The 72,089-nt window shown below is 47.6% G+C and overlaps 1 protein-coding gene across 1 annotated transcript; it reads left to right on the top strand.

Annotated features, from left to right (window-relative positions):
• The first annotated feature begins 25,330 nt into the window (after positions 1 to 25,330).
• On the top strand, positions 25,331 to 26,656 carry LOC124687414 (heterodimeric geranylgeranyl pyrophosphate synthase small subunit, chloroplastic-like). The gene has a single exon (XM_047221197.1). It carries the CDS (start codon positions 25,413 to 25,415, stop codon positions 26,448 to 26,450), a length of 1,038 nt encoding a protein of 345 aa, XP_047077153.1. The 5' UTR covers positions 25,331 to 25,412; the 3' UTR covers positions 26,451 to 26,656.
• The last annotated feature ends 45,433 nt before the right edge of the window (positions 26,657 to 72,089 follow it).

Below are 72,089 nucleotides of genomic sequence, written 5' to 3'. Positions count from 1 at the left end.
AGAATCACATGCAAATAATCTTTTAAATGACCTAGGCAAATTAACTAAGGCAGAAACCAGAGCATACAAACAACAAGGCACACCAGTATCAGAGCATCACCAACCAACACCAAGCATACCCCTGGATAGGTGAGACTAAATGTGAACTAACCCCACTGGTTTGGTATTTTTCTGATTTGTAAAAGATTTTACAAAAATCAAATACTACAAATATATACTGTTTAAGTTATTGAATTATTATAATTAAAATACTTCTCTGAAAAATAAACCCTTTGGCATAAAAGTACCATACAACTATATCTACCAGTAGCCCTTGGTTTTGCTTCAAGAGCATTTGTGGTTTTAGAAATAAAAATCATGGAATAGCTCTCTGGTCAGATTTTGATTTGTCAATAAAACCAAAACCATGAAGCTTCTGCATGTGAGACTAGTGCCAAGGTAAAGGTATTTATATCCATTTCCCAACAAAATTAACCTCCTACAAAAAGGCTCTGTAAAACACTCATGCTAATTAAGATACCAAAAACAGATACTATTTAGCGTTTTCATTTATCTACTCATTTATAGGCATCTAAAATCACATGCATGCAATTGTATTCATGGTTAGAGAAAACATCTCGTGAGCATGTAGGAACTTGAATCAACCCATTTGGTCACTGGATGAATTTGTGGTGATTATAGAAACTAAGCAGAGATCTATTTGCAGGTTAAATAGGAAGAAAAGGTAAAAAGGGAAAGGGGCCGGCGTTTGCTGGGCTCGCCGGATTTGGCCCAGCAACGGCTCCGCAGCGCGGGAGCCAGGGGTTTGAACGGAGGGCGACGTGGAGGCCACGCTGGCGCGCGGGCCAGCGCCCAGGACGCATGCATGCGTCGGATCTTCATCCGACGGCGCATGCATGTCGTCCAGCTCGCGACGCGAGCGGCAGCGCCACGGCTAACCCTAGCTACTGGGGAAAACAGCGAGGCGCGGCGTGCTCACCCTGGCGCGCAGAAGACAGCGGGAAGGCGTGCGCTGGATGCGGGGGAACAGGGGCTTCTGAGCGGTGGTCGTCGGAGTCGAAACAGCGGCGGCTTTTCCGGCGATCGGCGACGGTGGCGGAGCTGCTGTTCACGGTGGCGTCGGCTACGGGCAGTCCTGGGACGAAACAGAGGTTTCGTTAGAGTAGGGAAGAGGGAGGCGCATCCAGAGCGAGAGAGAGGGAGGGAGATGGCGGTCTCCGGTCGACGGCAACCTTCACCGCTTGCCTGCGGCGTGCCGAGCTCGAGCACGGACGGCGGGGAGGATAGGAGCTCCTCTCCACTCGGGGAGGTGGTCTGGTGGTGGAAGGAGGTTACGTGGTGGCGAATGGGGTCGGAGGGAGGAGGGCCGTGCGCTTTTAAAGCGGCCGCGCGGTGCACGGTGCACTCATGTCCGTGCGAGCGACGAAAAGGGAGGCGGCGGCAGCGATGGATTGGCTGGACTGGGCGGCGTGGCTGCGTGTCCGCGAGGCGATGCCACGCGCTTGGACGCAAGCGTGCGTCGGCCGCGGCGGCGAGAGGGAAGGACACGACGGCGAGCGGCGACGCCGCCGCGCGCGTTCGACGGATCGACTCGGGCATGGCGTCGATGGTGGCGTGCAGGAGGATGGGAGAGGGCTGGCGTGGCGTTTGTCTCGGGGTCCGTGGCGCTTGCTGCCGTGCCATCTCCGCGTCGTCCAGAGTTCACCGAACGCGAGAAGGTGGGGTGGCCACCGTGGCCGTGTCCCATGCCGGCGTGCACGGTGACCATTGGGGGTCACCCGTGCGTGTGTCGAGAGAGGGAAGGCGAGAGGGGAGCCGGCGTGGTGTCTAGGAGGGATAGAGAGGGTGCGGCAGAGTACCGATGACACCCTATGCTCGCGGCACGACGCAGCAGAGAGAAGGGAGAGGCTGTTGTCCCCATGCGTGGTGACCAAGGGCGAGATGAGACGGGAGAGACGGTCTAGGTCGGTAGGGGAGGGACAGGGAGGGAGGTGTGAGGAGGTGGCGCGTGATGCTCCAAGACTTGTGCACTGGTCTGGCATGGATCACATGCAAGGTGCGTAGGAGCATCACACTAGCCCCGGCCACTCTTCTCTCTCATTTTCTCTCTCACTCACATGATGCCAAGGGTATGGACACGCATGTGATCCGTTGGTGGAGAGTGAGAGAGTGGAGAGGAGGGATGGGGTCGAAATTTCTGTCCACCATGCTGGTTGTTTTGGAGTGTGATGACAAAGAGAGAGAGAGTGCAAATGGTGATGTGGTGTGCATGGCCGGCATGGCCATCCTCCTACATTTTCTAATTTCGTTTGAAAATCTAGCCACATCACTAATGCATGATCCAAGGCAAGAGTTAGGGCAAAATATGATGATCCAATGGTGTACTTGTTTGTAGAATTTTCGAGATTTGAATATTTGAGAGAAGGATGGAGGAAAGTTTGGAGGATGAAAATTTGGGGGAGGCATGATCTTCCAAGATCATTATCACATGCTAATAGGTTATAAGCATCTTAGGTTTTTGCAAGTTTAATTAGTAAAACAAGGTTTGGGAAAGGGTGACATATAAGAAGAGGGTTTGTTAGGGTATTTGTGAAATAGAGAGAGAAGGGTGAGATGCTCCAAGGGTTTGTGCCATGATTAAGCTGATTAAAACTAGAAAGAAAAAGGGATCACATGGAGAAAAGGATTTAGGGTTTTTAGAGATTTACACACAAATATAATTTCCACAAGTGACAGACACACCCATCCAACAATCAAATGCAAGATCAACTATATGCATGCAAAATTTAAAGATAGAAAAAGTTTTTTGTTGGCCCAAAAATTTGTATTCCAAAATTTTAAGCAAGGCACAAAAGTTGGGTTGTTACAAACCTTCCCCCCTTAAAATGAATCTCGTCCTCGAGATTCGGTGGCTAAGAACTGAAGAGTGCTGGAAAGTCCTTCCGAAGTTGATCTTCTCGTTCCCAAGTGGCTTCCTCCTCGGAGTGGTTAGTCCACTGGACTTTACAGAATTTAATCTTTCTTCTTCGGGTGAGACGGACAGCTTCTTCCAGAATCCGAAGGGGTACCTCACGGTAGGTTAAGTCAGTGTTGAGGTCGAGGGTGCGATAATCGATGTTCTTGAATGTCTCAGGCTTGTCAGGCACTTGGAGGCATCGTCGAAGTAGAGAGATATGAAACACATCGTGGAAATCCGCTAATTCAGCAGGCAGTTCCAGTTGATAAGATACTTCACCTCGACGAGCGAGAACCTTGAAGGGCCCAATATATCTGGGGGCAAGCTTCCCTTTGACGTGAAATCTCTGCATTCCCTTGAGTGGAGTGACGCGAAGATAGGCATGATCTCCAACATTGAAGGTCAACTCGCGACGCTTGGAATCAGCATAACTCTTCTGGCGGGATTGAGCGGCCTTGAGGCGATCACGGATCAGTTGGACTTGTTCTTCGGCTTCACGAAGATGGTCAGGTCCAAAAACTTGACTATCTCCGGTCTCAGACCAGTTGAGAGGGGTTCGATAGCGGCGACCATATAGGGCTTCAAAGGGGGCCATCTGCAGACTAGCTTGGTAGCTATTGTTGTAAGAGAATTCCGCGAAGGGTAGGCAATCTTCCCACTTTTCTCCATAGGCGAGGACGCAAACACGAAGCATATCTTCAAGAATCTGGTTTACTCTTTCTGTTTGGCCACCGGTCTCGTGGGTGATAAGCGGTGCTCGAAGGTTAGCTTCGTTCCGAGGGCTTCATGCGAGCTCTTCCGGAATTTCGAGGTGAATTGGGTACCTCGATCTGACACTATCCTCTTGGGGACTCCGTGGAGACTAACAATACGGGATATATAAAGGTCAGCTAGCTTGGTACCATTATAATTGGTCTTCACCGGGATGAAATGAGCAACTTTGGTAAGTCGGTCAACGATAACCCAGATGGAGTCGTGACCACGCTGTGATTTAGGAAGTCCAGTGATGAAGTCCATTCCAACCTCTTCCCATTTCCATTCGGGGACTTGAAGGGGTTGGAGCAGTCCCGTTGGTCATTGATGCTCAGCCTTCACTTTCTGGCACACGTCACAACGAGCAATGAAAAATGCTATCTCGCGCTTCATACCGTGCCACCAAAATTGTTTCTTCAGGTCTTGATACATTTTGGTTCCTCCAGGGTGGATTGAGTAGGGGGTGTCGTGAGCTTCCTTCATGATGAGTTGCTTTAGATCTTCAATATTAGGTACACACAGACGTCCCTTGTACCACAAAACTCCTTCATCACCAATAGTGAAACCAGGAACTTCTTCCCTATTCATCCTACGCTTGATCCCTTCAATACTCTCATGGCCCACTTGAGCTTCCTTGATTTGGTCGAATAATGTAGGCTTCAATTCAAGGTTTGCCAGAAAACCATGGCTAACGAGCTCGAGACCGAACTCCTCCAGTTCTTCATACAGCTTGGGTTGAGCAATTTTGATCAGGGCGTTCAATGAACAGGGCTCTCGACTAAGGGCATCAGCTACGACATTGGCTTTACCAGGATGATAATGAATACCGAGATCGTAGTCCTTGATAAGCTCCACCATCTGCTCTGCCTCATATTCAGCTCACGCTGAGTGAAGATGTACTTCAGACTCTTGTTGTCGGTGTAGATTTCACAGCGATTTCCCACTAGATAGTGGCGCCAGGTCTTCAGGGCGTGAACTACAGCAGCAAGCTCTAAGTCATGCGTGGGGTAGTTCATCTCGTGCGGTCGAAGTTGTCTTGACAAATAGGCTATCACCTTGCCTTCTTGCATCAACACACTTCCCAAACCAAGTTTTGATGCATCGCAGTAGACATCAAAACCCTTGGTGATATCGGGCATGGTCAAGACGGGGGCTGTGACTAATCTCTTCTTGAGTTCCTGAAAACTAGCCTCACATTTATCGTTCCACTCGAACTTCTTATCCTTCTTCAACAGCTGCGTTAAAGGTCTCGCAATGCTGGAGAATCCCTCAACGAACTTGCGGTAATAACCCGCCAATCCTAGAAAGGCGCGGACTTCGGTCTGATTGGTAGGGGCTTTCTTCTCCATGATGGACTGAATTTTGGAAGGGTCGACTGACACTCCTCCGGCAGAAATGACATGACCAAGGAATCCTACTTCTTTCAGCCAAAATTCACATTTACTAAACTTGGCGTAAAGCTGATGGTCTCGAAGAGTTCCCAAAAACAATCCGCAGATGTTCAGCATGCTCTTCTTCATTCTTGGAGTAGATCAGAATATCGTCGATGAAAACCACGACGAACTTGTCGAGGTACTCTCATGAACACCTTGTTCATGAGATTCATGAAATAGGCAGGGGCATTGGTCAGTCCGAAGGACATCACGGTATATTCAAAAAGTCCATACCGTGTGGTGAAGGCAGTTTTGGGAATGTCTGACTCTCGAACCTTGAGTTGATGATAACCCGTTCGGAGATCAATCTTGGAGAAAACTCGGGCGCCATTCATCTGGTCGAACAAATCTTCAATCTTCGGGAGGGGGTATTTGTTTTTGATGGTGACATCATTCAGTTTTCGGTAATCCACGCACAGGCGGATAGTACCGTCCCGCTTATCCACAAAGATAACGGGAGACCCCCAGGGTGATGCGCTCGGGCGAATCAATCCTTTCTTCAACATGTCATCCAACTGCTTCTTCAACTCAACTAATTCCTGCGGGTTCATCCGGTAAGGTCGCTGAGCGATGGGGGCAGTTCCGGGAACTAGCTCGATGATAAACTCGATATCCCGATCAGGGGGCATACCGGGTAGCTCATCGGGAAAGACATCAGGGTACTCACAAACTATGGGTACTTCATGCAGGGCTGGGCTAGCGACACTCTTCTTGCATAAGGCCTTAGATGAGGGCATGGTCGCCACGTGCTCAACTACTTCCCCATCCTCAGCAGTCATGGTTATAGCTCGGCGAGCACAGTCTATATGCCCCTTGTACTTCACCATCCAATCCATCCCTAAAATAACTTCCGACCCTTGCTCACCCAACACTATCAGATTTGCGTGGAAACGTTTTCCCTGAATATCTATGGGAACCTCTTTGCGGGAACTGCGGGTTCTCGCTAGTGGATCCGGGGATTTGTACGAGCATAGGTCGTTTCAAGGGGGTGGGGGTTAAGCCTCCCTTTTTCACAAAGGGCTTGGTAACGAAAGAATGCGAGGCTCCAGAGTCGAACAAAACAGTCGAGGGGACTGAGTTGACAGGGAACGTACCCAGAACAATATCCGGAGCTTCCTGAGCTTCTTCTGCGTTGACATGGTTGAGGTGTCCCCTAGCTGGTCCAGCAGACTTCTTCTGGTTCGGGTTCCTTCCGGCGGCAGTACGGGCTTGACCCTGATTTGGCTTGGGCGCATTGGGGCGCTGAGCAGTGTTCATCTGGTTGGGACACTCCTTGGAGAAATGACCCGGCTGTCCGCAGGTGTAGCATCCATTGGTGACGGGGCGGACAATGTTGTTCTGGCGGTTGTAGTTGGGATTGTAGTTGTTTCCTCCAGAACGCTGAGGGTTGAAGTTGCGGTTGGGGTTGTTGGGGCGAGGTGCAGGGGGTGGTGTCCTCTGCTGCTGGGGCGCCGGCCTTGGTGGAGGAAAGCTGCGGGGTCGCTGATTGCTGGAGCTGCCTTGCTGCATCATCGCCTTGCGCTTGCGGTTCTCAAACGCACTCTTGCGCTTGCTCTCCACCATGATAGAGGCATCAACAAGGGACTCAAGGTCAGGGTACGGAACAGCGACCAAAATACTCTGCATCTCATCATGCAGACCATTCAGGAAACGGTCCTTCTTCTTTTCTTCAGTGTCGGTGTCTTCTGGAGCATACCTGGACAGAGTGGTGAACTTGTCCATATATTCCACCACAGTCATGCTTCCTTGCTTCAGATTCATGAATTTGTCCTTCATGAGCTTAATCAGTCCTGATGGAATGTGGGTCTTGCGGAACTTGGTCTTGAATTCTTCCCAGTTGATGACGTGTCCCTCAGCTTGAATAGCCTTGACGTTTTCCCACCAAGCGCGGGTAGGTCTAGAAAGATAATGAGTGGCGAACAAAACCTTCTCATTGTCGCCGACTCCGGCAACTTCCAGGTTGTTCTCAATAGTGCGAAGCCAGTCATCGGTGTCGAGGGGTTCAGTGCACTTGGAGAAGACAGGTGGATTGGTGCTCTGGAAATCCTTCAGCTTGGAGCGGGGGTCTGCATTACCATCCCCGCCATTATTGTTGTTGGCGTTTCCGGTAGCAATTTGAGCGAGGTGCTGAAGGGTAGCAAGGTTAGCTTGGCGCTCTGCACGGGCTGCCTCACGGTCTTCCATCATAAGGCGCGAAGTTGTGCCATGGTTGGGTCCGGAGGTGGAGGGGGTTTTGGTCGGACCCGCTGGCGTTTCCACTACGGGTTTCAACCATCCTGAAGAGATGTGGATCAGATATTAATGGGGAAACAAGGAGATGGGCAGCCACTTAAAAGGGGAGGGCTTGTTAAAAATGCAACTTTGAAAACGGAAACTCGCAAATGAAAAGTAGGCAAACGATAGCATAACATAGCAGGGTGCCGAAGGCACAACATAGTCATACAACATCACAACATAAGTTTCATACAGCACAACCAAAATGGATGGTTTTAACAGAACCATCATCATAAGTCTACTCGCATCGCACGCGGACCTATATCATCGTCCTACGATAAGATGGTGCGAGTCTGGGGGTAGTACTCTAGAAGTCGTCAAGGTCCACGACGGGTCCCTCAGGTGCTGGTGGGGCGCCCTCGTCGAAGGGTGGCTCCTCGGGGTCCTCCTCGGGCATCAGTGGCTCAGGCTCCTCATCTTCATCGTTGATGAAGGCCTCATCCTCAGTATCAGGCTCCATATCGAAGTCCTCCTCCTCGTAGTCGTCGTCGTCACTAAGGAGAGCCTCGTTCTCCTTGCGGAGATCCTCACCGTCGTCCTCAAGCTCCTCAATAGTGGCCTCCATCTGAGCAGTCAGAGCCTCCAGCGAAGCCACCTTTGCCTTCAGGCGGGTAACCCTCCGGCGTGCGGCAAACCTCAGCTTGCGCTCACTGACAAGGTCAGCCTGAGCAGCAGCAAGCTGAGCGCGAAGTGCCACAATCTCGTCCTCCTGCAGGTCGCACCTCTCACGGGCGCGGTCTCGCTGAGTCTGAGTGTGGTGAAGCAGGTACTCCAGGTGGTGCAGCTGGTGTGCGGTGTCGGCGTGTGGGGCGCCGGCCACGGGCTGGCCCGCGAGGTCGCGCTGGCCAAGGTACTGGTAGCCAGTGCCGGCGACAACCTCCGGGTGCAGAAAAGCAAGGCGAGCAAGAGCCTCCTGGAAGACTCGGATCATCCCGTCAAGCCACGTGCGCTCCATCACGTCGATGGTGAACTCCTCAGAAATGGGGGCAATCCCGCTCCCCCTGACGACGCAAGTGACCAACCAGGCCATCTCTGAGTCTGCAGACCTCTCGGTACGGACGCCCTTCACCTCGGGCACCGGACGTCCGCAGCGAACAGCCAGGTCGGCCAAGGCCCTCTCGAAGAAGTAGAGAGGCGGCCTCACCCCGACCTGACGGAAGTGCGTGTACTCGATCTCCATCTACACAATTTTTTAGAGTAGATTAAGTTAGTGATCAAGTGTGCAAAATTTTATGCATAATAAAACATTAATGCAAGTAAAGTTTGAATAAAAATAGAGGGAGATAAGGGACTTAAGCATTTTCAGCATTTAGTCAACCTCTTTGATTTAAGAAAATAGTTTTTGTTCTGTGCTAACGCCCAGGCTAACTAAGGTCTCCTACAGTCAGGATGGCTCTGATACCAGCTCTGTGGGGCCCCGGACTTACCAGTCCAGAACTCCTGTTATGCATACAATTTCACGATCCCAAGATAATTCCATCGTGAATACATAACCGAACTGATACCAGATTACATCATCCATTACAGTACCGAAATAACATTAATACGGAAGTCTTACATCATAGGCCATCAAGGCCGAAGTTCAACAAATAGCAGCGGAATTTATTTGACTTCAAACAGCGGTGGAACCCCACGTCAGGCCTTTACCCTACAGGCGGCTGACTGGGAGAGCGACCTAGTTCGCGTCTTCGGCGTCGTACTCCTCTTCTTCGTAGTACTCCTCTTCAAAGTCTGGCCAAGTAAATAGCCAGGACAACAATGCCAATGAGTACGTTTGAATGTACTCGCAAACCACCTTAGAGAGAAGTAAAGGATATGCAATATGGCAGTAGCAAGGAACAGGCACTAAACTAGGGCGACAAGAAGCGAGAGGTGATTCCTCTCGAGAGTGTAATATCTTCATATTGTTGTTGATAAACTTTTCTGTAAACCATTTTATTTGCAGACCAATAGGTAAGGATGACCCCATTTCTTTCCCGGCCATCTCATATGGCCAACACAAAACATTTCAGCTTTCCACCGTACCTCCCAGGTACACTTTCCACCAGTCCCACTGGCATCACTTTTCCAAAACAATATTTGAGAAAACACTTTTGTAAAACCAAAAACTCTTCAGGCTAAGCAACAGCCTTCCCGACCGTCCATAACCGCGGACACGGCTATTCGAATAGTTTTCACTCTGCAGAGGTTGTACACTTTCCCCACAAGATTCGAATACTCATCGTGTGGGCATCATCCCTGCATAATGACATATGCCACGACAAATACCCGATCGTAGTTTTTCGCCCGCTCGCCTTAGCCTAAGACATGCCGCCTAGAGTTGTACCTCCCAACACCAGAGTCCGAGGGGTCGTTTACCCAGGAGTAGCAAATTCCCCGACCAGCTCGACCCTCCGAAATGCCGCGACCAACTGCGGGGCATTATTCAATGGGAGCTCATAGGTTGTACCCCGCGTACCTGAAAAGGCAAATGGGTTGCGTCCCTTCTCATGGGAAGAACCCCGGTCGAAGCGTCCATGGTCGGACTGCCACTACATTTGCAGGACTCAAACTAAGGCGAGACAAACTACTACGCTACGCCCCGTGCCCACTTTGGGGTAATGTGGTTGCACTGTCTTTCAGTCCGGGTGAGTACTTAGGCGCTAAAGTTTTCGAAAATATTTTCTTTCCTCCACTTGCCTCCAGCAAATCTTCTTTTTAGAAACCTTTGCCTTTTGATAAACCACACTTGGGCAGGGCTACCCCATTCCAAGGTTTTCGAAAAGCTCATTTTCAGGAAAACATTTTCATAACCATTTTTCCAGGGCTCCCAACCTATAGTCCAATTCTTCTTCGAAAAGTGGCGACAAGGATGACAAGGTGATAAGCACCATATCACAAATAGAGAGGTGATCTGTAGGTATCAACGAGGGCTGCACCCTAAGGGTGGATCAATAAAAACTCCGAGTGGCACTATCCACCGACAAAATAAATAGAAGACATGCACTTTTATAAAACCTGTAATAATGCAAGAATAAGACATATAGGATCAGAGATGCATCAAGAGGTGGCTTGCCTTGATCAGCAAAGTGCCCCTGGTCTTCCTCTTCAGTCCCTCCAAAGTCTCCTCCTCCTTCGTTTCCGGCGGTGTTCGAATCTAGCGTCGGAAAAAGAAAACAACAAGCTATACCCAATCAACAAACCACACCAGAATAATTCACACAAAAATTTGGGAAAATTACAGTATGAAAAGGGTTACTAATGCAAGCTACTGAAAGTGGTTTCATCCATTTATGATTTTTAAAACAAAAGATATGATTTTTGCAATTCCAGAATTGACTTAGGAACCATTTAAATGGTCTAAATCTTTCTGTATGTCATAAAAATGCATGCAGCATACCTACTGAAAGCTAATAACATGTAGAGTACACATGCACAAGAATCACATGCAAATAATCTTTTAAATGACCTTGACCACTTATCTAAGACAGAAACCAGAGCATACAAACAGCAAGCCACACCAGTATCAGAGCATCACCAACCAACACCAAACATACCCCTGGATAGGTGAGACTAAATGTGAACTAACCCCACTGGTTTGACATTTTTCTGATTTGTAAATGATTTTATAAAAATCAAATACTGAAAAGATATACTGTTTTAGTAATTAAATTCTTGAAATTAAACTATAACTCTTAAAAATATTTCCTTTGGCACAAAATTACCTTATATATATATCTATCAGCAGCACTTGGTATTGTTTCAAAATCTAAAGCAGTTTTCCATTTAAAAATCATTTACTAGCTCTCTGGACAGAAATGGTTTTGTAAAACAACTTAATTCCAGAAAGCCCCTGCATGCTAGACTAGTGCCAAAATGAAGCTATCTACATATACTTCACAACAAAACTAACCTCATGCAAGAAGGTTGCATAAATATCACACACTAAATAAAATACTCCAGCAGATACTTTTTAGGTTTTCATTTATCAGCTCATTTTTACAGCACTAAATCACATGCATGCAGTGGTATATGGTTAAGAAAACATCCGTGAGCATGTAGGAACTTGAATCAACTCATTTGGTCACTGGATGAATTTGTGGTGATTTAAAAACCAAGCAGGGAATTACTGGCAGGTTAAAAGGAAGAAAAAGAAGAAAGGGAAAGGGCCGGCGCTGCTGGGCTTGGCCAGATTCGGCCCAGCAGTGGCTCCGCAGCGCGGGAGCCCGCAATTTGAACGGAGGGAGACGCGGAGGACACGCTGGCGCGCGGGCCAGCTGCCCGGACGCATGCATGCGTCGGATTCTAATCCGACGGCGCATGCATGATCGTCCAGCTCGCGACGCGAGCTTCTGCGCCGCTGCTAACCCTGGCTACTGCGGGGCACGGCGCTCACCTCGGGGCTCTGTCGACGGTGAGGTGGGGCACGTTCGAGGCAGTGGAGCACGAGCTACCGAACGAGGTTGGTGGCGGCCGAAACAGCGACAACCCTCCGGCGATCGACAGCGACGGTCACGGACGGCTGCGCGTCGCGGCGACGTCCACCGGCGTCCATGGAAGAAACAAAGGGGCGCGTTAGATAGATGAGATGGAGGAGCTTCCAGGGAGTCGAGGGAGAGGGAAGACAGTGGCGTCTGGTCGACGAAACCTTCACCGGAGGCCGGCAGGCGTCGAGCTCGAGCACGAGCAGCAGGGAGAGAAGGAGCTCCTCTCCACTGGGGAGATGAGCTGGTGGTGGGAGGGGGTTCTGGTGGCGAGAGGGTTCGGATGGAGGAGCGTTGCTGCGTTTTATATCGGTCGCGCGGTGTACGGTGCACTCGGTCCGGCGAGGAAGAAAAGAGGAGGCGGCGGCTGCTTACTGGACGAACGGGGCGGCGTGGCTACGTGTCTGCGTGGCGGTGCCACCGTTTGGACGCGAGCGTGCGGCGGCCGCGGCCAGGAGGAAAGGACACGCTGGCGGCAACGTCGCCTGCCAGGCGCTCGACGGAAAACCCGGGCATGTAGACGACGGTGGCGAACAGGGGGATGGGAGAGGACGGCGTGGAGTTTGTCTCTGGGGTCCGTGGGCTTGCTGTCGTGCCATCTCCGTTGTCCAAGTTCACCAACGCGAGAGGGTGGGGTGGCCACCGTGGACATGCCAACGCCGGCGTGCACGGTGACCATTGGGGGTCACCCGTGCGTTGTCAGAGAGAGGGAAGGCGAGAGGGGAGCCGGCGTGGCATCTAGGAGGGTAGAGGGGTGCAGCAGATTTCGACAGCACGCTGGCCTCCTGTGCACGATCGGCAGAGAGAAGGGAAATGGCCGTTGTCCCCATGTGGTGACCAAGGTCGGGACAAGACGGGAGAGAAGGTCTAGGTGGCTAGGGAAGGGGGACAGGAGAGGAGTGCAGGTGTGAGAGAGAGGTGGTGCAGTCGTGCATGCATCCAAGCCTTGGCAGCACTTGGTTGGCATGATCACATGCAATGCATGGACATCCACTACCCCCGGCCACCTCTTCTCTCTAATTCCTCTCTTAACCACATGATGCCAAAGTGCATAATCACATATGTGGTCGTGATGGAGAGTGAGAGAGTGAAAATAGAGGAGATAGGATCGAGTGTGGGTTCAAAGTAGCATCCACCATGTTGGTGAGTTGGAAAGTAAAGAAAAAAAAATGATAGATGGTAATGGAGGAGGGGTGACCATGGCCGGCATGGCCATTCCCTTAATTTTCCTATTCTTTGGGTTTTCAAATTAACCCTCAAATGTGTGATCAAAGGCAAGACTAGGGCATATAATGATGGTTCAATGGGCACTTGCTTGGAGGATTTTCGAGTTTGAATTTTTGAGAAAGGATGGAAGAAAAATGGAGGATGAAAATTTGGAGGAAACATGATCTTGAGAGATTGTGATCACATGCACTAGGGTTTAGCATGTTATTTTTAGTTAAATAAAACAAGGGATAAGCAAGGTGTTATAGTGAAAAGAAGTTTTAGGGTTCTAGATATTGGCACACAGTTGAAATATTCACAGGCACATACACACACATATCCTACAACCAAAGCAAGAGTAACTATATGCATGAAATTTTTAATGATAGAATTTTTTTTTTGTTGGCCCAAAAATTTGTATTCCAAAATTTTAATCAAGTCACAAAAGTTGGGTTGTTACAGGCACCAAAAGGCTACTATCATTATAATCATCATAAATAGGACGTAAAATATCATCAAAGAAAATTTTCTCCTCCATGCTTGGGGGACTAAAAATATCATGCTCATCAAAACCAGCTTCCCCAAGCTTCGAATTTTCCATATCATTAGCAACAATGGTGTTCAAAGTGTTCATACTAATATGTTCCATGGGTTTTTTAATTTTCGCATCAAACCATCCATGTCTTAACTCAGGAAATAGAATAAAAAGCTCCATGTTACTTTCCATTATGCCAAACTAGTGTAAAACAAGAAACAAAAAGATGCAATTGCAGGATCTAAAGGAAATAGCTTCGAGTACTTACAATGGCGCCGGAAAATAGCTTAGTAGCCGAGATCCGGAGTGTGAGTACCTTTTACCTTTCCTCCCCGGCAATGGCGCCAGAAAAGTGCTTGATGTCTACGGGACCTTCTATTCTTGTAGACAGTGTTGGGCCTCCAAGAGCAGAGGTTTGTAGAACAGCAGCAAGTTTCCCTTAAGTGGATCACCCAAGGTTTATCGAACTCAGGGAGGAAGAGGTCAAAGATATCCCTCTCAAGAAACCCTCGCAACCACAAAGCAAGAAGTCTCTTGTGTCCCCAACACACCTAATACACTTGTCGGATGTATAGGTGCACTAGTTCGGCGAAGAGATAGTGAAATACGAGGTGGTATGAATATATATGAGCAGTAGTAACGACACCGAGAAAATAGCTTGATGCTACAAGCTGGCGTGTGGTTGATGGTGGAAATATTGCGAGGCAGTACGGATGCGATAAAACGAGTAAACAAGCAAGTGATTGCGGTATTTGGGAACAAGGCCTAGGGATTATACTTTCACTAGTGGACACTCTCAACATTGATCACATAACAGAATAAATAGATAAATGCTATACTCTACACTCTCTTGTTGGATGATGAACACCACTAATTGTGTAGGATTACACGAACCCTCAATGCCGGAGTTAACAAGCTCCACAATATTCGATATTCATGTTTAAATAACCTTAGAGTGCACGATAGATCAACACAACTACACCAAGTACTAACATAGCATGCACACTCTGTCACCATCACACTATGAAGGAGGCATAGATCACATCAATACTATCATAGCAATAATTAACTTCATAATCTACAAGAGATTACAATCATAACCTACGCCAAGTACTACACGATGCACACACTCGTCACCATTACACCGTGCAGGAGGAATAGAGTACTTTAATAACATCACTAGAGTAGCACATAGATGAATAGTGATACAAAACTCATATGAATCTCAATCATGTAAGGCAGCTCATGAGATAATTGTATTGAAGTACATAGGAGAGAGATTAACCACTTAGCTACCGGTACAGCCCTTAGCCTCGAGGGAGAACTACTCCCTCCTCATGGAAGACAGCAGCGGTGATGAAGATGGCGGTGGTGTCGATGGAGATGCCTTCCGGGGGCACTTCCCCATCCCGGCGGCGTGCCGGAACAGAGACTTCTGTCCCCCAGGTCTTGGCTTCGCGATGGCGGCGGCTCTGGAAGGTTTCTCATACCGTGGCTTTTCCGTATCGAAGATTTAGGTCAGGGACCTTTAAATAGGCGAAGAGGCGGAGTCGGAGGGTCGACGAGGCGGTGACACAATAGGGGGGCGCGGCCCACACCCTGGCCGCGCCGCCTCGTCATCCGGGGCCCACGGGGCTCTCCTCCGGTGGCTCTCGGGTGTTCCGGAAGCTTCGTGGGATTCTAAGATGCTTGGGCGTTGATTTCGTCCAATTCCGAGAATATTTCCTTACTAGGATTTCTCAAACCAAAAACAGCAGAAAACAGGAACTGGCACTTCGGCATCTCGTCAATAGGTTAGTTCCAGAAAACGCATAAAATCGTCATAAAGTGTGAACAAAACATGTAGGTATTGTCATAAAACAAGCATGGAACATAAGAAATTATCGATACGTCAGAGACGTATCAAGAGCCAGGAGGCAAATTATTATACCAAGTTTTAGCATCATCCTTTAATGAGAAAGGAAAAATTTTAGCAACGAAATAAGTGCACATCTTGACATCATCAGAAAACAAGCTACTCATAGAAGAAAGTTCATTCATGTGTTCTACAGCACTTTCTTTTTCAGTACCACAAAATGGTGTTTGCTCAACAATAGCTATATGAGATAGATCAAGAGAAAAATCATAATCTTTATCCTTAATGTTTATAGGAGATGTGGCAAATTTAGGATCAGGAGATAGCTTATGTCTAACAGTATATTGTGCGAGAAACTTTTTAATTTTTCTTGCATCAGCAGTAGCATTGCATCTATTAATAAAATCATCATTAAGCTCCACATAATCCTCATCAGGATCATCACTAGAATATTCAACAGACTCAGGTGAATTAACAGGTGTAGCAGCATTTTCATTAGGAGTTTCAGCATTTTCAATTTGTCTAGACCTAGCAATTGTAGCATCTAGAAAAGATCCCAATGAACCACTATCATCAAGCACAGCAGAAACATCATCAATATTATGAGAGTTTCAGATTCAGCAGAAGTACCAGCAAGTGAAGCTTGTGGTGGTGAAACAAGTTGACTTATCACAGATGGTGAATCAAGAGCAGCAGAGGTACTCAGAGTTGTACCTTTTCTTGTAGTGGATGGTAATATGGCGACTTTAGAATCGCGAGATTTACCCATGATGGAGAATTTGCAGCGAACAATATCAATCCAAGTGAACCTCCAAATAAAGCTATGCTCCCCGGCAACGGCGCCAGAAAATAGTCTTGATGACCCACAAGTATAGGGGATCGCAATAGTCTTCGCGGGAAGTAAAACCCAATTTATTGATTCGACACAAGGGGAGACAAATACTTGAAAGCCTTAATAGCGGAGTTGTCAATTCAGCTGCACCTGGAAACAGACTTGCTCGCAAGAGTTTATCGAGTAGTACAGTTTTATAGCGATAGCGATAGTGAAATAACAGCGAGCAGAGTAACAAAGACAGCAGTAGTGATTATAGTAAACAGTAGGATTAAAATACTGTAGGCACAGGGATGGATGACGGGCGTTGCATGGATGTGAGAAACTCATGTAACAATCAAAGCAGGGCATTTGCAGATAATAATAAAATGGTGTCCAAGTACAAAGCAATCCATAGGCATGTGTTCCGTATATAGTCGTACGTGCTCGCAATGAGAAACTTGCACAACATCTTTTGTCCTACCAGCCGGTGGCAGCCGGGCCTCTAGGGAATCTACTCGGATATTAAGGTACTCCTTTTAATAGAGTACCGGAGCAAAGCATTAACACTCCGTGAACACATGTGATCCTCACATCACCGCCTTCCTCCGGTTGTCCCGATTTCTGTCACTTCGGGGCCTCGGGTTCCGGACAACGACATGTGTATACAACTTGCAGGTAAGATCATAAAACAATGAATATCATGATGAAACAATAACATGTTCAGATCTGAGATCATGGCACTCGGGCCCTAGTGACAAGCATTAAGCATAACAAGTTGCAACAATATCATCAAACTACCAATTACGGACACTAGGCACTATGCTCTAACAATCTTATGCTATTACATGACCAATCTCATCCAATCCCTACCATCCCCTTCAGCCTACAGCGGGGGAATTTCTCACACATGGATGGGGGAAGCATTGCTGGTCGATGGAGAGGCGTCGGTGGTGATGATGGCGATGATCTCCTCCAATTCCCCGTCCCGGCGGAGTGCCAGAACGGAGTTTCTGGTCCCCGAGACGGAGTTTCGCGATGTGGCGGCGTTCTGGAGGGTTTCTGGCGACTCCGACTTTCTGGCTCGCGTTTTTAGATCGAACCCTTTAAGTAGTCTAGAGGAGGGCGTCGGAGGCCAGCCGAGGGGGTCACACAGTAGGGCGGCGCGCCCCCCTCCTGGGCCGCGCCGGCCTAGTGTGTGGGGCCCTCGGGCCTCCACCTGGCTTGCCCTTCTGGCTCCCTGAGTCTTCTGGTAAAATAGGCCCTTTGGTATAAATTTCGAGGATTTTCCCGAAAGTTGAATTTCTGCACAAAAACAAGACACCAGAGCAATTCTGCTGAAAACAGCGTTAGTCCGTGTTAGTTGTATCCAAAATACACAAATTAGAGGCAAAACAATAGCAAAAGTGTTCAGGAAAGTAGATACGTTTTGGACGTATCAGTAAGTCATCTTGAGCAAACATAGAGCTACAGTGTACCATAGTGAGTTATAAAAATGTTCTAGTAATACGTTTTGAACATATATATGGCCCACCTTTTACTTTCACAAAGTGCCTATGAGAAATAGCTAGATCCCACTCCCTATCTCCCTCCTCTAATCTCTGCTCCAACTAGATAAGAATATTATTCGAGAGTTGATGGAATTGAGCAAAATGTAGGGAAGGAATCTTCGCGGGGGAGTACCGTAGATGGGGAAAATAGCACAAACCACCATTTATTGATGTTGTTCTCGTTGCACAAAACACTGACTTCACATGTTTTTTTGCACATGCCACCAACTATATGTAGGATTAAGCTGTTTAAGAGCAAATCAGATGACTGGGGACCACCAATACTTTTTTATTCCAGATTGTATCAATTTCCAAGATTGAACACATACCCTTCATATACTAAATTTTTTTATTTATTTTAGAAGTTCATCTTTTCATCAAATTTTGGGCTAATCTCACAAAAAGTGATATAACTTTCAAATGACATGTACAATTCTTTTCGAACTTTCGCAAATTTTTCTTCTTTTTATCACTGCATCTTTTTCCAATATTATTAAATGTCAAAAAATTCACTAAATTTTGGCAAGAAAATATTGTTTCCGACTATCCCATATTAGTTAGTTTATATTATTTCAGTTACTGAATTTTTTTCCCGGGTTTGTGATACTATATCCCAGGTTTTCTCGCTGATACTTTTTTGAGTGATTGTAATTCTATAATTTGACCAATAAGCTTCGAATACGAAAAAATGTAATGGAATTGGCAGTAGTATTTTGCAGGAACTACGAACCTGTTGGGCTATGTCCCTTCAGGTAGAGGTGTGTTCGCAGCCCAACTTCGGTGCCCAGTCCATGACTGCGGACCCACATGTTAGAAATGTGAAATGTGTTGGCTCCAAAAAGTTTGTGCTAGACCAATTTCATCCACCGAAATGGCCATTCTACCCACCTAGCTTGCAGAACTAATGCCGAACATTTTCGGGAGGGCAAGGGTGTTGAAGTAACTGTAAACTATGGCCACATGACAATCGTTTCCAATCTGAATCCAACCGAGGCTCAGTCGCAGTTTTCCCCATCTCTACTAACCCTAGATCCCCCTCCGGATATACCCACCACCGCCTGCCCGCTACTCGTCCCCGCCGATCGCCGGACGCAGCGTTGCCGCGTTATGCAAAGACCATGGCCGTCCATCGTCTAGGGCAACATCTTCACCGTTTCGGCTAAATCGTCTCCCATACAGAATTTGGTAACACTTCTTTTGAGTTATTTCGCATCCTGTTAGTTCATGTGTTTCTTGCTGTAGATTGTACTAGCCTTGTCCATCAATTCGGATTATTGGTTGAGTTGACTGCATGAAGCTTGACAGCAAGCACATCATAATGTACGTTTATTTTTGTCTTTGTATTCGTAGCAGCCTAGAAATGTTGCTGGCATCTCATGCTGAAATGGAGGAAAACAGTAGAAATTAGTAAAAGGGAAGGCTCAACAGCTACGACAAAAGGGAGTATCATCATCCTAGCCACCTGAAGGAGACTATAATCTTGCACTCGTATTAACAATATCCGTGAGGCCTCCTGTGCTCTCTCATCAGCTAAGGTGCTATTTCTTGCATTTACACCTTGTCTCGTCTTATTTATGTTTTATTGCGAAGGCCAATCTATCGTTTTCATGCTAGCTTGATTGATCAATGTTGTAGTTCTTACCCGGGAACAATAACTACCAGCAACAACAAGAGGGCTAACCGGGCTTCTGGCCCAGATGAGCGTCAAGAGTTCATTTATAGATTCGACACCTCCTACATGCAAATCAAATCCATTCTCAGTGTGTCGAAGATCCCTTCATCTAAACCCTTCTCTCGCTGAAGGCAAGATGTACAATCAAGTTCTTACCGCATTTAGCATGTTATAATGTCAAGTTCTTATGCGCATTTACGTTACCTTCTGTTGCACGATGACACACTCAGGCTGCTTCCCTTGAACACAGGTAATGATGCTACTGGGTGTGTCTTTGTGGATATAGTCAGTCACTGGATGGATGCTAACCATGAGGAGGCAACCCTGAATAGTAATGGGGATAAAGACATGCATGCTTAGTGTATTTAGTCTGTTTATTCCATATTTTGTATGTAGTACCATTATTGTTACCTCATTAATTGTTTACATGTGTAGTGGTGGCCGACAAACTGGCAGTTGTCATTCAAAAAGGTATGATGAGGCCACTGTCACCTTTTGTCGCTGCAAAGTTTGCAGTTGAATGCCACAATGCAGTCAAGAACCATGTGCATGTGCGCTTGCACTAGAAGAAATATAAGGGGGATAGTAGGCTCCTCTCTGACTATTACCCCAGAGTTTCGGTAAGTCCATCCTAGGCGTTTTGCCCCTCTACAATATTTATATAATGTTGTTGATTCAGAGATTTCCATTTTTATGCATGTTCTTCCATGCCACTAGGTTAGGTTTGATATGGATATAAATGCTTCACCAGTAAAAGCAGCGTGCAAGAGGTATCTTCAGATATGTGTTAAGCACCAACGGCACGTCCTTAAAAGAAAGCACTTTGATAACCGTCTTCTCTGCGATGTACCGAAAGAAAGTCCATGGTCGCTAGCGGAAACTGTAGATTTTATGTAAACCTGAAACCTTTAAGCTATTTATGTTATTTTTTAGAAGCACAAATACAACGACAAATTAGTCCTCTGGATATGTTCAAAGAGTGCCACTTGAGCCGACATAACGGCTTCTCCACCCCGATAAAGGATGCAATTGTAAGACATCTTTCAAAGAGTTGTTAGTAACATTTATCTTATATCTTGCTGCATCTCGTAACCATGATTCTTCATTGTAAAATAAGGCTGAGATGGAATATGAGCTGTGTGTACCTACAGCAGACGGACAACGCAGGACTGAGGCCCAGGTTGTTTACGAGGTCCTCTCAAGGAAAACTTCCCAATCTATGTTTCTTCAGAATTAGGGGTCACACATCACTCCTCTCGATCCAGAATGAGCAAGCTTGCTGCAGAACTGGAGAAGGAGAAGTTGGCAAGTGCAGAGCTGTCAAATGTTGCCAAGATCTAGAGGGATCAAATTAATCAGCTGATAACCAAGGAAAAGGAAAGATTAGAAAATCAGGCTGCGATGTCGGCAAATATTGAAAGGTTTCTCATGCTTAAGTAAAGTAAGACTGCATAACCCTGATAACGTGGTTCACACAGGTCGTGGTATGCTCAACGCTGGAAATATTTTTTGATGCTGCTGAAGCTATTCTGGTCATGTTGAAGAGATATCTTGGTGCTATTGTGCACGCTGAACTCTGATCTGATGTTATTGCATAACTGCAATTATCTCAGTGTGTAAATTATATTCCTGAATGAAATAATGTAGAATTTTCAGTTTTTGCATGCTATTGTGGGCATATTGGTTATAAGAAAATTCAGAAATTTAATTTTAATGGGTTGCATAAGAGGAAAATTTAAACGGGCCGATCCATCAACTAACGGGCCCCAAGGCCCATCAACTAACGAGCTCAAGGCCCACTATCAGAGGGATTCAAGGCCCACCAAATATAGGGCCTAAAGGCCCACAAACTAATGACTCAAATGCCCACCAACTAATAGGCCTAAAGGCTCACAAATTAATGGGCCTGAAGGACCATCAAATAACGGTCCAAGGCCCATAAGCTAACGGGTTCAAGACCGACCGACTAACGGGTCTCCAAGGGCCATCAATAAACGGGCCTCAAGACCCATCAACAAATGGGCCTCAAGGCCCATCACCTAACGGGTCTCCAGGCCCATCGACTAACGGCCTCAAGCCCCATTGCCTAACGGGCCTAAAGGCCCATCGCCTAACATGCATCAAGGCCCACCGCCTAACTAGCCTCAAGGTCCATCGCCTAACGGGCCTCAAGGCCCACCACCTAACGAGCCTCAAGGTCCATCGCCTAACGGGCCTTAAGGCCCATTGCCTAACGAGCCTCAAGGCCCATCGCCTATCGGGCCCACCTGTTATATGTCGCCACGTGTCATGAATCTAGTGGCACATTTGTCGCAACGATGCTAGTTTATTTCAGAGCAGATGCTGCCACGTGTCCTCTACGGGGCAAGCCCCACATCGCTGAGAATATGCTAGGCGACAAACCAATATCACCCGACCGTAATAATGGCCCAATCATTGGCCTGACACATCGGTCGGGTACACGGGGACCGCCCGACAAGGTGTAAGTCCATCACAATGGCCTGGGCCGGCTGGGCTTTGGGTTTGGTCCTACCCATCATGGATCCGTGACGCACTTTCCTAACCGTCAGTCCGGCCATCTGTGATGCGAGATCCGCCACGATCCTGCAACCGTCAGGATGAGGCCTCCATGACGGATTTTGCACATTCGCCGACGAACTAAAATCGTTATGGACTAGCGAATTGTTACTAGTGTCTGCTCATAATTATGTTGTCAAATTGTATGATAATTTGAAGAATAAGCCATGTCATATGGAACAATTAGTGGAGAAGCAAACAAAGGAGGATATCAAAAGGAACATGTTGAGGCTAAAAGTAACAATTGATGTTTTAAGGTGGTTTGGCATTCCAAGCTTGCCCCTTTCGAGGCCATGATGAAAGTCTTGACTCAATAAACCAAGGTAGTTTCCTTGAAATGATGAAACTGATAGCTTCTTATGATGCTGAAATTGGTGCAGTTGTATTGGGTAATGCTCCACATAATGCTAAGTATACCTCTCCTAGAATTCAAAAGGAAATTCTAAATATCATTGCTTCTAATGTGCAAAGAGAAATTCGTAAAGAAATTGGTGATGCTAAGTTCTTCTTACTTGTTGATAAGTCAAGAGATGAATCAAAGAGAGAGCAAATGGCAGTGGTTATTCATTTTGTTGATAGAAATGGTTTCACTAGAGAGTGTTTTCTTGATATTGTTCATGTTTTGGATACATCTCCAACTACTTTAAAACATGAACTATCTACTGTTTTGGTTAATCATCAATTGGATGTTAGCAAACTTCGTGGATAGGGATATGATGGTGCTAGTAACATGCGTGGGGAGTGGAATGGACTACAAGCCAAGTTCATGAAATAGTGTCCTTATGCATATTATATTCATTGTTTTGCTCATCAATTGCAACTAGCTCTTGTTGCTGCAGCTAAAGAATTACCCGATGTTCACAACTTTTTTGACCATCTTGCTCTTGGTGTCACTACGGTTGTGTCTTCTAGTAAGAGAAATGATGAGTTGCATGCTAATCAAGTTGCTGAAATGGAGCATCTCATTGAGCTTGGTGAGCTTGAAACTGCAAGTGGGGCTAATCAAGTTGGAACTTTAAAGCGGCCTTGTGACACTAGGCGGAGTTCTCACTATGCCTCTGTTTGCAGCCTTTTGAAGCTATACCAACCAACATTTTTGGTACTTAAAAACATTGCTACTTCTAAAGGTTCAGGTACTTCACCTTCAACACGGGCGAAGGCTAATGGTGTTGTTAAGTTGATGATGTCTTTTGAATTCATATTTATTGTGCATGTCATGAAAGAACTTATGGGAACCACATATATGTTATGCCATAAGTTGCAACTAAAGTCTCAAGCTATTGTGAATGCCATGAATGACGTGAAAACTACAAAGTTGTTGATTCAGAAGCTAAGAGATAATGGTTGGAGCAAGCTTTAAAACTGACGTGCTTTCATTTTGTGCAAAATATGGAGTTAAAACTCCAGACTTTGGTGAGTTATATGTGGATTTCATTAATTCTCGTGCAGATGACGAGAGTACAGTTGAGCACCATTATCGGTGTGATATTTTCATGGTTGTTGTGGATCAACAAGCACAAGAGTTGAATAGCAGATTCAACAGACAAGCAACAGAGATTCTCATTATGTGCACTTCCTTAGACCCCCAAAACTCATTCAGATCATTTGACATTGACAATGTGTGTTCTTTAGCTTCTAAATTCTATCCCGCTAATTTTGAAGAACAAGAAAGGGAGATTTTGAGATGCCAATTGCAGCATTATGAGCATCATATACTTGCACATCCAAAGTTCCAGAATTTGACAACCATGTCAGAGCTTTGTAAACAACTTGCGGCAAAGGAAAAAATGATGATTATCACTTGATTGATAGGTACGTATTGTTCTTTGCTGCTATACGAGTTGATTTAATCATTGCTAAAAGTACTAACTCTTTTTAATAGATAGATTGATTCGCCTTGTTCTTACTTTACCGGTCTCAACCGCAACTACTGAACGTGCATTTTTTGCAATGAAACTTGTGAAAACAAGGCTTCGAAATAAAATGGATGATGGATTGCCGAGTGATTGCTTGGTAACATACATTGAAAAGGAGATTGCTGTTGGAATATCGATGGATGCAATTATAGATGAGTTCGACGAAGCACCTCATCGAGTGGACTTTAATTAAGAAGTGTTAGTTGCTCTATCTCGTGCTATCTAGATTGTTACTTCTAGTAATATATGTAATTGTACATCCTTTTGTCATCATCAGTTATCCAGTGAATGATGGTATAATCAATGAAAAAAATTTGCTATCACTTCTTGCCATTTTTTTGCCATGTCTTCTTTGGTCGCCCCCCCTCAAACTTTTTTCCTACCTCCGCCGTTCGATGGACACAATTGTGGATATAGAAAGTGCAAAAAGCGGGAGAACAACTAGGGCAAGGATTCGATGGTGAAGTTTATCACTTTTGGATAGCTACAGAATTTCTCTTTTGTCTTCGAGGAGGAATAAGGAAGTTCAATACATTTAAGAAGGATAAAATTGGCTATATGTGTGTGCCTTCTTGGTAAATTTACAATCTATCGAGTATAATCTCAGCTACATTGTGAATCCCTTCCTGTTGGTACAAACACCAATATTATTCAAGGGCCCTCATATCGCGTGGCGAATTTAATGCACGACCCACTCGGGATATGCCAACTAGCAAGCTAGGTTGGCAACTTCCAAAATCACTATTACTTTTTTGTGATCCCGTGGCTAGAAATTGTCGCATCTAGGTTCTAAATTCCTAACATCCACCCGCTATAAGTTTCCGCTATTCAACGCTTTTGCTGTAGTGTCCTTCCCCCTCCCCCAAACTTTGTCACGGGTAAACGAATGGACGGCATGGATCTTCCGATACCCCTTCGTTAGGAGGTGCATGATCTCCCCGAGGCTAACTAACCCCTTCAACTTCGGTGGTGGAAACACCAAAGCCAGATAGCTATTCTATTGGTGTAGAGCACCTAGCCCAACATCGATCAGAACTTAGGTTCGGCACTTTGGTGTCTCTTAAAAGGAGAAAGTGAGGGTGGTGTTCTCATCGACAACGAGGTACTTGTAGTGACTTCATCAATCTCAAGAATCGATAGATTAATTTTTTGGACTCGGTTTTCCGATGGTGCTCGTTTATAGGGGTGAACCTATGTATACCTAAATGTGCGGTTGTAACACGTTTGGCAAAAAGAAAAACAGAAAGTCTGCTATGGACCGTGCTCAAACATTTTAGGGCGTGCCGGATTTGTTAAATGACGTCACTGCATGATCTGATAATCCACAGTGATAGCGGATTAGTATCAACACCTCACCTTGGCCTGGTCACTCCTCAAATCCAAGAAACCACATCTCCACTTCTCCGTCGCCATGGCTCTCTCGTCCCTCTTCGCCACCTTCCCTCTCCCGGTCCCGAAGATGCCCGACACCTCCAAATCAAGCCGCTTCCTCCCGATCCGGGCCTCCGCCGCCGCCGCCGCCACCGCGTCCCCATCTTTTGACCTGCGCCGCTACTGGACCTCGCTGATCTCGGAGGTTGAGGGCGAGCTTGATGCCGCGATGCCCATCCGCCCGCCGGAGAGCATCCACAACGCCATGCGCCACGCCGTCTTCCCCGGTGCCGGGAAGGAGGGCTCCGCCAAGCGCGCTCCCCCGGTGCTCTGTGTAGCCGCCTGCGAGCTCCTCGGCGCGCCGCGCGCCGCCGCGCTCCCCACCGCCGCCGCGCTCGAGATGCTCCACGCAGCGTCGCTAGTCCACGACGACCTGCCGTGCTTTGACGCCGCGCCCACCCGCCGCGGCCGCCCGTCCACCCACGCCGCCTACGGCACCGACATGGCCGTCCTCGCGGGCGACGCGCTCTTCCCCCTCGCCTACACCCACGTCATCGCCCACACCCCCTCCCCGGACCCCGTGCCCCACGCCGTCCTCCTCCGCGTCCTCGCGGAGCTCGCGCGCACCGTGGGATCCACCGGCATGGCCGCCGGCCAGTTCCTGGACCTTGCCGGCGCCACTGCTCTCGGCGAGGCCGAGGTGATGCAGGTCCTGACCAAGAAGTTCGGCGAGATGGCCGAGTGCTCGGCCGCCTGCGGTGCTATGCTTGGTGGCGCGGGTCCTGACGAGGAGGCTGCCTTGCGGCGATATGGCCGTACCATTGGCGTCCTTTACGAGCTCGTCGACGACATAAGGAGTGCGTCGGGGAACGGTAAGATGAGGAGCAATGCCAGTGTCCTGCGTGCGCTCGGCATGGACCGTGCGCTTGGCATCGTGGAGGAGCTCAAGGCGCAGGCCAAGACGGAGGCGGAAAGGTTCGGCGATAAGTACGGCGATCGGGTGCTGCCCTTGTACAGCTTCGTGGACTACGCCGTGGAGAGGGGGTTTGAGCTTCAGGATGCAGCTGCAAGGCCTTAAGCGTGGACGGAAGAACATCGGAGCAGGTGACACCTAGAGTATTTGAACTCTAAATTTGTACTATATGTGTTTAGAACATTAGGTGCGTGGTTGATGTTTCTGTTCAGAACTAAGCATGTTCCGGAAATAACATGGGATCAATTGAAAAACCTTATTTGCTAAATACCAATAATTTTGTGCCTGCAATACAAGTGAATATATGATTAGTAGCTGACCAAAAATTTCCACAGTGATGTAAGCTGTTGAATTGTTCAGGATGCTTGGTTCATTCATCAGAAATTTATTGCCTCTGCTTGTTTGTTGTTTGAATTTGTGTGAAACTTGTCATCATGGTAACACATAACTTTGCTGTGGGCTGTCAAAATTTTGTTTCCTACGCTTGTTTGTAGCATAAGCGCGAAAATGCTTACCCTTTGTTGTTTGAATTTGTGTGAAACTTGTCATCATGGTAACACATAACTTTGCTGTGGGCTGTCAAAATTTTGTTTCCTACGCTTGTTTGTAGCATAAGCGCGAGAATGCTTACCCTTTTGGAGCCACTGCAGAATTGAGAAAACAAGCTTCAACTGGCTGAGAGCAACGCCCGTTTCCTGTAAACGTTCCCTCCCTCTGTAGAAATTCTTAGATAGAGAAAACCCCACTCTTAACAGATTCACAAAGTGACCCTTGATCCATAATTCTTTTAGAGGACCATATAAAAATACACACCTAGCCTTTATATCTAGAGGCAGGATGGAGACAGTACCTTCAGGACATTTCAGGACACAGCTAACCCACTGTTTCTGCCCACCTCACCACTGTTTCAGCACACCCTAGCCCGAACTTGGGGCGTCTCGCCGGGCCGCTGCCATGGGAGCTTGATCTAGGCACACCTTCGCCACCAATTCCTCACTCTATTGTGCCGATGACGTCACCATCCCATGCCAATCCGCCGCTGCTGCCAACTTGGCGTAGGGCGCCAGCGTGCCGCTCACCCAAGCTTGTGACCGCTACCGTCACAACTAGCCTGAGCGGAGAACCGTGAGGCTGTATCCATCTTCTCTACTCTCCTACCGTAGCAACTGGACTCTTGCGATGAACGCAAACATCCCTGAGCTTAGATAGATGGCCTGATGAGTGTCTAGACTCGCCGGAGACAATGGTGGATATTGAAAGTGGAACGAGCGGGGGGACAACTAGGGCAAGGAGTTGAGAGTGAAATTTATCTATTAAAAACCTTTATTCGCTTATTGCTACATACCAATAATTTTCTGCTGTGCTGTAAGCTGTCAAATTGTTCAGACTGCTCTTTCATTCATCAGGAATTTATTGTCTGCTTTTTTGTTGTTTGAATTAGTGTGAAACTTGTCGTCATGCCGAAACATAACTCTGCTGTGAGCTGTCAAAAATTTCTTTCCTGTGCTTGTTTGTAGTTTGGATCTTTGCGATATTTCCCATGATGGTAAAACGTTTCCAGCATAAGCGCGAAAATGCTACCTGTTTGGAGCCACTCCAAAAATGAGAAAGCAAGCTTCATCCGGCTGAGAGAAACGCTAGCATATCCTCTAAACTTTCCCTCGCTATGTAGAAACTCTAAGATAGAGAAAAACCCTCTTGTAAGATTCACAAAGTGACCCTTGATCCATAATACTTTTTAGAGGACCATATAAGAACACACACCTAGCCTTTATATCTAGAGGCAGGAGAGAGAAATGTAGAGGCCCCTCTACCCTCTCAATTTTTGGCGCTAGGGACATTTCAGGACAAAGACTGACCCAACATTTCCACCCACCTCACCGCGGTTTCAGTGCACCCTAGCCCGAACTTGGGGTGTCTTGCTGGGCCGCTGCCATGGGAGCTTGATCTAGGTGCCCCTTTTGCCACCAATTCCTCACTCTATTGAGCCGAGGACGTCACCATCCCATGCCAATCCATTGCCGCTGCCAACTTGGCGCTCAGCGCCAGCGTGCTACCAACCTGACTGGAGAACCGTGAGGGTCCATCCATCCTCTCTACTCTCGTAATGTCCACACATTCTCTCGCCGATATGGTCAGCGACGAGCAGCACGCTACAAGGTGTTCGGCGCAATACCTGAGAGGTAATTTTGGATCAAATTTGTGGATTTTAGATGATAACTTGACAGGTATACAACTTGTGTTTCATGTAGATGGCATTGAATTCACAACTCTTGTAGATGAGCTCGATTTTGGAGTATTTTGAGGATTCATCGTCTTCAGATGATTCCAATGATGATTTGTTCGAAGATGTGACCTGGAGTCTTGGAGGAGATAGCATTGATGATAGCTCACTGCGAAATAGAGGGAAACAAAAAGATGTGTCGTGCAGGGTCGGAACCGGGGAGTGAGAAGATTCCCCGGAACAAAGTGGCAGACATGTACATCTCATGTTTGACTACCTTGTGGAGAAGCATGTGTAATCTCGGCTTTCTCTTCGGCGACCCTTCTGAATGTAAGGGAGTTCTTTGTGTGCATTGCCAATGCTACCGAAACTAATGGGAAGTACTTCTCATGGCTGAAGATTGCAGCGGGGATCTTCTGTTTATTGCTTACCCAAAGATATCGGCGGCAATGCGTGTGATCACATATGCTATTTTTTGTTGAATACATCGGTGAGCACCTTCTCGTTGGCGAAGACGCAGTCCTTTGCAGAGACAGTGATCATGGTATTCAGACCCAAGTATCTGAAGGCACCCATTGCCGAGTACACAACAAGGATTTTGGCAATGGCCCTATTTCTCTGTCTAGAATTTGACATTTCCATCAAGGCACTAGCATGCTGGTAGCTAGTGTTCTTGCTCCTGCTGCTCATATATGTTGCAAAACATTGCTTTCTTGCAGCACTCTCTGATGTACCTCCAAATGTTGATGTAGCTACTGCTCTCTTTCTAGCGTGCACACACTCGAACACTCTGCTTATGAGCACTTTTTCACATCCCTTATTGCGGTTGTACTTGGAGCTAAAAAACCTAGTACCGAAGCCCATGCATATTCATTGTATACTTTAAGTGTAACATCTTCATTGTCGAACTGCATGCCAACAAATGGGACAACAAGCTGTGATGATACATCTTCATCAAAGTTGTTATCACCACCACTTTCTCCATTTTCTTGGATCGGCTCATACTCAAACGGCTGGTTAAGATCGAAAAAGCCTGCACCTAATTTTGCTTCATTATCCGCAACTTCCTGTTATTTTAATGCTAAGTTAGTTTTACGATTTTATTTTTGTTGCTAACATTACAAATTAATGTTGTAAAAATATTAATTTTATATTGTTAATATTATAAAGTTACTCACAGTTCATTTGCAAACAAAATATAATGTTTTAATGTTTAACAACAATTTCGTACACAACAATTATACATCATTTGTAGTTAATTTCCTCCAAAATGTAGAACAACAATTTTCCGTGTACCAACAATAATTTTTAGGGTATCAAAAATAATATCGTCGTTGCTTAATAACAATTCAAAGATCAGAGGTTAATAACAACATAGAGTTACACTTGTTTGTAACAATTCATCCACCAATTATTGTTGTATAACAACACTAACAGTCAAATCCTAGAGTTTGTGAAGGGAACCGAGCTAGTACCTGGTGACCTCCATTGGATCCATGAGCAGATGTTGTGAAGACAACACGAACCTCGTCGGAACTCTGTGACTGCTCGGGGCGGAGGGATCGGAAGTGGCTCACCGCGGTGGTGGTGGAGGTGGTGCCCGTGGAGGCTGGTTCGATCCCGCTTCGAGCCCCGCAAGCTCGCCGCCGCGCCTTGCCTCCTCGTGCACAGCCTCGATAAGAACATCGTCCCGTCCTCATCCGCGGCATCGTCGGCAGCGACGACCAGCTCCGCCGTGGCTTCTCCCGCGTCCCCTGGGCCCTCGCGGTCGACGTCGACAGAAGCATGCGCCCCGCCGTGGAAGCCCTCTGCCGCTGCGGCCTCGACGACGCGGCCATCTCGAAGCTCCTCGTCACCCAGATGGGCGTGCTCATGACGTCGCCGGATGGCATCAGCGAAATCTTCCAGGAACTCAAGGCGGTCGGTATGTGCACCTCGGACTCGCGCTGCCTCTACTGCTTCCACGCCATGTGTGGCCTTAAGAGGGGCGCGTGGCGGCGGAAGCTTGCATTGTTCCAGAGCTTCGGGCTGTCGGAGGGTGAGGTGATCAAGGCCTTCAAGACGCAGCCCATCTCGTTCAAAAAAAAAAAAAAAAAAAGACGCAGCCCATGCTGTTTCTTTACGCCGATGACAACATCAAAAGGAAGCTCCGGTTCTTGCTGGACGAGGTAAGCTTGGAGTAAGCGATGTAATTGCCCAGCCTGTGATTCTGTCTTATAGCATGGAGAACTGCATCCTGCCAAGGTGCGCCGTGCTGAGTATGTTGATGAAGGAAAGATCCGGAGAGATATCAAATTGCTTCCAGCATTGCTTGGTAGTTCCACAGTGTTCTCGACCAGATATGTAGTGAGGCATGCTGATGATGATGATGATGTGCCAGATGTTGTTAAGGTGTACGAGGGTAAGATCAAATTCCAAGGATTCAGACATGACACGTGACTTAATTATCCAATTCAAGAATAGTATCATTCAGGATTTGCACCATGTGTAGTGAGGCATGCTGATGATGTGCCGGATGTTGTTAAGGCATATGAGGGTAAGATCGAATTTGAAGGGTTCAGACATGACACATGATTTATCCAATAGGAGAATAATATCCTTCACCCATAGGCTTATGTATCCAGGGCCTACCAGGAATGTTAATGATCAAGTCATGATCCATGATTTTAACACCGCTTCAGACTACACCATTGGTAGCCCATACTTGCATGCTGTACGAAGAAAAAATGGGGGAATTTCACTTCTCGGTCTCTGCACCAACTAGGGATGCACACAATTATTTGGCATGAGTACTAAGATTTTTAATCTTCGTTGAGATTAAAGCATAGTCCTCAAGATAAATTGCATGAGTACCAGGACCAACTTGGGCCTCAAGTATAAATAGGAACCTAAATTCGCTTCCGTGAGGATTTGAACTCAGGTGCTGGGTTTGTACATCCACTCCTCCAACCAGTTGAGCTAGGATCACTTGCCCCTCTTCTCCCGACCCCCTCTCCCAACCCTAACCGCCATCGCCGCCGCCGGTAGTGCCGCCGGGGCAAAGACCCACGGGGCGTGGCGGCGGCGGGGGCCTTTCCTCGCCGTCGTGGTGGACGGCGAACGGGCTCTCCCCTCCTCGACGCATACGGCGGCGGCCTAGCGCGGATGGTGATGGGCGGCGGCTCTTGCGCTGCGGTACCCCCTCCCCTCCCGTAGGCTTCCACCCGCAGCACACCGGCAGGGGCTGGTGGTGGGCGGCGGCCAGGCCCTCGGTCTGCGCCATGCCCTCCCCCCCGCCTCTCGTCGATGCGTGGAAGCGATCTCGGGCTTCTTCCGCGACACGAGGGCGTCCGGGGCAGCAGCCTTGGGGTTCGACGGAGGAGGTGGCCCTCTTCTTCGCCGGAGAGGGTCGGCCTGCGGTTGGTGGTGGTGGATCTTTTGACCTATCACCGCGATTCGGCGGCGAGATGGAGGTGCATGGAAGCCGACGATGGTGTCGCCGGTGGAGGGTTGGTTTCGCCAGCCTGGGATGGTCGCCGACGTGGGGGTCCAACCTGAATAAAGGCGGCGGTCCTAGGGCCTCTCTTGCGTGAAGAGGAGGACCTACCGGAGGCCTGGGCTCGTGATATGGCCGGGGGGTTGAGTTCCGGAAGGCTCCGCCGGCGAATGTAATAGTGCTTTGCCTGGAGTTTGCTGGATCAGAGGTATTCGATCGTGCGCACCCATGTTTTTATTCCGACCGATTGGTTCTGGAGGGAGCGGCGCGAAGCTCTTTTTCTGTGTTGACATCAAGTAACTATGGATCCATGATGAAAGTTGGAAGAAGAGAATTTCATGAAGGCCGGAGGGAAGGACTAGCTAAGGGAGGTTCAAGTCTCCGCGCTGTTGAGGGACTTGCTTGGTGTTCCGGGCTTCACAGGAGCGGTATGAAAGTGGGGGCGACAACACAGGTGAAGTGCAGAGTCCTACCTTTCAGGGTGAAAACGCAAGGTCTGGCCTTAATTGGTTGTGCCTGGCAATGACCTTGGTGGAGGCATTGTTTTGAGAGCGGGGACTATCTTCAGGGTGAAAACCTAAGATCTTTGATCGGGCGACGACGGTGTTTGAGCACTGTTCCCTTCTTGGAGGCGTCGTTTTTGGAGAGTCTGTAATTCATGTGTTGTCTTGGCGGTGGATGTATTGCTGTTGTTAGGCCTGAGATAGTGTAGCGGGACTTTTGTTTCTTACTTTTCTTTTCTTGTTTTTGGTTGTGTTCATCCGTAGTGCCATTAGGGCGGTGCGTTGTTGCAGAGGCTAGATATAATTGGTATCTTCTTGATATTAATATATTCCCTTTATCGAAAAACTTACATGATGTACTGTTCTGTATCATCGACCTTTGTAATTTAGCAGCTGCCATTAGCATCATGTAGCCAACTGAACCGTAGAATCATGGTGGATGACGTTACTGTTCTCCAGGTTCCTTCATCTGGTATGGAGTTAAACTGGTTCTGCTAATTTATGTTTACTAAATCGATTGTTGCAACACATTTTGAGTTACAAATGTTATTACATGGTAATGAACTGAGCGCTTTTTTTATTTACATGAATGAACTGTGTTGATGCTTTACATCATACTCTATCCACTACCCATCTGAAGTCTTAATTTATTGTTCTTTTCTACCCATCTGAAATCTTTGTGGTTCTTTCCAACATATAAAGTTGTCGTGCTGTCGAGAGTAGAAACTTTGTGGTTCTATTCTAGCTTGGAGAATTGCATCCTACCGAGGTGTGCCGTGCTGAGTGTGTTGACGAAGGAGGGGAAGATCTAGAGAGATTTCAAGCTGCTTCATGCATTGCTCGGCAATTTGACGGTTTTCTCGACCATGTTTGTAGCTAGGCATGCTGATGATGTGCCAGATGTTGTTAAGGCATATGAAGGTAAGATCAAATTCGAAGGATTCAGACATGACACATGATTTGTCCAATAGGAAAATAATATCATTCAGGATTAGGCTGATGTATCCAGTGCCTACTTGAAATGTTAAAGATGAAGTCATGATCCATGATTTTAACACCACTTCAGAGTGCAACATTGGTAGCCCATGCATAATACATGGGTATCTACTTTTGTAATTTAGCAGCTGCCATTAGCGTCATGTAGCCAATTGAACTGTAGAATCATGATACATGATCTACTGTTCTCCAGGTTCCTTTATCTGGTATGGAGTTAAACTGGTTCTGCTGATTTATGTTTATTAAATTGATTATTGCAACACATTTTCAGTTAATGTTGGTAATGAACTTGAGTGTTGATGGTTAATATCGTACTGTATCCACTAACATTTTCAGTTAATGTTACCTTCATATGTTGTTAAGGCATATGAAGGTAAGATCAAATTCGAAGGATTCAGACATGACACATGATTTGTCCAATAGGAGAATAATATCATTCAAGATTAGGCTGATGTATCCAGTGCCTACTGGAAATGTTAAAGATGAAGTTATGATCCATGATTTTAACACCGCTTCAGAGTGCAACATTGGTAGCCCATGCATAGTACATGGGTACTGTTCTGTATCATCTACTTTTGTAATTTAGCCGCTGCCATTAGCGTCATGTAGCCAATTGAACTGTAGAATCATGGTACATGATCTACTGTTGTCCAGGTTCCTTTACCTGGTATGGAGTTAAACTGGTTCTGCTGATTTATATTTATTAAATTAATTATTTCAACACATTTTCAGTTAATGTTGGTAATGAACTTGAGTGTTGATGGTTAATATCGTACTGTATCCACTACCATTGGCATAGGTTAGTGTACGTCAGGGGGGCCACCAACCCCCCTGCCCGCCCCCATGATTTGGCACATCTCTGAAGGAATTTTTGTTGGAAGAGGTTAGATTAGGAATTTTTGTGTGTTTGCGCCCCTAGAACTCCTTAATTGCATTTGGCTCCCCCAGCCATCCTTGGCAAGCTCTGCCACTGGTACTTGTGGTGATGTACGAAGCTTCGTGCTTCCGTTCTAAGCAGCTTGAAACTATAGAATAAGACGTAAGCATTTGCTCTTTTTATATGCTGCCCAAGCAAGTTTTGTTTGCATTGTCGTTCGACAGCCGCGCTAACTACACCCACTACATAATGCGCGCGAAAGTTTGGTAGAAGGGCTTATAGTCAGCTAACCTAGCTGCGTGTGCGATCATTTCTTCTACTATAAAACGGCCGTACACTCACCGCCTGCAGGAGGCATCCCACCAGGGCAGTCGCCACTTAAAAAAACAGAGGAGGGGACACTGTGACTTGTGAGATCTCGCGAAAAGGATGGATGCTGATGGTCCAGCAGCTGGCGTGTAGGTGCAGCCACCACTTCGTGTCGTCATCTCGGCCGCGACGCGAGCACTCATTTCATGGCCATCAGGTAGAGATGGAGAAATGCCCAGATAGAGCTGGAGATGCTCTAAGACCATAAACAAATGATGGACATCATAGATAGAAAATAAGTTTAGTGGCCATGAAATGAGAAGAGCCATTACATAAGTGGTGATCAGTGGCTGAGCTTGCCAAGGATGGTTGGGGGCAAAATGCAATTTTGGAGTTTTAGGGGGAGCCAAACACACAAAAATTTCTAATCTAACCTCTCCTAGAATTTTATTCCTAGGATATGTAAAATACATCATCTATACGCCAGTGGTGGTGATGTAAAATACATCATCTATACAGTAGATATGTAAGATGATTTTTTCGAGAGCATGGCATGTCGCGATTCAAACTACTACTATATATTCATACTTGATTCAGTTGCCTCTGAGGACTGGTGGGTTTGGAGTAGCTAATTCGGGATGCTTGGCTCTCACAATAGTGTCTTGCAGAGCTTGTTAGTAGCCTAGCAAATATTGATGTAATGGCCATGCTTATGATACCAGTCACTTACGTAGTACTACATGATAACATCTTTTAAGAAATTTTCAAACCCTCAAAGGTAAGAAGAGAATCTGATTTCACACGGCTCAAGAAGCTTGCCGGAAAGATAGCGAGTGAGCTTTTAGTGTGTTGCAAGCTTGGTTTGTGACTGTTCAATGTTTGGACCGCTTATGGAAGAAGAATACCTTAGAAAATATAATATCATGACAGACTTTTATAATCATAGGAAACATGCCCGTTCGTTGCACCGGGTGAAAAGATTTACATATACACCTAATTATCTAGACGTAGTTGCACCATCGCCGTCTGCCATAGGTTTACAAAGAAGAATTTGAAGTCCTCCCCCTCTTTGTTTTTCCTATAAGTAAACATGGAGAATAAATCTATCTATAAAAATAATACGAATTTTACTTGGGCCTTGAGTAGTCCTACGAGCATCCTTCCCTATATGGACCAAAAAATATTAGTGTGCTTTTCTACCAGGGAAGGTTTGTTTGCTTTGAGCTGCAAAATTTGATTCGCAAAGAAAAAAAAGGAAAATTCAACCTATAATCTTAGTTCGTCCTGATTTATAATTTATTTCTCAGCAAGGCACTACGGGAAAATCAGGCGCTGCCGTGCAGCCTATCTTTGCCGTGAGCTGCTGCACGGCAAAGATTTCTTTGCCGTGCGCAGCAAGAATACCGCACGGCAACGTCAAAACGCACGACAAAGTATGAGACCAGCGCACGGCAAAGAAACCTAGCACGGCAAAAAATGACTTGGCGCACGGCAAAGTAGTATCTCACGGCAAAGTCTGGGAGCAGCGCACGGCAAAGATAGTAGGACGGCAAAGTCCCTGCAAGCCGCACGGCAAAGAAACAACGCACGGCAAAGGCCTGGGCACTGCCGTGTCCCGCCCCTTTGCCGTGCGTGACGGACCGGTTGCACGGCAAAGGGTCCTTTGCCGTGCGCTGCTCCCTTTGCCGTGCGCCAATATACATTTTATTTGTTTTTCTAACTATTTTATTTCATCTACTACTTATATTTATTTTGTTAATTAGTTTTTCTTTTTGATGACTATTTATTACACTATGTGCAATACAAAATTAGTCTCCATGCTCATCCCCCACATATATCGGGGTTCGGTGCTCCGGCGGCCGTCCCCTCCTTCCCCCAAAACGGCGGGACGGCGGGTCTACCCCCGTAGATTTCTCCGCGCGAGGGTGCACAATGTACTTTTTCATTCTTTTAGGTTTGTTAGGGTTAGGTTTTAGGTCCAGTTGCAAGTTTTGGTGGCATTCCGGTGCTCCGGGGTCATTCCCCCTAAAAACGGCCGTCCGTGGGCCCCGGATGGTCTACCCCCTAGATTTCTCCGCGCGAGGTTCCACCAATATACCTTTTCATAGGTTTAGGTTTGTTTAGTCCATGGACATATGGAAAACCATGTGTGGCACCCTTTGGCACAGTCTAGCCCCCGATATACCCGCGGCGGGACACTTCGCCGTACACGTCCGGGAATGCGGTAAGTGTTATCGCCCGAAGGTGAGGAATGTCAGACCGGGGATCCATGCCATGCACCATTTGGTGAATCACACCTTGCATCACACTTTGACACATAGAATAGGTCCACATTCAAGGTTTAGTGGGGTTCCGGTGCTCCGGCGGTCGTTATCCCCCTCCTCCCCCCAAAACAGCGGAATGCGTGCCCCGTCGGGTCTACCCCCCTAGATTTCTCCGCGCGAGGGTGCACCAATGTAACTTTTCATTCTTTTAGGTTTGTTTAGTACATATACACATGGAGAACCAAGATTGGGACCCTTTGGCACATATACCCGCAGCTTAGAGCCATTATCACACGATCGACGGTGTGCTCGATCTACTCGGTTAGGGTTAGGTGTAGGGTTAGGGCTAGGGTTTAGGGGCTAGGGCTAGGGTTTAGGTTAAAGGTAAGTATTTATGGTTAGGTATAGGTTTAGGGTTTAGGGTTATGGTTAGGGTTTATGATGCATGGTTCTGCAGCTCCGGCGTCGTGGTTTAGGGATTTAGAGGGGTTTAGGGCTCGAAGCCTCCCCAGTTTAGGGTTTAGGGTTTAGGGGAGCTACTTTTGCACCATTACACCTTGCACCACACTTTGACACATAGAATAGGTCCACATGCAAGGTTTGGTGGGGTTCCGGTGCTCCGGCGGTCGTTATCCCCCTCCTCCCCCCAAACAGCGGAACCCGTGCCCCGGCGGGTCTACCCCCTAGATTTCTCCGCGCGAGGGTGCACCAATGTAACTTTTCATTCTTTTAGGTTTGTTTAGTACATATACACATGGAGAACCAAGATTGGGACCCTTTGGCACATATACCCGCAGCTAGAGCCATTATCACACGATCGATGGTGTGCCTGATCTACTGGTTAGGGTTAGGTGTAGGGTAAGGGCTAGGGTTTAGGGGCTAGGGCTAGGGTTTAGGTTAAAGGTAAGTATTTATGGTTAGGTATAGGTTTAGGGTTTAGGGTTATGGTTAGGGTTTATGATGCATGGTTCTGCAGACTCCGGCGTCGTGGTTTAGGGATTTAGAGGGGTTTAGGGCTCGAAGCCTCCCCGGCTTAGGGTTTAGGGTTTAGGGGAGCTACTTTTGCACCATTACACCTTGCACCACACTTTGACACATAGAATAGGTCCACATGCAAGGTTTGGTGGGGTTCCGGTGCTCCGGCGGTCGTTATCCCCCTCCTCCCCCCAAAATAGCGGAACGCGTGCCCAGGCGGGTCTACCCCCCTAGATTTCTCCGCGCGAGGGTGCACCAATGTAACTTTTCATTCTTTTAGGTTTGTTTAGTACATATACACATGGAGAAGCAAGATTGGGACCCTTTGGCACATATACCCGCAGCTAGAGCCATTATCACACGATCGACGGTGTGCACGATCTACTCGGTTAGGGTTAGGTGTAGGGTTAGGGCTAGGGTTTAGGGGCTAGGGCTAGGGTTTAGGTTAAAGGTAAGTATTTATGGTTAGGTATAGGTTTAGGGTTTAGGGTTATGGTTAGGGTTTATGATGCATGGTTCCGCAGCTCCGGCGTCGTGGTTTAGGGATTTAGAGGGGTTTAGGGCTCGAAGCCTCCCGGCTTAGGGTTTAGGGTTTAGGGGAGCTACTTTTGCACCATTACACCTTGCACCACACTTTGACACATAGAATAGGTCCACATGCAAGGTTTGGTGGGGTTCCGGTGCTCCGGCGGTCGTTATCCCCCTCCTCCCCCAAAACAGCGAACGCGTGCCCGGCGGGTCTACCCCCTAGATTTCTCCGCGCGAGGGTGCACCAATGTAACTTTTCATTCTTTTAGGTTTTTTAGTACATATACACATGGAGAACCAAGATTGGGACCCTTTGGCACATATACCCGCAGCTAGAGCCATTATCACACGATCGACGGTGTGCCTGATCTACTGGTTAGGGTTAGGTGTAGGGTTAGGGCTAGGGTTTAGGGGCTAGGGCTAGGGTTTAGGTTAAAGGTAAGTATTTATGGTTAGGTATAGATTTAGGGTTTAGGGTTATGGTTAGGGTTTATGATGCATGGTTCTGCAGCTCCGGCGTCGTGGTTTAGGGATTTAGAGGGGTTTAGGGCTCGAAGCCTCCCCTGTTTAGGGTTTAGGGTTTAGGGGAGCTACTTTTGCACCATTACACCTTGCACCACACTTTGACACATAGAATAGGTCCACATGCAAGGTTTGGTGGGGTTCCGGTGCTCCGGCGGTCGTTATCCCCCTCCTCCCCCCAAAACAGCGGAACGCGTGCCCCGGCGGGTCTACCCCCTAGATTTCTCCGCGCAGGGTGCACCAATGTAACTTTTCATTCTTTTAGGTTTGTTTAGTACATATACACATGGAGAACCAAGATTGGGACCCTTTGGCACATATACCCACGAGCTAGAGCCATTATCACACGATCGACGGTGTGCCTGATCTACTGGTTAGGGTTAGGTGTAGGGTTAGGGCTAGGGTTTAGGGGCTAGGGCTAGGGTTTAGGTTAAAGTTAAGTATTTATGGTTAGGTATAGGTTTAGGGTTTAGGGTTAGGGTTAGGGTTTATGATGCATGGTTCTCACGACTCCGGCGTCGTGGTTTAGGGATTTAGAGGGGTTTAGGGCTCGAAGCCTCCCCAGTTTAGGGTTTAGGGTTTAGGGGAGCTACTTTTGCACCATTACACCTTGCACCACACTTTGACACATAGAATAGGTCCACATGCAAGGTTTGGTGGGGTTCTGGTGCTTCGGCGGTCGTTACCCCCCTCCTCCCCCCAAAATAGCGGAACGCTTGCCCCGGCGGGTCTACCCCCCTAGATTTCTCCGCGCGAGGGTGCACCAATGTAACATTTCATTCTTTTAGGTTTGTTTAGTACATATACACATGGAGAACCAAGATTGGGACCCTTTGGCACATATACCCGCAGACTAGAGCCATTATCACACGATCGACGATGTGCTCGATCTACTTGGTTAGGGTTAGGTGTAGGGTTAGGGCTAGGGTTTAGGGGCTAGGGCTAGGGTTTAGGTTAAAGGTAAGTATTTATGGTTAGGTATAGGTTTAGGGTTTAGGGTTATGGTTAGGGTTTATGATGCATGGTTCTGCAGCTCCGCGTCGTGGTTTAGGGATTTAGAGGGGTTTAGGGCTCGAAGCCTCCCCGGTTTAGGGTTTAGGGTTTAGGGGAGCTACTTTTGCACCATTACACCTTGCACCACACTTTGACACATAGAATAGGTCCACATGCAAGGTTTGGTGGGGTTCCGGTGCTCCGACGGTCGTTATCCCCCTCCTCCCCCCAAAACAGCGGAACGCGTGCCCCGGCGGGTTTACCCCCCTAGATTTCTCCGCGCGAGGGTGCACCAATGTAACTTTTCAATCTTTTAGGTTTGTTTAGTACATATACACATGGAGAACCAAGATTGGGACCCTTTGGCACATATACCCGCAGCTAGAGCCATTATCACACGATCGACGGTGTGCCTGATCTACTGGTTAGGGTTAGGTGTAGGGTTAGGGCTAGGGTTTAGGGGCTAGGGCTAGGGTTTAGGTTAAAGTTAAGTATTTATGGTTAGGTATAGGTTTAGGGTTTAGGGTTATGGTTAGGGTTTATGATGCATGGTTCTCGCTGACTCAGGCGTCGTGGTTTAGGGATTTAGAGGGGTTTAGGGCTCGAAGCCTCCCCAGTTTAGGGTTTAGGGTTTAGGGGAGCTAATTTTGCACCATTACACCTTGCACCACACTTTGACACATAGAATAGGTCCACATGCAAGGTTTGGTGGGGTTCCGGTGCTCCGGCGGTCGTTATCCCCCTCCTCCCCCCAAAACAGCGGAACCCGTGCCCCGGCGGGTCTACCCCCCTAGATTTCTCCGCGCGAGGGTGCACCAATGTAACTTTTCATTCTTTTAGGTTTGTTTAGTACATATACACATGGAGAACCAAGATTGGGACCCTTTGGCACATATACCCGCAGCTAGAGCCATTATCACACGATCGACGGTGTGCCTGATCTACTGGTTAGGGTTAGGTGTAGGGTTAGGGCTAGGGTTTAGGGGCTAGGGCTAGGGTTTAGGTTAAAGGTAAGTATTTATGGTTAGGTATAGGTTTAGGGTTTAGGGTTATGGTTAGGGTTTATGATGCATGGTTCTGCAGCTCCGGCGTCGTGGTTTAGGGATTTAGAGGGGTTTAGGGCTCGAAGCCTCCCGGCTTAGGGTTTAGGGTTTAGGGGAGCTACTTTTGCACCATTACACCTTGCACCACACTTTGACACATAGAATAGGTCCACATGCAAGGTTTGGTGGGGTTCCGGTGCTCCGGCGGTCGTTATCCCCCTCCTCCCCCAAAACAGCGGAACGCGTGCCCCTGCGGGTCTACCCCACTAGATTTCTCCGCGCGAGGGTGCACCAATGTAACTTTTCATTCTTTTAGGTTTTTTAGTACATATACACATGGAGAACCAAGATTGGGACCCTTTGGCACATATACCCGCAGCTAGAGCCATTATCACACGATCGACGGTGTGCCTGATCTACTGGTTAGGGTTAGGTGTAGGGTTAGGGCTAGGGTTTAGGGGCTAGGGCTAGGGTTTAGGTTAAAGGTAAGTATTTATGGTTAGGTATAGGTTTAGGGTTTAGGGTTATGGTTAGGGTTTATGATGCATGGTTCTGCAGTCTCCGTGCCGTGGTTTAGGGATTTAGAGGGGTTTAGGGCTCGAAGCCTCCCCAGTTTAGGGGAGCTACTTTTGCACCATTACACCTTGCACCACACTTTGACACATAGAATAGGTCCACATGCAAGGTTTGGTGGGGTTCCGGTGCTCCGGCGGTCGTTATCCCCCTCCTCCCCCCAAAACGAGCGGAACGCGTGCCCCGGCGGGTCTACCCCCTAGATTTCTCGCGCGAGGGTGCACCAATGTAACTTTTCATTCTTTTAGGTTTGTTTAGTACATATACACATGGAGAACCAAGATTGGGACCCTTTGGCACATATACCCGCAGCTAGAGCCATTATTACACGATCGACGGTGTGCCTGATCTACTGGTTAGGGTTAGGTGTAGGGTTAGGGCTAGGGTTTAGGGGCTAGGGCTAGGGTTTAGGTTAAAGTTAAGTATTTATGGTTAGGTATAGGTTTAGGGTTTAGGGTTATGGTTAGGGTTTATGATGCATGGTTCTGCAGCTCGGCGTCGTGGTTTAGGGATTTAGAGGGGTTTAGGGCTCGAAGCCTCCCCAGTTTAGGGTTTAGGGTTTAGGGGAGCTACTTTTGCACCATTACACCTTGCACCACACTTTGACACATAGAATAGGTCCACATTCAAGGTTTGGTGGGGTTCCGGTGCTCCGGCGGTCGTTATCCCCCTCCTCCCCCCAAAACAGATGGAACGCGTGCCCGGCGGGTCTACCCCCTAGATTTCTCCGCGAGGGTGCACCAATGTAACTTTTCATTCTTTTAGGTTTGTTTAGTACATATACACATGGAGAACCAAGATTGGGACCCTTTGGCACATATACCCGCAGACTAGAGCCATTATCACACGATCGACGGTGTGCCTGATCTACTGGTTAGGGTTAGGTGTAGGGTTAGGGCTAGGGTTTAGGGGCTAGGGCTAGGGTTTAGGTTAAAGGTAAGTATTTATGGTTAGGTATAGGTTTAGTGTTTAGGGTTATGGTTAGGGTTTATGATGCATGGTTCTGCAGCTCCGGCATCGTGGTTTAGGGATTTAGAGGGGTTTAGGGCTCGAAGCCTCCCCAGTTTAGGGTTTAGGGTTTAGGGGAGCTACTTTTGCACCATTACACCTTGCACCACACTTTGACACATAGAATAGGTCCACATGGAAGGTTTGGTGGGGTTCCGGTGCTCCGGCGGTCGTTATCCCCTCCTCCCCCCAAAACAACGGAACGCGTGCCCCGGCGGGTCTACCCCCTAGATTTCTCCGCGCGAGGGTGCACCAATGTAACTTTTCATTCTTTTAGGTTTGTTTAGTACATATACACATGGAGAACCAAGATTGGGACCCTTTGGCACATACACCCGCAGCTCGAGCCATTATCACACGATCGACGGTGTGCCTGATCTACTGGTTAGGGTTCGGCGTAGGGTTAGGGCTAGGGTTTAGGGGCTAGGGCTAGGGTTTAGTTTAAAGGTAAGTATTTATGGTTAGGTATAGGTTTAGGGTTTAGGGTTAGGGTTAGGGTTTATGATGCATGGTTCTGCAGCTCCGGCGTCGTGGTTTAGGGATTTAGAGGGGTTTAGGGCTCGAAGCCTCCCCAGTTTAGGGTTTAGGGTTTAGGGGCTCCGGTGTCAGCACGTGTAGTTTTGGGTTTAGGTTTAGGGTTAGGGTTTCGGTGCTCCGGCGGTTGTTCTCCCCCTCCTCCCCAAAAGAGCGGTATGTGTACGCCGGGGCACACATGTGTTCCCCGGTGGATCTACCCTATAGATTACGCCGGTATGCGATCGAGTTTACACCCCTATAGCTTTAAGAAAACATGATAAGAACATTATAAAATATTATTAATGTTTGAAAAACAGGTTTAATTTAATTTGAAATAAAATTAAATGTTCAATCAAAATGGTAAAATTAAAAGAAAACGTTGCCGTGCACTAGCGCACGACAAAGAACAAAATTGCACGGCAAAGGGGCCTTTGCCGTGCGGCAAAGCCTGGGCCGCACGGCAAAGAGCTCTCGCCGCACGGCAAAGCTGTTGCGCACGGCAAAGAAACTTTGCCGCACGGCAAAGCTCGCTTGCACGACAAAGGCTTAGCAACTTATCCACTTCGGGCGCGTCCCGACCACACAACACGCCCCCATCCCCCCACGCATCTCAGCTCCACCCGCGTCTCTGCCGCCGCCGCCACGTCGCTGCCGCCGCCGGAGGACCTCCCCTGCTGCTGCCGCTCTCCCCGCCGTGCGCCCGTGCTGCTGCCGCTCTCCCCCTCCGCCTCCCTCCTCCCTCCTCCCTCCCGTGCAGGCTGCCCCGCGCCATTGCCGCCGCGCGCCCGAGCTGCTGCTGCTCTCCCCCTCCGCCGCCGCGCCTGTACTGCTGCTGCTCGCCCCTCCGCCTGCCGCCCGTGCTGCTGCTGCTCTCCCCCTCCGCCCGCCGCCCGTGCTGCTGGCCGCCACCATCCTTGGAAGCTCCGGCCACCACCCGGTATGTGGCCATTTTTTTTTGTAAATTTGCATGTTACTTAGAGATCGTTTGGGATTGCTACATTATCAAGTTGATGTGTGCATCAGATGAACTGCAACAAGTATTTTTCATAGCTTTTTGAACTCATCTTCCAAATCTGGCATGTCACTGTTTGTATAAGCATACCGGATGAAATGGTATGACAAAAGCATATGGATGCAAATATAATACTGCAACAAAAGATATACTCTATATACGCGCATACATGGTAATTATTAATAGCCCCTAATTGGTTTTTTTTTGTTATGCAGGCGATGCTTCGAGGTGGACACGAGGGGCGGCGTCGCGGGGGTGTTTGACGGGGCATTTCGGATCTTCTTCGACGATTCTCTCAGAGGGTCGTTGGTGTTCTTCACCGGCAGTCGATCACGCTTCGAGGGTGAGAATCCGTTCGCCTCTCTTGTACCTAGGTTTTTTCTTTATGTCTAGATCACCAAGTCTGTCGCGATACCTAGGCGTCTCTTCCCGACCGTAAGGGTTACGCGGATAAATATGCATTAGTGGTCTCGCATATTATGAACCGTAACTCTTACGGCATTTATCGGGACAGCCGGCGGATGCGTAGTTGGGTACGTTCTCCGTGCTCTACCCCGATCCGAGACAGGATTTCGGTAGCGCCTCCCCGTTGTTCTCCGGATGCACACCCCTCTCGGCTTTTTGACGAGACGTGTATCGGGAGAGCAGCGGGGAGGTGCTGCCGAAATTCTGTCTCGGATCGGGGTAGAGCTGGGAGAACGTACTCAATCTACGGATCCGGTGGCTGCTAGGAGCCCACCTAGTAGAGTTTCAGGTTGATGCACGCGTAAAATAAATAAATATATGATGCATTTATTTCGTATTTGATATATAAATGCTATGTTCGTCTGTTTTGTTGCTGATTAGAGGATGGATAATCGTGGCTGGATGTACGATGGCAGAATCGGTCGCTGGAACTATACTTGATGAATGGGGAGAAAAGACCGAGCAGTTTGTGGATAGGGCGTTTGCCATCCCTAGCGGACCTATAAGTGTTTGGTGCCCTTGTAGTAAGTGCGCTAACCGAAAGGCACAGGACAAGGAAACTATGAGTATGCACCCGATCAAGTTTGGGTTCACACCGTCCTACAGGATTTGGACTTACCATGGAGAAAAGGCAAAGAAACGTGCTAGGAAGGAGGTGCGGCAGATTCAACCTAGGGGGAATATGACACCGGTTTTGATAGGTGCTTAGAAAACTTGGCTAATGGTAATGTGCCTGAAAGCTCTCATGTAGAGGTGGAGACACCTCAGGATGCGGAGACAAGTGAGTACCCGGAGGAAAACACAAAGGAGTATTATGAGGCTCTGTTTGCTTCGCAGAAACCCCTACATGAAAATACAGAGGTTACCCAACTAGATGCCATCGCTCGCCTTATGGCCTTGAAGTTCCATAGGAACTTGTGCGAGATGGGTTCGATGAACTTCGGTCATCGTAGGCAGCCTTCTGCCGAAAGGGCACCTCTTGCCGCAAAACTTCTACTATTCGACCAAATTGCTCGGTGACCTTAAGATGTCATCTCGGCAGATACACGCTTGTCCAAAGGGATGCATGCTATTCGGAGAGGAGCACGCTGACACAAATTATTGCATCAAATGCAATTCCTCTAGGTACTTTGAGGTAGACCGCAATGGTGATGGTCGGAAGAGGCGAGACCACGGTTGCCAAGAATATCCTCCGCTATCTTCCAGCTCTACCGAGGATCCAACGGCTCTTCATGACCGAGGATACTGCCCAGCGAGATAAGGTGGGCCGTGGAAGGAAACATATACACCAACAAGATGATACATCCGTCGGATGGTACCGCATGGAAGAACTTTGTGAAGAAATTTCCATTGAAAGCAGGGTGACCCGAGGAGCGTAGCAGTTGCGATATCAACCGATGGGTTCAATCCATATGGTATGTCGGCTGCAGTATACAGTTGTTGGCCAGTGTTTGTTATTCCCATGAACCTCCCCCCTGGCGTCTGCATGAGATCAGAGAACATGTTTGTGTCGATGATAATCCCAGGGCCCAAATACCCGGGCAAGAACATGAATGTGTACCTGGAACCGCTGGTGGATGACTTGGTTCGTGGCTGGGAAGGTCGCGGGATCCGAACATATGACGCATCAAAGAAGGAGTACTTCGATATGTATGTGTGGTACCACACGTCCCCGCATGACCTGCCAGCACGTGCTTTGTTCTGCGGGTGGTGTACACATGGGAAGTGGCCTTGCCCACAGTGCAGGCAGGCCGTGACTTTCTTCTGGCTAAACAAGGGAGGCAAGTATTCATGCTTTGATGAAGCTCGACAGTTCCTTGAGCGGAGGCATGCATACAGGAGTGATGTAAAGAGTTTCAAGAAAGGCCGTGTTGTCCGTGGCCCGAAGCCAATTCCGAAGACCGGAACGGAAATCAAGGCCGAGTTAGATGCTCTTCAGCCTAGCCCTGATGGGAATGGTTTCTTAGGATATGGGGAGACGCACCAATGGACTCACAAGCCGTGCTTATGGAAGCTCCCTTACTTTGAGTTTCTCGAGCTCCCGCATAACATTGATGTAATGCACACCGAGAAGAATATCAGTGAAGCCATTTGGAGCACGATTGTGGACACTGAGAAGACGAAGGATAACATAAAGGCTCGAATTGATCAAGAAATGTGGTGTGATAGGCCGGAGTTGAACATGCAGCCACCTAATGGTGCCAAAAAAAACTTGGACTAAGCCACACGCCCCGTTCTGCCTCACAAAGGCCCAAAAAAGGGAGGTCTTCCAATGGATGAAGGACTCCTTGTTTTTCCCCGATGGGTTCGCAGCCAACCGGATGAGGGGCCTCGAACATTGAAACGCCTGCGAGTACAAGGACTGAAGAGTCATGACTACCACATATGGCTTGAGCGGATAATGCCGGTGATGATTCGAGGCTATGTCCCCGAGAAGACTTGGCGAGTGCTAGCGAGGTTGAGTTTTTTCTTCCGCCGATTTGTGCTAGGGAGTTAGACACTAAAGTGATTGAGAAGTCTGGATGAAGAGGCACCCGTGTTGCTTTGCGATCTAGAGAAGATCTTTCCTCCATGGTTTTTTAATCCGATGCAACACATGATCCTGCACCTCGCGGAGGAGTGCTTAAAGGGGGCCCGAATTGGGGCCGTTGGCGCTTGGTCCCGAGAGAGAAACACAAAAGCTTCGTCAAATGACCGGCAATAAATGCAAGATCGAAGCATCCATAGCCGAGGCAGTCCTGAACGTGGAGGTGGCAAACTTCACCACTAAGCACTATGATCCCAACATTCCCACAAAGCACAACCCGGTCCTCCGTTACAATGCCGCCAACAATGAAGAAGTACCCAAGCTTAGCATCTTCGTGGGGCTTGGTGGCAAGTCAAGTGGCTCGAAGCCGTACAGAACGGACCTACATGAGCGGACCTTGATCCACTCGTATGTCTTAAACACCATGGTCAAAGTGAAGCCGTACATCGAGTAAGTGCGAACCATTTAATTATTCGCAAACATTCACTCGTATGTTCGTGGCTAACTCTTCCTCTTTTCATCGGTATAGGAAATTCAAGGCTATACATTGGAAGAATACCCACAGGGAGCCTACCCCGGAAGAATCCAAGCAAATTTTCGATAAGGGAGGCGGTTTCGGTTTCAGTAGCTGGTTTTGTAATTTGGTACTATTCTATCCAAATTAGCTAGCACTTCTGACATTTATCGATCATTTCTCGTTCTAAACTTCTCCTGCTAAACTTGTAGGCAAGAACTGACAAAGAGATGAAGTCAGAGCTAAGAAAAATTGCTAGGGGCTTTGACCATTCCGTAGAAGCGTTCAACTCCTATGACGTGAACGGGTATCGCTTCCAGACCCATCAATACACAACAAGCCGGCCCAACGCGAAGACAATAAATAGCGGGGTGGTATGTCAAGGTGATGATGGGCTCCATTACTATGGAAGAGTCGAGGGTATATACGAGCTGAATTACGGGTTTCACAAAGGGCTAAATCCCGTCGTCTTCAAATGCCATTGGTTTGATCCACGTCGGGTGAGACGGGATCCTGAAATTGGGTTGGTCGAAGTTGAAAGGAACTCCGTTTATAAGGGAGAGGATGTGTACATCTTGGCAACCAGGCCTTTCAAGTATTCTATCTCCCGTACGCGTGCAGAAACCCGACAAAACGTCTACATGGATGGGATGTTGTGATGACGGTGCCTTCACGCAATAGGCCGCCCCCGCCAAACAAGGACGATTACCGCCGCGTAGACCCCTCAGCAAGGAGTGTCGAGTTTTATCGGGAAGAAGGGCTCCCGGGCATTTCACAATCGGCTTGCCGACTATCGATGACATGGTCGTAGACGATGAACAAGAAGACGCGGGCATGGATGGAGACAATGCAGAAGATGAAGGCGAGGATGTCCGTGCCCCGGAAGACCTGAGTTTGCTCGAGGCGTTCAAAGCAGGGATTGACCTCGATGCAGATGGACCACCTCCAGGTTTCATTGATGATTATTGGTCCGCCGAGCCTGATGACGATGAGGAGACACGCGGTCCAATCACGGATGGCGACACAGGCTACTGATCTATGTAGTAGTAATTGTGAGGCTAGCCTATTTGTAATAACTCCGTGTAATAGAGATTGTCTAGCTAGGTTATTTGTAAGAACTCCGTGCTATGTTTGAGAGAACTCTATGCTAGCTATTTGTTGCTTCCAGTAATTAATTAATGTTCATCCTTTTGCATTATTTGTTGCTTTCATTAATGTTCATCTACTTATATTTCTGTTGCTTTCACTAATATTTATCTCTTTACAATATTGCGTACTAATAAACCACTCTCTTCATTTGTGTTTGCAGGTGATTGAAGCATGCCGCCAAAAAAAGGGGTGGCGGTCTTAAAAAGAAGCTCAAGGACTTGGTAGGTGTAGGGACTTTGAGGCGGGGCCGAGCTACTACCCCCCTCCTAGCCCCCTCCCGTCGCTCCCACGAGGCGGCCGCGTAGGAAGAATGCGACGCGGGTACTCACTCCTAGTCCTAGCCCCCCTCCCGCAGCCGATGATGATGACGAGGAGGAGGACCAGGAGCACCACGGGGGTGGGGAGGACCAGGAGGAGGAGGTGGGTGGGGAGGACCAGGAGGAGGAGGGGGGTGGGGAGGACCAGGAGGAGGAGGGGGACGAGGAGGACCTCTCGGAGGATGAGGGGTTGGGGAACTTAGTGTTCGATCCCGATCCAAGCCTAGAGTGGTGTGAGCCGGAGGATTACCGAGTACGTTCCAGCTCGTGGAGAGGCTGAGGCCACGTGATAAGAAGCCATATCGGCGTGGGATAACACAGCTCCCTCGCTGAAGCACTGGCGCTACAGGCACGTTGTTCTACAGCCCTATGGAAGGAGGTACATGTTAATTTTTGGCATTTCGTTATCGCAATTTTGTCATTATCAAAATTATTATCACATACATATTGATGTTGTCGTTTCATGGTGCAGCTCGTTCCAGTTTGAAGACCCGACGCGAGACCGCCACGTGGGTACTCGAACATCCTTGGGGGCCTACTTAGATGGTATTTCCCTGGGATAGTCAATTTCCCTACTAGTGGCTGCGACGTAGCTTGGAGGTGGGTGCTAGCGCGTAGTTGACGTGGGCGTAGTAGCTTCCTTGTGACGGTAAAGCACTCGTCCGTTGGGAACCCCAAGAGGAAGGTATGATGTCGTATAGCAGCAAGTTTTCCCTCAGTAAGAAACCAAGGTTTAATCGAACCAGTAGGAGTCAAGAAGCACGTTGAAGGTTGTTGGTGACGGAGTGTAGTGCGGCGCAACACCAGGGATTCCGGCGCCAACGTGGAACCCGCACAACACAACCAAAGTACTTTGTCCCAACGAAACAAGTGAGGTTGTCAATCTCACCGGCTTGCTGTAACAAAGGATTAGATGTATAGTGTGGATGATGATTGTTTGCAGAGAACAGTAGAAACAGTATTGCAGTAGATTGTATTCGATGTAAAAGAATGGACCGGGGTCCACAGTTCACTAGAGGTGTCTCTCCCATAAGAAATAGCATATTGGGTAAACAAATTACAGTTGGGCAATTGACAAATAGAGAGGGCATGACAATGCACATACATGACATGATGAGTATTGTGAGATTTAATTGGGCATTACGACAAAGTACATAGACCGCTATCCAGCATGCATCTATGCCTAAAAAGTCCACTTTCGAGGTTATCATCCGAACCCCTTCCGGTATTAAGTTGTAAACAACGAGACAATTGCATTAAGTATGGTGCGTAATGTAATCAATAACTATATCCTCGAACATAGCATCAATGTTTTATCCCTAGTGGCAACAAGCACATCCATAATCTTAGAGGTTGTTGTCACTCCCCCAGTTCACGGAGACATGAACCCACTATCGAGCATAAATACTCCCTCTTGGAGTTACAAGCAATGACTTGGCCGAGCCTCTACTAGCAACGGAGAGCATGCAAGATCATAAACAACACATAGATAGATTGATAATCAACATAACATAGTATTCTCTATTCATCGGATCCCAACAAACACACATGTAGCATTACAAATAGATGATCTTGATCATGATAGGCAGCTCACAAGATCGGACAATGAAGCACAATGGGGAGAAGACAACCATCTAGCTACCGCTATGGACCCATAGTCCAGGGGTGAACTACTCACTCATCAATCCGGAGGCGACCATGGCGGTGTAGAGTCCTCCGGGAGATGATTCCCCTCTCCGGCAGGGTGCCGGAGGTGATCTCCAGAATCCCCCGAGATGGGATTGGCGGCGGCGGCGTCTCAGTATGTTTTCTCGTATCGTGGCTCTCGGTACTGGAAGTTTCGCGATGAAGGCTTTAAGTAGGCGAAGGAATTAGGTCAGGGGGGGCCCGAGGGGGCCACACAACAGGGCGGCGCGGGCCCCTCCTTGGCCGCGCCGCCTTAGTGTGGTGCCACCTCGTGGCCCCACTTCGTATCTCCTCAGGTGTTCTGGAAGCTTCGTGGAAAAATAGGAACCTGGGCTTTGATTTCGTCCAATTCCGAGAATATTTCCTTACTAGGATTTCTGAAACCAAAAACAAGCAGAAAACAAGAATCGGCTCTTCGGCATCTCGTTAATAGGTTAGTGCCGGAAAATGCATAATAATGACATATAATGTGTATAAAACATGTGAGTATCATCATAAAAGTAGCATGGAACATAAGAAATTATAGATACGTTTGAGACGTATCAAGCATCCCCAAGCTTAGTTCCTACTCGTCCCAAGTAGGTAAACGATAACAAAGATAATTTCTTAGTGACAATGCTACCAACATAATCTTGATCATACTATTGTAAGCACATGTAATGAATGCAGCGATCGAAACAATGGTAAATGACATGAGTAAACAACTGAATCATAAAGCAAAGACTTTTCATGAATAGTACTTAAAGACAAGCATCAATAAGTCTTGCATAAGAGTTAACTCATAAAGCAATAATTCAAAGTAGAAAGTATTGAAGCAACACAAAGGAAGATAAAGTTTCAGCGGTTGCTTTCAACTTGTAACATGTATATCTCATGGATATTGTCAACATAGAGTAATATAACAAGTACAATATGCAAGTATGTAGGAATCAATGCACAGTTCACACAAGTGTTTGCTTCTTAAGGTGGAGAGAAATAGGTGAACTGACTCAACATAAAAGTAAAAGAACGGTCCTCCAAAGAGGAAAGCATCGATTGCTATATTTGTGCTAGAGCTTTTATTTTGAAAACAAGAAACAATTTTGTCAACGGTAGTAATAAAGCATATGAGTTATGTAAATTATATCCTACAAGTTGCAGGCCTCATGCATAGTATACTAATAGTGCCCGCACCTTGTCCTAATTAGCTTGGATTTACATGGATTATCATAGCATAGCACATGTTTCAACCAAGTGTCACAAAGGGGTACCTCTATGCCGCCTGTACAAAGGTCTAAGGAGAATGCTCGCATTGGATTTCTCGCTTTTGGTTATTCTCAACTTAGACATCCATACCGGGACAACATAGACAACAGATAATGGACTCCTCTTTAATGCATAAGCATTCAACAACAAATAATATTCTCATAAGAGATTGAGGTTTGTTGTCCAAACTCGAAACTTCCACCATGATTCATGGCTTTAGTTAGCGGCCCAATGTTCTTCTCTAACAATATGCATACTCAAACCATTTGATCATGATAAATCACTCTTACTTCAGACAAGACGAACATGCATAGCAACTCACATGATATTCAACAAAGAAATAGTTGATGGCGTCCCCGTAAACATGGTTATCGCACAACAAGCAACTTAATAAGAGATAAAGTGCATAAGTACATATTCAATACCACAATAGTTTTTAAGCTATTTGTCCCATGAGCTATATATTGTAAAGGTAGAGAATGGAAATTTTAAAGGTAGCACTCAAGCAATATACTTTGGAATGGCAGAGAAATACCATGTGGTAGGTAGGTATGGTGGACACAAATGGCATAGTGGTTGGCTCAAGGATTTTGGATGCATGAGAAGTATTCCCTCTCGATACAAGGTTTAGGCTAACAAGGTTATTTGAAACAAACACAAGGATGAACCGGTACAGCAAAACTCACATAAAAGACATATTGTAAACATTATAAGACTCTATACCGTCTTCCTTGTTGTTCAAACTCAATACTAGAAATTATCTAGACCTTAGAGAAACCAAACATGCAAATCAGATTTTAGCATGCTCTATGTATTTCTTCATTAATAAGTGCAAAGTATATGATGCAAGAGCTTAAACATGAGCACAACAATTGCCAAGTATCACATTATTCAAGATGTTATACCAATTACCACATATATAATTTTCCAATTCCAACCATATAACAATTTAACGAAGAAGAAACTTCGCCATGAATACTATGAGTAAAGCTAAGGACATATTTGTCCATATGCAACAGCGGAGCGTGTCTCTCTCCCATACAATGAATGCTAGGATCCATTTTATTCAAACAAAACAAAAACAAAAACAAACAGACGCTCCAAGCAAAGTACATAAGATGTGACGGAATAAAAATATAGTTTCCGGGGAGGAACCTGATAATGTTGTCGATGAAGAAGGGGATGCCTTGGGCATCCCCAAGCTTAGACGCTTGAGTCTTCTTGATATATGCTGGGGTGAACCACCGGGGCATCCCCAAGCTTAGAGCTTTCACTCTCCTTGATCATAGTGTATATCATCCTCCTCTCTTGATCCTTGAAAACTTTCTCCACACCAAACTCAAAGCAACTCATTAGAGGGTTAGTGCATAATCAAAATTCACATATTCAGAAGTGACACAATCATTCTTTATACTTCTGGACATTGCACAAAGCTACTGAAAGTCAATGGAACAAAGAAATCCATCTAACTTAGCAAAACAGGCAATGCAAAATAAAAGGCAGAATCTGTCAAAACAGTAACAGTTCGTAAAGACGAATTTTTAACAGGCACCAGACTTGCTCAGATGAGAAAACTTAAAACTAATGAAAGTTGCGTACATATCTGAGGATCACTCACGTAAATTGGCATAATTTTATGAGTTACCTACAGAGAATTAGACCCAGATTCGTGACAGCAAAGAAAACTGTTTCTGCGCAGTAATCCAAATCTAGTATCATACTTTTATTAGAGACTTTACTTGGCACAACAATGCAATAAAACTAAGATAAGAAGAGGTTGCTACAGTAGTAAACAACTTCCAAGACTCAAATATAAAATAAAAGTACTGTAGTAAAAACATGGGTTGTCTCCCACAAGCGCTTTTCTTTAACGCCTTTCAGCTAGGCGCAGAAAGTGTGTATCAAGTATTATCAAGAGGTGAAGCATTGACAGCAGTGTTCGGGGTTTTCTCAACTATGCATTGTATCTTATCTATGTAAGTTTCAGAGGCTCCCTTTTCATTAGTCTTGGGCTTGCTATTTTCGTCAAACAAATTTTCAGGAACAAGCCAAGCATAGTTATTTTCTAGTGCCTCACACATCCCTAAGAGCTTACAAGGTATTGATGTTTTAATATCCCCCTCATAATTAACTTGATTAGTGTACTTTTGTCTATCTTTTTCCATCTTTTCAAGGATACTAGCAAAGTTGGTATAGGAGCCAAGCATATTATATTTAATAAAAATCTTTCTAGCTTCTCTTGCAATACCCCCAAATTCTTTGAGAAGGGTTTCTAATACAAAATCTTTCTTTTCTCCTTCTTCCATATCACTTAGTGTAAGAAACATATGTTGAATCACGGGATTAAGATTAACAAATCTAGCTTCTAATGCGTGTACTAAAGAAGCAACAAGCAATTTCATAAGTAGGAGCAAGTTCTACCAAGTGTCTATCTTCAAAATCTTCAACCGTACTAATATGAGTGAAAAAATCTTCTATATTATCTTTCCCAAGGATAGATCCTCGGCCTACCGGTATATCTTTTAGAATAAAATTAGGAGGAAACATGATGAGCTAAGTAAAGTAAATGCAAGTAACTAATTTTTTTTTGTGTTTTTGATATAGCAAACAAGATAGCAAATAAAGTAAAACTAGCAACTAATTTTTTTTGTATTTTGTTTTAGTGCAGCAAACAAAGTAGTAAATAAAATAAAGCAAGACAAAAACAAAGTAAAGAGATTGCGATGTGGAGACTCCCCTTGCAGCGTGTCTTGATCTCCCCGGCAACGGCGCCAGAAAATATGCTGCTAGCGCGTAGTTGACGTGGGCGTAGTAGCTTCCTTGTGACGGTAAAGCACTCGTCCGTTGGGAACCCCAAGAGGAAGGTATGATGTCGTATAGCAGCAAGTTTTCCCTCAGTAAGAAACCAAGGTTTAATCGAACCAGTAGGAGTCAAGAAGCACGTTGAAGGTTGTTGGTGACGGAGTGTAGTGCGGCGCAACACCAGAGATTCCGGCGCCAACGTGGAACCTGCACAACACAACCAAAGTACTTTGTCCCAACGAAACAGTGAAGTTGTTAATCTCACCGGCTTGCTGTAACAAAGGATTAGATGTATAGTGTGGATGGTGATTGTTTGCAGAGAACAGTAGAAACAAGATGTGCAAGAGATTGTATTCGATGTAAAAGAATGGACCGGGGTCCACAGCTCACTAGAGGTGTCTCTCCCATAAGAAATAGCATATTGGGTAAACAAATTACAGTTGGGCAATTGACAAATAGAGAGGGCATGACAATGCACATACATGACATGATGAGTATTGTGAGATTTAATTGGGCATTACGACAAAGTACATAGACCGCTATCCAGCATGCATCTATGCCTAAAAATTCCACTTTCAGGTTATCATCCGAACCCCTTCCGGTATTAAGTTGTAAACAACAGACAGTTGCATTAAGTATGGTGCGTAATGTAATCAATAACTATATCCTCGAACATAGCATCAATGTTTTATCCCTAGTGGCAACAACACATCCATAATCTTAGAGGTTGCTGTCACTCCCCGCATTCACGGAGACATGAACCCACTATCGAGCATAAATACTCCCTCTTGGAGTTACAAGCAATGACTTGGCCAGAGCCTCTACTAGCAACGGAGAGCATGCAAGATCATAAACAACACATAGATAGATTGATAATCAACATAACATAGTATTCTCTATTCATCGGATCCCAACAAACACACATGTAGCATTACAAATAGATGATCTTGATCATGATAGGCAGCTCACAAGATCAGACAATGAAGCACAATGGGGAGAAGACAACCATCTAGCTACTCGCTATGGACCCATAGTCCAGGGGTGAACTACTCACTCATCAATCCGGAGGCGACCATGGCGGTGTAGAGTCCTCCGGGAGATGATTCCCCTCTCCGGCAGGGTGCCGGAGGTGATCTCCAGAATCCCCCGAGATGGGATTGGCGGCGGCGGCGTCTCAGTATGTTTTCTCGTATCGTGGCTCTCGGTACTGGAAGTTTCGCGACGAAGGCTTTAAGTAGGCGAAGGAATTAGGTCAGGGGGGCGCCCGAGGGGGCCACACAACAGGGCGGCGCGGGCCCCCCCCTTGGCCGCGCCGCCTTAGTGTGGCGCCACCTCGTGGCCCCACTTCGTATCTCCTCAGGTGTTCTGGAAGCTTCGTGGAAAAATAGGAACCTGGGCTTTGATTTCGTCCAATTCCGAGAATATTTCCTTACTAGGATTTCGAAACCAAAAACAGCAGAAAACAAAGAATCGACTCTTCGGCATCTCGTTAATAGGTTAGTGCCAGAAAATGCATAATAATGACATATAATGTGTATAAAACATGTGAGTATCATCATAAAAGTAGCATGGAACATAAGAAATTATAGATACGTTTGAGACGTATCAGTGGGCGCACTACAGCCTCGCGGAAGATCCTCTTGGCCGCGGCACCGCGGCGGATATGGTTGTTGCCAAATTCTGGGTATGTGACTTTTGACTTCTTACCATTCATACACTCTCCTTGGTTCACAATAATTGCACTAATGCCCCTTGTTTTACCTATGTGCATGGTTGCGTAAATACTTCAAGAGGGCCGAGGGAAAGGAGAATGCGTGCGATGATGTCCTACACCAGCTTGCAAGGAAGAGGGTGACTGGCATGCACTACGAGGCACGTATTCAATGCGTCCGCGACTGGCACGCCGACCGCTTCATCCACATGAGTAAGGAGGACGCTCGCGACACGCTCATGCAGCCGTGGCGATACTTGCGGTGTATTTGCATTTATGTGTTATTGATTTCTTTATCGCCATGTAGTTTATTTTACCATAATGGGTTTATCTTGTGCATGTAGAACCCTCCTCGCACGTCGGCAGCGACGATAGGTGCTTTCGTGCGATGGTCATGTGGTGGACATGCCCCCGCACCTCAAGAAGCACGAGAAGGGCAAGAAGAAGCGGGCAGAGATGCGAGGTGGATCGCATATCCAAGGCAGCATCCCCATCTCTCTTCACCTGCAGAATGAGGTGAGCAAATTAATGGTTCCTTCATTCTTTGAATTCATGTTATATATTTGCTAACTCGCAAGGGTGTGCCACTTCACTTTATTACATGTTCTCTTTTGCAGGAAGTCAGGACAGGAGCGAAGCCTAACGTCTTTGCCGTGCTAAAGAAGATGAAGCAAAGGAAGACGCCTGATCCTGAGACGGGGTCCGTGTGGGTTAACCCGCAATCCGAGACCCAGTGCACGTCGTATGTCTCCAAGTTCAAGCATAAGTACGGCGAGGACGCCAACCCAGAGGCCGAGGACTTTGACCCTGAGGTCGCGGTGCTTGCGGGAGAAGGCTTGAAGCATGGCCGCCTATGGTTTGGTGACGGGTGCGTTGACCCAGCGAGGGTTCCCTCTCTCCGCCGCATCCGTCGTGGTCGTAAGAGCGGCCAGCTCGAGGTAGAGCCCCGGCCACGGGCTTCGGATCTAGCCGTCGAGCGGTTACGGGTATGTTCTTCCTCGGGTCTCTACATTTCCTTTACATGCTTTCCATTGAAATGTTAATGACATCGCGGCAACACAACGTAGGAGGAGATGGCAGCGAAGGAGCAGGCGGCCCAGGAGCAAAGGGCGCAGATGGAGCAGCAGATTCTGCAGTACCAGCAGCAGCAGACACAGATGATGCAGCAGATGCAACAGCAGCAGCAGATGATGCAGCAGCAGCAGGGTACGGATGAGCCGGCCGATGAGCCGGACGGTTCCGACTTCTCCACCGGGGAGTCTTCCTGCTCCTCCACCTTACTCCATGCCATGGATGCCGCCACCGCCCACTCAGACCCTCGGGGACACCTATCACCGTCAACAACATGAACATCATCCGGAGCATGAACCGCGGTGAGTCCTCCTACACTTGTGCTCAACCCGCTACTTGTACTTGTTCAAGTGTTCAATATGCAAATGCAAATGTTCATTCCATCAACCTGCTTATAGATTATATGTCACAAGGCAATGACGATGAGGCCGGCAGAAGCGGAGGACAAGGTTGATGGCATGGTCTTCGTGCACTCGTCGTCGTTGTAATGGATTGTTCGCACTTGTTATGGATGTTCGCACTTGTTATGGATTGTAATAATGGACATTGCACTTTGTTATGCATGAACTATGTGTGCTCGATGTATTTGTGGTGTTGTTGATGTGTTTGGTGATGCTATGGTGAATATATATGTTGTATATGTTATATATATGTGAAATGCAATTTTGAAATGCAGGGATTAAAGAAAAACAGAAAAAAATGAAAAAACCAGGGGCCTTTGCCGTGTGTATGCACACGGCAAAGGACTTTTGGTCACTTTGCCGTGTGCATACACACGGCAAAGGCGCCACGCGTCGCCAGCCTGTGCTCCTGGCACGGTGCTGGGAGTGCCTGGAGGAGCCTTTGCCGTGCGGGCTGGGGCGTTGCCGCACGGCAAAGGGAGCAGGCACGGCAGAGTCTGCCGCACGGCAACGAGCTGCTCGCACGGCAAAGATGATGCCGCACGGCAAAGATCTTCCGCACGGCAACGAGGCGCACGCACGGCAACGATCTGTCGCACGGCAAAGCATCTGCCGCACGGCAACGTAGCGCGCGCACGGCAAAGGCCTTTGTCGTGCTGTTTGGCCATGCGCACGGCAATGTCTTCGTTGCCGTCGGAGGCGTTGCCGTGCAGACTTTGCCGTGCGTCGACGCACGGCAAAGCCTTTGCCGGGCAAAATAGGTCCTTTGCCGTGCGATCTGTCGCACGGCAACGAAGTGTTTTCCCGTAGTGAGGCAAGACCAAAAATTGTTGTAGTATAGTCGATTTGGCAAGTTTATCTCTCTATTTGTTCACTTATAGTGCTCTCGAAAAATATCCACTTCGATTTGTACTGATAGCTTGATGAACGCACTCTCTAATTTTTCAGAATATATTTCTCTGATCTTTATTTTCCTAACTTTTAATAATTACTAAATCAATATACCACAACAATATATACACAGAAACCAATATTAATAATTCATATAATGGATCAAATTAAGGTACATAAAATTAAATCATAATCAATTTAAATAAGTGTTTTTGAGAAACACAGTATAAACGCAGATGCTCACATACATGCGCATACACTAATCCCTATGAATACACACACGCACACAATACCCCTATGGCCACCTCCGAAAGACTAAGCCGGCGGATTGGATCTTGAAATTGACGAAGTCACCACATGCGTCTCGCAGTCGACGAGAACATCGCCTCCCACTGAATAAATATTCCGCCTTTATGACACAAATGTCAAACCTAGGGTTTAAACTCTGGTGGGCTGGGGGCACAACCACCCTCCTAATGGCCCAACCCCAGGTTGGTTCTCTAAATAAGTCTTGTTTGATGTACTATCAGTTCCAGTACTTTTTTAGTACTTTTTTTTTGTAAATGATCTAGCCAGCACACAAAGAATTCATCTCCTATCGTGTACATGATTATCTGCAACACCACACTAAGCTCCATGGATGTGCTCTGAAAGGACACCGGTACGGCATAGTTGAAGGGATGGGCTGCCGCCATATATCCATGCAATGCTTGCCATGGATTATGTTAGCTCACCGAACCAATGTCTGAATATTCAGACTGGGAACAGATGCCCCGCACGGCCATGCAAGCCTTTAATAGGGTGCATAATCGTGCCATGTGCACTTGCACTCGAGCTCCAAAGAAAAGCAGCAGCTTGTTCGGCTCTTCCACGCAAATGCGCCATGGCGCCGTGGAGGAGTTGCTTGATTTACGCCTCAACCGGTAGGTACGAGTTGAACTCCAGAATCACAACACAAAAGCGGTGGCGAGCACGAAGAGGGAGACTTCGCTGCACCAGATCGGGGGCACGGGGTGCGACTGGACACAACGGAGCAGCGCAGCAGGCACACCCGCGCGCAGTCCGCAGATCGGGCCGCAACTCTAGTACCGTTCGAGGTGCTTGTCGTGCTCATCATCTTCCACCATGAGGGTGGTCAGGACGGCACTGTGGATCATGTCGTCGGCAGACGGCCATAGGAGAGCGAGATTCGGTGAGGACGATGCTTGTACTTTGCACAGCATGGCCTGATCCACTTTGATAAGCTATCGTCAAAGCTGTGCAGGTCATACAGAACTTCTCCACGGACCACGGCTGAGTCCCAAGGGCTGAGCACCAGCACGACGCCTCCTCGGCTACTCGGCTGTGTCCCACGGTCTGATCGCTGGCAGTTGAAAGTTGAAACCCGTGAGCCGGCCGATCCCGACGACGATTGTCAACTCGCGTGCTAAAAGTGAAGAAAGCGCCACCGGCTATGGCTGCTAGGAATACTCCACGATGATGTGATGCTGTACTTGTTAGTCCACCTCTGAAACGCTCGTGGTGCTGGATGCAAGCAACACAATGCTACCTATTTGCCTCGCCGAGGACTCCGACATGCTCACCACCGCTGTCGCCGCCTCGCCGGACTGAGTCTCACACGCCGCTGCCCACCGCAAGGTTTAAAATAGCGCGCTATTTCTCCGCTAATACCACGCAATAGCATATTTGGAGGGTCTACGCTAGATTTTAGTAATTTTGCTCGCTATGGTGCTATTTGTGAAATAGCATGATATATCGTGCTAAAACTTCATAGCGTTAGCGCGCTATTTTTTCAAACTAAGTTACTTTCACTTTTTCGTGGTGATGAACTGCAATATGTTGGTTCCTCTTCTAGAATAGAACTTAATATCGCTAATGCTGATGATTCTTAATAAATAATTTATACTATATTGTTGCCTTATGGAATACTGATGTTAGCCTTCTGAAAAATTAGAGATCTATTTGTTGTATGTGGTTGTGTATGTATGACTCAGTCATTTTTGGACTAAATATCCAACCTTTTTAGTGAAATCCTTTATTTTTAGATTATATTTGAATTTTTTTTTCAAAACACTATTTGTAATATAGCACGCAATTAGCACGATATAGCGTCCATAGCGTTTGAAGGAAGCCGACGCTATTTCATTTAGCACGCTATTTTACCGGCATCCGCAGCGCGCTCCGGCATATATTGCCGCTAACGATCAAGTTTCTCTACCGATAGCGACTCGATCGGATCCGTCGCCTAGAGTTTTCTTGTCGAGGTCAGAAACTATGAAAAGTTAGCGGCACGGTGGAGCATATATATTGCTAGGCCGCGCCGACTTGAACGAGTAGATATGCCCTCGTTCGTACGTGTCCGGTGCGGACGCAGACTGAATCGAGTCCCTGTGTATGGTCTACGCTGATAGCTCCATGGATTTGCGGCAGCTTGCCGGTTTGGGGCTTTTTGCCCAGTAGTGGAGGCAGAGATCAAGATCTGGCCGCCTGGATCTTGATTGTTCTAGGGCCCTGCCTCCTTCTTCTTCTTCGGCGGTCGGAGGGGAGAGGGAAGGAAGGGGCTGCTGCTTCCTCCAATAATGAAGCGGCGGAGTACCTCTTGAAGAGGTGCGGAAGCGGCGGGCGACGTCCTTTCCTGGCCGGCCTCGGCGGCGAGGGGGAAAGGGTGTGCCTGTTGGTGAGAAGCGTCGTCAAGCTCCTGGCCGGCCGTGGAGGCGAGGAGCTCGCACAAGCCGGCACCGATTCTTCTGCATCCTCCATCAGGTCTTACCTGCCCTGGTTTCGACTGGTGGTCACCGGCCATCGGATTGGTTTCTCCTTGGCCTGCCGTGGTGGCGAGGAAGGAGAAGCCACTGATCCGCCGTTGAGCGCCTATCGAAGCCAGGCGCTGCCCAAGTGGTGCTATCGTCTGGGTGCTGCACCTATGCTTCACAAGCGTCGGCGTCGACCACCGCTGCTATTAGTGGCTGCTTTTGCCACTTGCAAATCTTTTGCTGGGCTCGCTTTGAGCTCTTCTTCTTCCGCTTCGCCTGGACGACGCTGCTGCGCGCCAGATCCCATGCGGAAGCTCTTCGATCTCAGCTCGAGGCTCACAGTTGACACCACCCCAAGTGGCATGTTCCCCGGTGGTGGCGTCGACTCCTGAGCTGCGAGATCTCCTGCCGGCGGTGGAGAAGACCAAGGACTTGATTGCTTTTTCATTTTTAGTCCTAGGGTCTTTTTGGTAAAAGTCGCGGCCTTATCTGTTATTCCCCAATTTGTTAGGGGCCTCGATGTGAGTTGTAACCCACCGATGGATTAATGATGCAGCCTCTGTGACCTTCGGGTCCTCCTTTGTTCAAAAAAAAAAAGCTAGGCCATAAGACAGACGGCCATGATTTTGCAACGATTTTGCAACATATCAAACCAAACCAAACCACGAAAATACTTCGTGCTTTATTATTATTATTATTATTATTATTATTATTATTAGGTACTAGTAAAGGTGCACATGCCACACACGTATTATAATCTACAATAATTTTATTTTGAATCCTGCTTTTTTTTATAAAGAGCCAGTTTAATGTGTCTCATGTCCAACCATCTAAGGAGCGCGCGAAAAAAACGATCCGCCCACCGAAATTTGTGATCGTATAAACATATGTATTATGGTTAATTTAAATATGTCTATGATGTACATGTGTGTGTAATGTACTATTCACACAAAGATGATTGGTTTTATGACCAAAACGAAGTACAAAATGAACAATGACATAGTATGTGAAAGAGATTCTTTTTGGCAAGTATAAAGACACATGAATTTATGAAAGCTTGAAATTTGGAAGCAACGAGAATATGTATAAATTTATGAGACAGCTCACCTAGCAAGTGGAAGAGAAAAATAAAGGAGAGATGCATCCGTTAATCCATACATGCGGGAAAAGACATCACCGACATGTCTTACCTACATATTCCTCAATCCTCACGGTACCACTCTCTTGGTCCTCTCTTAGCCACATTGCGCGAGGACCACTGCCTCCCCGCAGCCGGTGCGAGTACCATGGACCCCTACCCCCCCCCCCCCCCCCCCGCAGCCGGTGCGAAGACCATGGCTGCCCCTGCCTCCCCGTCGTCACTGCGAGTTCCGGGTCCTCCATTGCCTCCCTGTCGTCGCCGCGAGTTCCGGGTCCTCCACGGCCTCCCCACAGCTGGTGTGAGGACCACGGCCACCCCTGCCTCCTCCCCGCCGCCGCGAGTTTTGGCTCCTCCCTTGCCTCCCAGCCGTTGCCGGCATTTCCGTCGGCACGGACCACTTGTCAACCTGATCGTGGCCGTGGTTACCGCACGTGTGTTGGAGGGCTCCACCGCGCAGGCCCTCCTGTCACCGGAGCAAGCATCAAGGGACGCCGGTGAGGGAGCCATGCTCCGACGCGTTGGACGATTGGTGACCCTTTTGGAGTGTATGGTAAACACGCCTACCCACCTCGTCCGCCATGACTGTTTGACCACAGTGCTGCCGGAGAAGCTAATCCCATGGATCGCATGTATCCTACCGTTTCAAAATTTCTTCAACACCCTCACATCTCCACAAGGTTCACCAATTCTCTCTCATCTGCACACTGCACGAAATTCCCAATATCCGATAACATTGTAGTTGAATCTGTTAAGTTCATATGCCTTCTCCAAGGTTAGCGTGTGCTTGTACTGAGTTCTTTGCCATGGCCAATACCTAGTTGGTCTATAGAGATTTTTTTGGGTCAGCTGAGGCCCTTACAACAACCACTAAACTGGTCTTTGGTAATTGCTATCCTTCCAGAGATCATTTTTATCATCGTGCTGGAGAGTCAGTTTATGGTTTGAAGTTTGAGGATGAGAACTTCATTTTAAAGAATGAGAGGAAAGGAAAATATCGATGAATAGTAAGTGGGCAGAAAGTCTCAATTTTTAATATAGATTAAAATGATAACTACTTATTCCATCTTTTTTTATTTACTTCACATTCTAGGTATAGTTAAAATGGAACTTTCCAAAGTTTCAGCAAAAATAGAATAGAAATATCAATATACAGAATACTGTTTAGCACATAAGTTAACATCAGAACACACTTATTCACTTGTACAAGGACTACTTCACCAGCCACTATGTCCATGTACATGTTTCTCCTCATGTTTGCCATCTTCCAACTCTCTTCCCACTCGTCCTTACCGATGCCACTCATTCAAAAACTTGCCTCATTGTAACTTTCAACAAACCATTACACAACCCAAATCCACCCAGCAGTAGAATCATCTACATTTGAAATAAATCAGATTTAAACTATCTACAACACAGTAGCTACCTATTAGAATGTTATGCTATGTCATTCATCCATAAATAAAAGTGGTGCACTGTTTACTTTTTGGAGGCGTTGTTTTTGAAGAGTATGAATTTCAGGTGTTGTCTTGGTAGTGGATGTATTACGGTTGCTAGGGCTAGTATACTGTAGCGGGACTTTTATTTTTTAGTTTTAGTTTTTCTCTTTTTTGGCTGTGTGCATCCGTAGTGTTATTAGGACATTGCGTTATTGAAGAGGCTGGGTGTAATTGGCATCTTCTAATATTAATATATTCTCTTTATCGAAAAACAAAGTTGTGCAACTGTCTATAACCTTTTATCGTGGGTTGCATTGTCATCGCTGCCCCCTGCTTACATTGTCGACTTACAACATGAACTCAAAGGTACGCAATCCCCATAAATGACTTGAGAACAACTTCAACATCCAACGGCATAAATAGTGATTTATAAAATAAGTAGACACACTTAATAAAATTTGAAAATTCTGCTTGAGGGAATGTATAAGAAATATCTATTTATGATTCTGTTGCCTGCCAAAACCCACCGGCGAGCTGACGACGAGCAACACTGTAGAGCCGGGAGGCTTCCAGAACTGCGGTTGGCCCTGGTCCCTCGGTCGACGGCCCGCAATGTCCCGGCACACGTCCCGGCAGAATGCGAGGGCGTGCCACCTGACCTATACCTGGTCAGGAAGGTGTTGGATTGCTTCGATTAGCTTCCTGCATGGCAAACACGTAAACATTAAATACGAGCCCCGATCGGCTCTTAGGTTGCTTCGTGGATCGGCTCAAAGAGCCGATTGTCCCATGGTTCGTGTTGGATTTGCAATGACATGGGAATCCTGCTTAATCGATACTAAGATGAATCAATCTACGACAGCTTATGATTTTCACCGCATAACCGGAACATCCTACACGTAATTGAGCCTGGCAGATACGTAAGATAATAGAAAAACTAGTCCTAAAGAGGCCTAAAAACCAACATAAAGTCGATCCCCGGAACAATCCCTCTAGGAGCAGCAAACTACACCTTACGCGCTACTGGATCATTCAACCCGTTTGCAAGGCCTAACCATACGGATATCAAACCAATCCTTGGAGAACAAGGACCAGCCATAACAGATCAGATCTACTAAATAAAGACTAAGCAAGATGCTGCCCTTACACCTAAGATAGGTGTAAAGGCAGCTAGACGTTGAAGGGGGCATAGCTAAGCAAGTATGTTAGAAAAGCATCCATGTCAGCCCTAAAACATCCAAGATAAAGATGTTGCTCGCCATCAACAACGCTTCAGCACGAGCAACATCACGTAACGAATAAACAGATATTGCCTAGATCGGCAGCATGACGCTTACCCGGAAGAAACCCTCGAAACAAGGGATGGCGATGCGCCTAGATTGGTTTGTTGTGAACGTGTTCGTCCTCCTTCTCAATAACCCTAGATACATATTTATAGTCCGTAGACTCTCTAACTTGGGAATAATCCCAACTGTGTACGAGCTAAACTCTAACTCTTAATTCTAACCGACACGGAATCTATTATAGTTTACAGATACACGGGCCATCTAGCCCAAATTCTTGCACGAGGCCGATTCATGCCCGTTTTACGTGCATAGCTTCCAAGCCCATCTAAATCACGGCCCACCTCTTGATCCGGTTAAAATCTGGTGATAACACATGCCCCCTGGTTTTGGTAATGATAATTTCAAAACCACTCCATTTTTCTTCGTTGGGTCATGTCGTGGCAGAGCAGAACCGTCGCAGTATCTTTTCATCATGATGCCTTGCCTTCTCAACTTCTCTGCACGATTTGACAGTTTTTTGGCACCACTTCCTCGGAAACCGCGGTACCATTAAATCTCCAGTATATCCCCATTATTTAACCGCGCCGAACAGTTCGCCTCTTCATCCCCTTGCTCTGTACTAGCCATCGGCAAAAAAAACCCTCCCTCCGTAGCAATGTCTTCCTCTTCCTCCTCCTCCGCCTCGTCGGGTCTCTCTTTCCAGTCCTCCTCTTCCTCCTCCCGCGCGCCTACACCGGAATGGGATTGGATAGCGGCGTACAACCACCGCGCCCCAGATGAATGGGACCAGGAGGACCATGACTCCTCCGTCTGGTCCGAGGACGACAGGTCCTTGACCGACGGAGACGACGACCTCCAATTCCTCATCGATGGGGAGCTGGAGGCGGAAAGCGAGGACGACCGCTTCTCCTGGGATGACTTCACCTCCTCCGACAAGGAGGAAGAAGAAGAGGACGACGACTCCCTCGAGGACTACCCGCCGGCGAAGCGCTTCCGCGCCGGGTCGGAGGACGATGACGACGATGATGATGACGAAGAGGAATACGGAGCCCCTGTCGAGGGCTTCGGCAGCAGTGACGAGGATGTCGCCGGCAGCAGCGCCGACGAGAGCTACGACGGCGACGACGAAGACAGCGACGGTCCCTAGATTAGGGACTACTAACATAGGACTAGTAGTAGTAATCGGCTCTTCTTTTGTTCTTCCTTTCCTTGAGCAATCGGCTCTTCACTGTAAAAAATCCCCTTTATCAATGAAAACTGCTTCCAATTGATTTTGCCGATAGTCAAAGTAAGTCAACGCCCAAAGAGCCGATGGCAGCGCATCGGCCTTTACCATAAAACGCTAATAAGGCCAAACTTAGTTGCCTATCCAAACGGTAACCTGCACCCTTCCAGCAGGGAACGAACTCAGATCCCCAATTACCCACCAAGCAGATACAACCTACGGCACCGCAAATCCCGGAACCTAAACCGCGCAAGCTCATTTCCGTCGGCAAATCTGATGGCGGAATCATCCAACGCCAACGCCTCGGTCTCTGGCCTGAAGGTAATCCTTAACTGTCCATCGTTACTCGAGTACAGAATTAGAACTAATTGCAAAACACCTGAATTAATGCTTCATTTTCACCACTAATCCTTAGGTGTCAGACATTCTTTTGCCGCATCCGTCTCTTCCAAACTCCCTCTGTCTTGGCCCTCGTTCTATCGAGAGTCCTACCGATCTGATCTCTTGCGGGACCAATAGGATCCCTTTTGTGAGCCAGAACCTAGATCTGACTTCTTGGGCCGACTGCTTACGAGCCTGGCCTAACCCTCCTGAAGATTGGGTATCATGGTACAATAGGGTATCTAAGGGGCTGTTTGGTTTAGGGGATAGGTCTAGGGGATGAGGGTATCCCCAACCACTTGGTTAGGGATAGCCATTTTTCTTGTTTGGTTGTATAGGATAAGAAGTGGTAAGTGGTAGCCATTTTTTTGTTTTGTTCAAAGGGTAAGAAGTGGATGGGTGGTTGTGCTGATCTTTTTCATTCACATGGTGAGAATACCATGTAGACATGGAATAAGTTGATTTGGGGATATCCGTTGAAGTTAATCCCAAGTACAAATCTGATGTTCTGGCCGGAGGACCAGAAAATCGCCAAAAGTGAGCTCGTTTGCCAAGGCAGCGCTGTAGGGAAGTGGTTGGCTCGCGCGGGGTTTCAGGAGAGAGACCTAGGCCGCCGCCGCCACACAGTCCTCTTCTCAGGCCAGCGCCCGACCACCTCATTTGCAAACGGAGATTAGTGTCAGAGAGAGTACTCAGAGGGAAGGAAAGAGGGCATCCAACTATCCAAGCATCGCAGGTCAACGCCCACATCGACCATCGTGCATCCTAGGCAATCTCCCCGACCTCTGCTGCCTCGTCGCCCCTCCCAGGCCACTAACCGACCTCCGCAGCTCCGCAGCTACGCCGCCGCCCATCTCGGCACTCCTATGACGACGCCCGAGAGAGATGCGAGACAGGGAGCAGCCACTGTTCGGTGGAGAGACGGGGAAAAGAGATAAGCTGGGCGTTTCTTTTCTTTCACGGACGGTGAGCGTGCGCGGGTGAGGCTAGAGACGAGAGCCAGAGGTGGTTGGCCTCGTCCACCACATTTCACCGGATGAGCTGAGCCAGCGTTTTGGCCGAATATTTCTATAATCTGGTTACCGCTGCCACTCTCACCCTCTAAACCAAACGGATGGCAGCCATTTTTTTAGTGGCTACCACTAGCCACTTGGGGATATCCCCTAAACCAAACAGCCCCTAAGTCCCAACAAGCCAAATGGGAAACCACAGGAATAACCGATGCTTTACCTCTATCGCTGTCTCCGCTTGAGAAACATGAAAACCTTCTGAAAACCATCGGCTACTTTTGGTCTGATGCCCTGAACTGTTTCATGTTCGGCCACGACCCCATGACACCAACTCTACTAGATGTGGCCATGATCACTGGTCTAGACATCGCATCCCCCAGCCCCTCTGCCTTTAGGCTGCCAAAGGTCCCCTTCAAACTCTCTTCCAAAACAGAGTGCACAAACTGGGATGCTTATCTTAGACGCCACATGAAAACTAAAGGCCCTGTAACAGAGAAAGAGCACACAGCTTTTCTGAATTTCTGGTTGGAGCACTTCATATTCTGTGGCCCTTCACTTGCTCCAACCAAGAATTACCTTTCCTTGGCCTATGAACTCGCCAGAGGCACTCAGCTTGGCATCGGCAAGCTGTTCCTTGGAGAAGTCTATCGATATCTCCAACTGATGTCTGTCAATCTATTTTCCCAAAAGACAGTCAAAACATGCGGTCCCTGGTGGTTTATCCAGCTATGGGCTCAGCTATATTTCCAGAATCACATCCCGAACTTCCCACCTTTGGCCACCTGCTCCTTTCCAAATACTAATGGGAAGCCAATTCGATGCACCAGCTATGGCCAGGCTCTGTATAGCCTTCCGGGTAGCAAACTGATTCCCCAAGAAGCGGCAGAATGGTTCAGAGTTTTTTACCAAGGCCTGGACAACCCTCTCTTCTTCCCTTACAGGGATTCTGAAAATTTTGAAAATCCAGTCTCCTTTAGGCTAGACAGCTTTGCCGATGACGCCAGCACCCGGCAGTTGTATTCCATCATGATCCGTCCCTGCTTCCTTCCAGTTGGCATGAGCTCCTCCAACCGGGTCATCAAACCTGGTTACGAGTCGTACCAGCCGGTCATAGCAGCCCGGCAGTTTGGTCTTGGGCAAGTGTCTCCTCATCTCTTCCTCCACCACCTAACAGAGAGCAGAGCTGAGTTGCCTGACGTCCTCACTGGCCAGAGGTGTTACTCTTTCTTTGACGCTCTAGCCATCCCAGTTCCTCACAACCTCTCTTTCACCTCATCGACTGATGGTTTCGAGACCTGGTGGTCAATGTGGAAGACTCATGCCTTTAGGAGAGCTCTGGGACCACTGCTGAAACAACTTGATGCTGAATATGATATCCCCGCAGAACAGGTACCACTACCCATGAAATCTCTTGAAGTAGTTCACACCAGGCAACTAGATTGGTTCCACAACTTTACCCTGTCTTTTTTCAGCAATAGGACGGTCCAGAGCCGATACATGATGACGGCTCCCCCTTCACATTTCTCCCACCAGCTCCGGTGGTCCTCTTCTGCAAGAACTCGCCACCCTTGAAAAAGGTGGTGATGCAGAGCCAGCCGATTTCACCAAAATCGGCTTCCAAGAGCAGAGTATCTTCCGAGCCGGCTGCCCCCCGAGTCCCGAGAGCAGCAGTGAGGAAAGTAGCTGCCAGGAAGACCCTGAAGCGCCAAAACCCTACTCCAATTCGGGAGAGTTCACACGTAAGTCGGCTCATGCCCTGACTGATCTATCTTATGGGTTGTAAATATGTTGGGGCAAACTGATCTATCTCACACGTAACTCTTGTCTTACAGACCTCCCTTGATGAAAACTCCAGCGAGGAAACGCAAACTAGTCGAGGGAATTCAAGCTCGGGCCATTCTGGGAGGATCACCAGGCAACGTCAGCCAGATTCGCCACCATCGGCTTCCAAGAAAAGACCAGTCCCTGAACCTGCTGCCTCCCAAACTCTCACCCAAGTGGGGCAGGGTGGTGGACGCATGAAGAGCCGATGTATCAAGAGGGCTCGAAAGGGGCCGCAAGCCCCTTCATCAAATCAAGAGGCTTCAAATGTAATTACTCTTCATACCCTCCTTGGCTCATGTTTTATGCTGACCCATCACTGCTCGCATTGGCTAACCATTCCTTTTGCAGACTGATGACACCTCTAGTGGGGAGGTTGAGGAGGTCCTGATGCCATCCGCCACCTTGGACCTAGCAACCTCTAAGAGCGTAGGTGACCAGGCTGCCAGCTTGGCTAAGCCCACAACGGAAACACAGGAGCCGATCATCTCACCATCGGCTGTCCCTCTGGTCTTAGGAGAGGTACACTCCTTCCCCTTGGCTCTACCCTTCTCCTTTGCTGCATACTAACGTTGTTCTTGTTGTTTGTCAGGGTTATGACCTCTCAAGCTTGCTAACGTTCGACCCTGAATCCATTGATCCAGCTACTTCAAGGGCAAGTGAAGGGTCAGGGTCCAGCGCTACTCATGGTCAACTCCAGCGTCTCAAGGTCCTGCTCTCCTCCTCTATTGAGACATTGGTTGAAAACCCCGAGGAAGTGAAGAGCATCCTTGAAGACATCCAGCCCCATCTCCCGGTGACGCTGCAGGTGAAACTCTGGCTAGTTGTTACTCTGTCAGCCTTCAGGCCAAGGGTGAAGCTGGCTCGTCAGAGAATCGACCTACGCCGCGCCCAGCTTCCGTTGAAAGCCGATATTGCAGACAAGTGTCAGCGGCTCAATGAGAAAAAGGCAGCCTTGGACGTCAAAACTGACATTTCTGTTAGCACTGCTGAACTTGAGGCCTTGGGAGAGGAGTTGGAGGACCTTGAAGAGAGGGTCCGGGCAACCAAACAGCTCATCCATGATAAGGAAGCCCACATTGCACGCTCCCAAGAGGAAGCTGAAGGCCTTAAAGCTCAACTGAAGACTGATCTAGCCGAGATACGTGCCCTGAACAGACAGCTGGTGACGGGCAAGGACGAAGATGATGAGGCCGAGATCGCCGAGGTGGATCGTGTCCGTGCTGATGCGCTCCATGCCCTCGAGGCATTCCTTCAGTAGAGCTTCCTCGTGTAATCCATGTAATCTGGTAACTGCTTAGTCGAGCCTATACCTCTAGAGTCGATGTCTGTGCATCGGCTGTACTTGTGTCATGATTTTTTTTACTGGCCGATTTCGTGCATCGCCCCCCATATTTCACTGTCCGTTATCCCATATTAGGTGCCCCCCGAGCCGAATCTTTCAAGTAGTTGAAGATATCGGCTCTCCTGATACGTCCTTGTATCCTGACACCATCTGTGTGCGATCGTTTGGCTTGGTATTTGTGCTGATAAATGTTGGTCGTGGCTTATCCCCAGGACCAATGTCGATCTCTTCTAGCTCATCAGCCGATGTAAACCCATACCCTATCTTTCCATCACCTGCTAGGTCAATGTTGAACACAGGCAAAATATATGATGAGGGTAATATGGGCCGATTGCCTGAATCGGCCTCCTTTTTCATTGCATTGCTCAACGCAGGTTTACAACTTATCTTTATTTTTTGGGGCCGATCGCAGGGATCGGCCTTGCTACACATGTCTAGTGACTTTGGTGCGGTTACTCTGTCAGGCCAGTGGATAAGACCAGCCTCACCCCGTTTTTTGTAACCTCAATAGGCTCACAGCCGTCCAAACTGACTCCAGAGAGCGGCCCTTGACCGTCCGCATCCCAGATGTTCATGCCAGCTATTGATATCTCAATCGAATCATCGGCATGGACGACTTCCACTTCATCTCCGTCCCATTGTATCAGGCATTGGTGCATCGTGGATGGAATGCAGCAGTTGGCTTGAATCCAATCCCTCCCTAGCAGGACATCGTAGGTGCTTTTGCTGTCAACGATGAAGAATGACGT

Source organism: Lolium rigidum, chromosome 2 (genome assembly GCF_022539505.1).
Source record: "Lolium rigidum isolate FL_2022 chromosome 2, APGP_CSIRO_Lrig_0.1, whole genome shotgun sequence".
Classification (NCBI taxonomy): Eukaryota; Viridiplantae; Streptophyta; class Magnoliopsida; order Poales; family Poaceae; genus Lolium; species Lolium rigidum.
Note: the sequence above shows the minus strand (reverse complement) of the source record. Positions and strands in the feature narration are given on the sequence as shown.

What these genes read in the sequence shown, in the direction of transcription:
- LOC124687414 (XM_047221197.1), top strand. Translation starts at nt 25,413, where the DNA reads ATGGCTCTCTCGTCCCTCTTCGCCACCTTCCCTCTCCCGGTCCCGAAG.